A 53,468-nucleotide genomic window follows, 5' to 3' on the forward strand; every position below is an offset into this window, starting at 1 on the left:
GGGGACGACAGAGGATGAGATGGCTGGATGGCATCACAGACTCGATGGACGTGAGTCTGAGTGAACTCCGGGAGTTGGTGATGGACAGGGAGGCCTGGCGTGCTGCGATTCATGGGGTCGCAAAGAGTCGGATACGACTGAGCAACTGAACTTTATTGTTATTTATATCTCTTAGTGCAAACAGGAAGCCAGTTGTAAGTATCTAGCCTGGGGCCCACCTGCCTTCTGCTTCAGGAAATGTAACTAGTTGTAAATGCCCAGTCTGGAAACCCAACTTTTTTCTGCTCCAAGAAATATGGACAGGAGGCTAGTTGTGAAGGCCTAACCTGGAGCCCATCCTATCTCAGTGGGGCTCTTGGTAGAAAAAAATTGTTACTTATTTTGGGAATCATTATCTTAAGCTATGTTTTCTTCACACGTGCCTATGTTGTTGCTGAGCTACCTGCCTCCAGGACAACCAGATAGCCGTCTAACAAGCCATCTCCTTGCTAATGAAATCCCTCACTGAACCCTTATTGAAGGGATGAGCCAAATCTGCCTCTGTGATGAATCTGTTTCTTTGATTCTGCCTTTGTTTTTCATTGCTTTGGTTATTACAATCATACATGATGATCTGCCTCAGGGAACCCTGCCCCTCTGCCTGAAGAGATTAACGCATCCCCTCCTTGAGGTTGGCCATTCCAGGAGATATTTGCAAGATAATGGCCTTTACTTCCTCAATTCTTTCCCCCTCTCTATCCTATAAAAGAACCTGCATCTAGACCCCAATAAGATGGCTATTTTGAGACATTTGTTTGCCATCTTCTTGGTCAGCTGGCTTTCAAAAGCCATATTCCTTGCCTCACCACCTTGTCTCTTGGATAATTGGCCTGTTGTGATATGAGCAGAACGAGCCTGGACTCAGTAACACACTCGGTGCACACTGTGGAAGAAGGGGCTAAGTGAGATGAAAGAGCTGATCATAATGGGTGCAGTGTTGGCAAAGGTCGTTGAGAGGACATGACTGCCAGTTCATCCTCGAGGTGAACTCAGACCATCAGAGCCCCCCTTACCCCTTCCTGACCTTGAAAGGTATGCAATATTTTTAGGCCATTTTTCTTTGTCATTGGATCAGAGCTATAGATTGACTAGTCATTTAAAAGTTTTCCCAATGGATTCCCGGGTGGGGTGTGGAACCTTAGACGAAGCACTTGCCATTTTAGCTCAAGCAGTTTACTGTATCAAATGTCTGCACTCTCAGACCAAAGTAACCAAACCAAACTCACCAAACCAAACCAAACCAGAACTTCACCAGCCGGAAGTCACACTCCAAATCAAACAAATGGCAAAGAGATGCCCAGAAATCAAAAGCCAAATAGCAAGACTGTCTCCAAAAGATGGCAAAGTGATGCTCAGAAATCGAAAGCCAAATGGCAAAAAACCCCAAGAGGATGGCAAAGAGTTGCCCAGAAGTCAAAAGGCAAATGGCATAAATGCCCCAAACATGACTTCCTGGTCCCACTAGACCTGTGACCTGGCAGTCAGTGCTAGCGGCCTTTTTTAGATAGAGTTTCAAGCAATTTCTTGTTGGTTTCTTGCAAAGAAGTTACTCTCCCTGGTGACGCAGATGGTAAAGCATCTGCCTACAATGAGGGAGACCTGGGTTCAATCCTGGTCGGAAAGATCTCCTGAAGAAGGCAATGGCACCCCACTCCAATACTCTTGCCTGGAAAATCCCATGGACGGAGGAGCCTGGTAGGCTACAGTCCATGGGGTCACAAAGAGTCGGACATGACTGAGCGACTTCACTTTCACTTTCACTTTTCCTCTTTTAGAATCTTCTAAATACTACAGTATGCATTCCACTTGGTCTGTTTGATCTTACGACTGGATTTTTTTAACTGTGCATACAGTTGATATTTTGGAACATCAAAAGAACTCCGTTTGAACACTTTAGGTTGACATCTCCTTTAGCATAATTTTCCCAGTTAAGTAGGTACGTGCAGGTATAAACTTTGTATGTACATAACCCTGAAAGGAGTGCCAGAGGCTGCCTTCTGATGCCCCTGGTTTCTGTGTTTGAGAGGCTCTCTTTCCCATTTTAAGTTGTATTGGTCATGGATAAAATTCGCTCTTCGCTTCTATCCAGACAAATTGTACCCTTTTCCGCAGTACCTTTCCACTGGTGGGTATTCCCCTGGTATCATTGAACCAGGCCCCACCCAGTGCCATTCCTCTGGATGGGTATTCTCTTGGTATCTTTAAACCAGCCTCCTTACCCCTGCCCAGTATCTTTCAACTGGGTAGGTGTTCCCCTGATACCTTTTAACCAGGCCTCCCCTAGTATCTTTCAATTGGGTGAGTATTCCTCAGCATCTTTCAAATGAGCCCCATCTAGTTCCTTCCCACTGGGTGGGTATTCCCCAGTGTATGTCAATCAGGCCCCAGTATGGGATATCTGAGAACCAGGAGAGATCTGCCTAAATTTGTCTTTACTCCCCAAGGAGGCAGATGGGCCCAAGGGGCCACTGCTGGCATCAAAGGTACCAAAGCTCCAGTTCCTCCTAGAGTTCAGGTAAAGGAGGAAAGTCGACTCCAGTTTGCTTCGTTGGTTGCCATAACTGCAGACAAAAAAAGATGCAGTGGGAGTTGCATAATAAGTTTTATTTGGGGCAAAATGAAGGCTTAAGTCCAGGAGATAGCATCTCAGATATCTCTATAAAACTGTTCCAAAGAGGTTGGGGTTGGGGAAAGGTCAATATATTTGGCCCTTATTTTACAAAAGGTTTTCTTTTAGTCACGAGGAGCTGATGTCACCATGAAGAGATTCAGTGCTTTTCTACATATGAGATGTAAGGATTGGAATCATGAAATCAGTTCCTGAAAATATCTAACTATCTAAGGATCTGTTCCACCAGATTCCCTGGAGCACAAAGTGCCTTCAGGGCGTTTCAACAGCTGCAGCAGCTGCTGCATATGCAGGATTCAGATGGCAAATGCTGTGGGCAAGCACCAATTTGTAGTTGATAAGATTCTGGTGAGAAAAATTGTGGCAGGAAAGAAGGTGGGGTGGGAGAGGACCTCACACATCCCAGCTCTCAGGTGAGTCCCTGGGATGTCTACCAAGTATGCATTCTTGGCTTTGCACAGGAAAGAATTCAAGAGCTAGCCTTAGTAAAGTGAAAGAAGGTTTACTCAGGGAGAGATGCACTCCACAGACAGAGTGTGGGCCATCTCAGAAGGCAGGAAGCCCCACAGTATGGGGTTGTCAGTTTTTATAAGTGTGGGTAATTTTGTAGGCTCATGAGTTAAGGAGTCTTCCAGCTATTTTGGGGGAAGGGACAGGAATTTCTAGGAGTTGGGCCACCACCCCTTTCTCTTCCCCTTATGGTCGATCTCATAAGAGATTGTCGATGTGCCTGGTGGGTGTGTCATTTAGCTTGTGGATGTATTACAATGAGCGTATGGTGAGGCTCAAGGTCTAGTGGAAGCTGACTCATCCACCTTGGACCTAACTGGTTCTAACCAGTTTATGCTGTGTCCTCAATGGCTATGTCATTCTTTTAAAGGTTGTGCCCTGCCCCTTTCCTATCTCAGTGTGGAGATCTTACTCATTCTCTGTCTCTCTCTCATGTCGCTAAGCCATGTCCAACTCTTGTGACCACATGGACTATAGCCTGCCAGGCTCCTCTGTCCATGGGATTCTCCAGGCAAGAATACTGGAATGGGTTGCCAGTTCCTTCTCCAAATTTTACTCATTAGTGAAGAACAGTATGAAAAGGCAAAATGATAGGATACTGAAAGAGGAACTCCCCAGGTCAGTAGGTGCCCAATATGCTACTGGAGATCAGTGGAGAAATAACTCCAGAAAGAATGAAGGGATGGAGCCAAAGCAAAAAGAATACCCGGCTGTGGATGTGACTGGTGATAGAAGCAAGGTCCGATGCTGTAAAGAGCAATATTGCATAGGAACCTGGAATGTCAGGTCCATGAATCAAGGCAAATTGGAAGTGGTCAAACAAGAGATGGCAAGAGTGAATGTCAACATTCTAGGAATCAGCGAACTGAAATGGACTGGAATGGGTGAATTTAACTCAGATGACCATTATATCTACTACTGCAGATAGGAATCCCTCAGAAGAAATGGAGTAACCATCATGGTCAACAAAAGAGTCCGTAATGCAGTACTTGGATGCAATCTCAAAAACAACAGAATGATCTCTGTTCATTTCCAAGGCAAACCATTCAATATCACAGTAATGCAAGTCTATGCCCCAACCAGTAACGCTGAAAAAGCTGAAGTTGAACGGTTCTATGAAGACCTACAAGACTTTTTAGAACTAACACCCAAAAAAGATGTCCTTTTCATTATAGGGGACTGGAATGCAAAAGTAGGAAGTCAAGAAACACCTGGAGTAACAGGCAAATTTGGCCTTGGAATAAAGAATGAAGCAGGGCAAAGACTAATAGAGTTTTGCCAAGAAAATGCACTGGTCATAGCAAACACCCTCTTCCAACAACACAAGACAAGACTCTATACATGGACATCACCAGATGGTCAACACCGAAATCAGATTGATTACATTCTTTGCAGCCAAAGATGGAGAAGCTCTATACTGTCAACAAAAACAAGACCGGGAGCTGACTGTGGCTCAGATCATGAACTCCTTATTGCCAAACTCAGACTTAAATTGAAGAAAGTATGGAAAACCACTAGACCATTCAGGTATGACCTAAATCAAATCCCTTATGAATATACAGTGGTAGTGAGAAATAGATTTAAGGGCCTATATCTGATAGATAGAGTGCCTGATGAACTATGGAATGAGGTTCGTGACACTGTACAGGAGACAGGGATCAAGACCATCCCCATGGAAAAGAAATGCAAAAAAGCAAAGTGGCTGTCTGGGAGGCCTTACAAATAGCTGTGAAAAGAAGAGAAGCAAAAAGCAAAGGAGAAAAGGAAAGATATAAACATCTGAATGCAGAGTTCCAAAGAATAGCAAGGAGAAATAAGAAAGCCTTCCTCAGCGATCAATGCAAAGAAATAGAGGAAAACAACAGAATGGGAAAGACTAGAGATCTCTTCAAGAAAATTAGAGATACCAAGGGAACATTTCATGCAAAGATGAGTTCGATAAAGGACAGAAATGGTAGGGACCTAATAGAAGCAGAAGATATTAAGAAGAGGTGGCAAGAATACACAGAAGAACTGTACAAAAAAGATCTTCACGACCCAGATAATTATGATGGTGTGATCACTGACCTAGAGCCAGGCATCCTGGAATGTGAAGTCAAGTGGGCCTTAGAAAGCATCACTACGAACAAGGCTAGTGGAGGTGATAGAATTCCAGTTGAGTATTCCAAATCCTGAAAGATGATGCTGTGAAAGTGCTGCACTCAATATGCCAGCAAATTTGGAAAACTCAGCAGTGGCCACAGGACTGGAAAAGGTCAGTTTTCATTCCAATCCCAAAGAAAGGCAATGCCAAAGAATGCTCAAACTACGGCACAATTGCACTCATCTCACACGCTAGTAAAGTAATGCTCAAAATTCTCCAAGCCAGGCTTCAGCAATATGTGAACCGTGAACTTCCTGATGTTCAAGCTGGTTTTAGAAAAGGCAGAGGAACCAGAGATCAAGTTGCCAACATCCGCTGGATCATGGAAAAAGCAAGAGAGTTCCAGGAAAACATCTTTTTCTGCTTTATTGACTATGCCAAAGCCTTTGACTGTGTGGATCACAATAAACTGTGGAAAATTCTGAAAAAGATGGGAATACCAGACCACCTGACCTGCCTCTTGAGAAACCTGTATGCAAGTCAGGAAGCAACAGTTAGAACTGGACATGGAACAACAGACTGGTTCCAAATAAGAAAAGGAGGATGTCAAGGCTGTATATTGTCACCTTGCTTATTTAACTTATATGCAGAGTACATCATGAGAAATGCTGGACTGGAAGAAACACAAGCTGGAATCAAGATTGCCGGGAGAAATATCAATAACCTCAGATATGCAGATGACACCACCCTTATGGCAGAAAGTGAAGAGGAACTAAAAAGCCCCTTGATGAAAGTGAAAGAGGAGAGTGAAAAAGTTGGCTTAAAGCTCAACATTCAGAAAACGAAGATCATGGCAACCAGTCCCATCACTTCATGGGAAATAGATGGGGAAACAATGGAAACAGTGTTAGACTTTATTTTTTTGGGCTCCAGAATCACTGCAGATGGTGACTGCAGCCATGAAATTAAAAGACGCTTACTCCTTGGAAGGAAAGTTATGACCAACCTAGATAGCATATTCAAAAGCAGAGAATTACTTTGCCAACAAAGGTCTGTCTAGTCAAGGCTATGGTTTTTCCTGTGGTCATGTATGGATGTGAGAGTTGGACTGTGAAGAAGGCTGAGCACCAAAGAATTGATGCTTTTGAACTGTGGTGTTGGAGAAGACTCTTGAGAGTCCCTTGGACTGCAAGGAGATCCAACCAGTCCATTCTGAAGGAGATCAGCCCTGGGATTTCTTTGGAAGGAATGATGCTAAAGCTGAAACTCCAGTACTTTGGCCACCTCATGCGAAGAGTTGACTCATTGGAAAAGACTCTGATGCTGGGAGGGATTGGGGGCAGGAGGAGAAGGGGCCGACAGAGGATGAGATGGCTGGATGGCATCACTGACTCGATGGGCGTGAGTCTGAGTGAACTCCGGGAGTTGGTGATGGACAGGGAGGCCTGGCGTGCTGCGGTTCATGGGGTCACAAAGAGTCGGACATGACTGAGCAACTGAACTGAACTGAACTGAAGACAAACCTCATAAGTAAGTTCCCTTGTTTACTAAACCTGCCACCTACCAATCTGGTCCATATAGTCAAAGCTATGGTTTTTCTAGTAGTTGCGTACCAATGTGAGAGCTGGACCATAAGGAAGGCTGAGCACCGAAGAATTGATGCTTTCAAACTGTGGTGCTGGGGAAGACTCTTGAGAGTCCCTTGGACAGTAAGGAGACCAAACCAGTCAATCCTAAAGGAAATCAACCCTGAATATTCATTGGAAGGACTGATGCTGAAACTGATGTTCCTATACTTTGGCCACCTGATCAGAAGAGCTGACTCATTGGAAAAGATCCTGATTCTGGGAAATGTGGTGACCCAAGGATGAAATGGCCTTGAAATGCAGGAATGGAAAAACCAGACCCTTATTGTCCTTCCCTCCCCGCATTGTAACTATTAATGGAACAGTATAATCTGTCTTCCCTCCTTCCCCATAGGGAGGAGGTATTTGCCTTACTCTTCCCCCACCCAGTATATGTGCCTTATCCAATCAGCAAATGACCTGCAAGACCCCATCCCACTCCTTGTACCCTGGGTATAAAAGTGGACTAAGGACCCCCATTCAACGTCGGTTCTCCCTTGAGCTGGCCTGCTGTTCTAACAGCGTCTCCCACTCTAATAAACTTTATTTCCCTTTCATTCTGTCTCATGTCTGGAAATTCTTTTCCAATCCATGCCACGACCATGACAGGAAAGATTGAGGGCAAGAGGAGAGGGGGATGACAGAGGATGAGATGGTTAGACGGCATCATCAACTCAATGGACATGAGTCTGAGCAAGCTCTGGGAGACAATAAAGGCAGGGAAGCCTAGTGTGCTGCAGTCCATGGGGTCACAAAGAGTTGGACATAACTTAGTGGCTGAACAACTGTAAGGCGAGCACGGAGAAAGAGCAAGCCGGGCATTCAAGCAGAGAAAGATTTATTACAGTAAGAGCGAAAGTGACTGGCTTTAGAGAAAAACCAGTGCACTCACTGTAGCCAACCCTTCTTATACCCTATAGATGGGAAATCGTGACCCGAAGGGAGGGAGCCTTAGTTTGTCTTTAGCCCGCAGCTGGGGTCTTGTGATCACGTAGTTGGAGGGTTCTCACACTTGGGTGGTCACAAAGTCTTGAGAAACTGGCACCAGCAGGGAAAAACAGGATATCACCTTAAGGAAAAAAAACAGGATGGCACCAGGGCACTGTGGCCACTGTGACTTCATCCCTTGTTTGTCAGGTCACCACAATAGGCCACTTTAAAATAATACACGATGAGCCCCTTGTGGACCCTGAAAACAACAGCCACCAATCTGGAGAGGTCTGCCTCTTTCTTTGGTTTCTCCTTGCCTTCTATGTATGGGGGCCAGCGTCAGATTCCACCTGGGGAACTTCTGAGTTGGGAATCAAATTTCTCCTAAGCAGTGGGAATAATGGGGCCCTATAGTCTTGAGATTGTAAGCTGGGAGATTTCAGAAAGTTCTGAGGACTGTTCCAGCCATTAGAGGTTAAAGAACAGTTGTACAGTTTTTGAGTCAACGTTTTGACAAGTTTACATAGCTCACATGTGCATTATAAGGTGAGTAGTGGGTCATAATGACCCCTCACAGGATTGAGAAAGAAATGTTATCTCTTAAGGAGCTACTGATCTCGGTGAGGCAGCAGTGAGCAGTGGCATGAAGGGAGATCTTAATTTTCTGCCCAAGAATTGAACCTGGGTAGCCTGGATGAGAACCAGGAATTCTAGCCACCAGACCAGCAAGGGCTAGAGGCTAGAAGTGATTTTTCCCTGGATCTTTGCCCCCAGTGAAAAACACAGAATGGCAGAAACCATAAATGTAGGTGCAAAGTTTATTATTAGAGACACAGCACAACAACAAGTGGGCCAGCACAGAGAGAAATGGTTTGTTAAGACAGAAGCAAGGCAGAGATGCACACCCAGAGAGAAAGGGTGTGGCTTACCCCTCGTGAGGAGGAGCACAGTAAAGAGCCACTTATATCACTCATACAGGTTAGTTCTTCTGGGTCTTTGTCTTCCTTCAGGCCAATTATCTGGTTTCTTTTAACACACCTGACCTACCCTGGGAATCTCCACTGGGTGTACTCACATCCCTCAGCCAAGAAGCAAGACTCATTATGGCCTGGCATTATCCCCTGACTTTAGACCCACAAGGAGCCTTTCTGCGCATGTGCAGTGTCTCCCTTGTCTCCAAAGAGGGAGGAGCAGAGATCCCTTAATCCTTTACTCAAACAGGGTTTTGCCCCTCTTTGTTCTTGCCATGATTATTACCTTGACTATTGCCATGACTACTATTACCTTAAGGCATTTACAAGAGACAAACACTGGCTATTTACCCTGCTTCTGTTGTTACTTCCAGTGTGGAGGGCAAACAGTTCAGTTCAGTTCAGTCACTCAGTTGAGTCCAACTCTTTGCAACCCCATGAATCAGAGCACGCCAGGCCTCCCTGTCCATCACCAACTCCCGGAGTTCACCCAGACTCACATCCATCGAGTCAGTGATGCCATCCAGCCATCTCATCCTCTGTCGTCCCCTTCTCCTCTTGCCCCCAATCCCTCCCAGTATCAGAGTCTTTTCCAATGAGTCAACTCTTCGCATGAGGTGGCCAAAGTACTGGAGTTTCAGCTTTAGCATCATTCCTTCCAAAGAAATCCCAGGGCTGATCTCCTTCAGAATGGACTGGTTGGATCTCCTTGCAGTCCAAGGGACTCTCAAGAGTCTTCTCCAACACCACAGTTCAGAAGTATCAATTCTTCGGCACTCAGCCTTCTTCACAGTCCAACTCTCACATCCATCCATGACTACTGGAAAAACCATAGCCTTGACTAGATGGACCTTTGTTGGCAAAGTAATGTCTCTGCTTTTCAATATGCTATCTAGGTTGGTCATAACTTTCCTTCCAAGGAGTAAGCGTCTTTTAATTTCATGGCTGCAGTCACCATCTGCAGTGATTTTGGAGCCCCCAAAAATAAAGTCTGACACTGTTTCCACTGTTTCCCCATCTATTTCCCATGAAGTGATGGGACCGGATGCCATGATCTTCGTTTTCTGAATGTTGAGCTTTAAGCCAACTTTTTCACTCTCCTCTTTCACTTTCATCAAGAGGCTTTTGAGTTCCTCTTCACTTTCTGCCATAAGGGTGGTGTCATCTGCATATCTGAGGTTATTGATATTTCTCCTGGCAATCTTGATTTCAGCTTGTGTTTCTTCCAGTCCAGCATTTCTCATGATGTACTCTGCATAGAAGTTAAATAAGCAAGGTGACAATATACAGCCTTGACATCCTCCTTTTCCTATTTGGAACCAGTCTGTTGTTCCATGTCCAGTTCTAACTGTTGCTTCCTGACCTGCATACAGGTTTCTCAAGAGGCAGGTCAGGTGGTCTGGTATTCCCATCTCTTTCAGAATTTTCCACAGTTTATTGTGATCCACACAGTCAAAGGCTTTGGCATAGTCAATAAAGCGGAAAAAGATGTTTTTCTGGAACTCTCTTGCTTTTTCCATGATCCAGCGGATGTTGGCAATTTGATCTCTGGTTCCTCTGCCTTTTCTAAAACCAGCTTGAACATGAGGAAGTTCACGGTTCACATATTGCTGAAGCCTGGCTTGGAGAATTTTGAGCATTACTTTACTAGCGTGTGAGATGAGTGCAATTGGGCAAACAGGAGGCTGATTATAATGCCTTAACTGGAGACCACCTACCTCTTATATCAGAAAATGCTAACAGTTCTAAGTGTTCAGCCTAAAGCCCACTTCTTTGTGCCCCATGAAATGCAAACAGGAGGCCAGTTATAGAAATCTAACTGGAGCCCATCTATATCTTGCCTCACTGCCTGGCAGGCACCAGAAGAAAATTGCTCTTTTCTAAGCAGGCATTCCTGTGTTAAGATCTCAGTTCAGTCGCTCAGTTGTGTCCGACTCTTTGCAACCACGTGAACTGCAGCACACCAGACTTTCCTGTACATCACCAACTCCCAGAGCTTATTCAAACTCATGTCCATAGAGTCGGTGATGCCATCCAACCATCTCATTCTCTGTTGTCCCCTTCCAGTCCTTCCAATGAATATGCAGGGCTGATTTCCTTTAAGATGGACTGGTTCTCCTTGCAGTCCAAGGGACTCTCAAGAGTCTTCTCCAACACCACAGTTCAAAAGCATCAATTCTTCTGCACTCAGCCTTCTTTATAGTCCAATGATCACATCTATACATGACTACTGGAAAAACCATAGCTCTGACTAGATGGACCTTTGTTAGTAAAGTAATGTCTATGCTTTTTAACATGCTGTTTAGGTTGGTCATAGCTTTTCTTCCAAGGAGCAAGCGTCATTTAATTTCACAGCTTCAGTCGACCATCTGCAGTGATTTTGAAGCCCCCCCAGATAAAGTCTGTCCCTGTTTCCATTGTTTCCCCATCTAATTTGCCATGAAGTGATGGGACCTGATGTCATGATCTTCATTTTCTGAATGTTGAGTTTTAAGCCAACTTTTTCACTCTCCTCTCTCACTTTCATTAAGAGGCTCCTTAGTTCTTTGCTTTCTGCCGAAAGGGTCATGTCATCTGCATATCTGAGGTTATTGATATTTCTCTCTGCAATCTTGATTCCAGCTTGTGCTTCCTCCAGCCCAGCATTTCGCAATATACAGCCTTGACATACTTCTTTCCCGATTTGGAACCAGTCTGTTGTTCCATGTCCAGTGCTAACTGTTGCTTCTTGACCTGCATACAGATTTCTCAGGAGGCAGGTCAGGTGGTCTGGCATTCCCATCTCTGTAAGAACTTTCCACAGTTTGTTGTGATCCACACAGTCAAAGGCTTTGGCGTAAATTTAGTTAATCTATAATACAGACACATAACGCACACTAAAGGCGAGCAGGTAGTCACCCAAGAGGGCAGAGAGAATTTTACATTAAAATTTTTCTCATCCTACATTAAAAACGATTTTATTTTATCACAAATATAAAAACCATTTTTTGCTCTCCTGTGGCATCAAAAAAACAGGCAGTGGACTAATCGATAATACGGTAAAAAGCTGGAACATGTATAGGAGTAGATAATATTCTGTTCCCCAGTTGACCATATATGTTCCATCTAAGCGTGTAAAGCACTTAGCCATTCTAAATACTTTTATACCATCTTAATGAATTATATGTGTGAATAAATCCTCAAGTTACACCAAGATTTCATGGCTCACGCTGGTCCGTACTTTTTACTAGTCGCTGTATAACCCATGCAAGTGTCTCTAGGATCAAAAATTGCGGATTTTTCATATTTCTCTCGGAAATTTCCGGGAAACACCGACGACAGTAGCTCTGGAGGAGAGGCTGATACCGCACGGAATTCTGGGAAATGTAGTTCTGGTTCCCAGATAGCGAGACATTTCCGGCAGAAGTCGCTGGGCTTGAGGTGAAAGCGAGACAGTTTTCCGCAAACGTCTCCCACGGGCGCACCTGAGGGACGTGGCTCCTTGTCCCCACAAGATTGGCCGGCGGCTTTCCCGGCACGCGCATACCGCGTTTCCTGGCCCCCCGACATCGCAAGGCCGTCTGGGAGTTGTAGTTCAGGTTCCTGTCGAACTCCGTAGTCCAGCTGCGGCTGGAAGGTCCGAGGCTGTCTGCCGCCTTCGGTGCTTGTTTTGGAGGATGGATCCGGGGCCCGGGGCCAACGGGATGCCGTTGGCTGGCTTAGCCTGGTCGTCGGCCTCGGCGCCCCCGCCGCGGGGATTCAGTGCGGTGAGCGATGTCAGGGGGCCGGGGACGGGAAGGCAGCGGCACTAGGGGCCGGGGGTTGAATCGGGGGCAGCCGCGGCTGCGGCCAGGTGATATCCTGCCTCTGACCAGCGTTCGCGCTGCAGATCTCCTGCACTGTGGAGGGGGCGCCCGCCAGCTTCGGCAAGACTTTCGCTCAGAAATCTGGCTACTTCCTGTGCCTCAATCCTTTGGGCAGCCTAGAGGTAGGGAGCTCCCATCCTCGGAACCCCCCGCCCTTCCCACTTCCCCTGTCTATTCGCGGAGCATTATGCCCGGGACACAGTCCCTGCTGCTGAGTGATTCTCCCTGTTTCCCCCCGCGCCCCGACCCCGACCCCGACCCCAGAATCCACAGGAGAACGTGGTGGTCGACATCCAGATCCTAGTGGACAAGAGCCCCCTCCCGCCGGGATTCTCACCAGTCTGCGACCCCCTGGACTCGAGTGAGTCCCACGTCGAAGGCAGGGGTGGGTGTGTGGAGGGGGTGAGGGGCAAGTTCGCTCCTCTCTGCCGGGAAGACCAGGCAGGGAGGGAATGGAAAGACCATAGGCGCGCGATTTTTGAGCCTTGGCCGCCCCCTCGATGCTCTGGGTAATGACGGTGTTGGCTGAGGATTGATCTAGGGCGGGGTGATGAACCCCGCCCTGCGTAAAAAATGTGTCTCTCTTTAGAGTAAGTGTTCAGTTTGTGCTACCTGTTTTATTCCTGTTGTTACTCCACCTTCTTACACTGTAGCCAAGCTGATCCAGGCGCAGTTCTCTTTTCCATTTCCAGGCTTTTGTACAGGGACTGCTCTCCCAGCTCTCGGCCCTGACTGCTCTGCTTTCTAATCAGGCTCTCCCTGCCTTCCATGCCCTCTCCGTGTCTTGTCATTTGTATTTGACTGTCAGCATATATCTATTGGTGGGTTTCTCTGGTGGCTCAGCAGTAAAGAACCTGCCTGCCAATGCAGGACACGCGGGATCCATCCCTGCATGGGGAAGATCTCTGGGAGGAGGAAATGGCAATCCACTCCAGTATTCTTGCCTGGAGAATCCCATGGACAGGGAAGCCTGGCGGGTTGCAAAGAGTTGGACATGACTGGAGGGACATAGTATGCATATATATGCCATAGACAGCATCTGGGTTGCAAAGTCTAATATATTTACTACCTGGCCCTTTACAGAAAAAGTTTGCCAAGTCCTGTACCAATAGATAAGTGTTGTTTAGTCACTAAATTGTGTCCAACTCTTGGTGACCCTGTGGACTGTAGCCCGTCAGGCTCCTCTGTCCATGGCATTCTCCAGGCAAGAATACTGGAGTAGGTTGTCATTTCCTCCTTCAGGGGATCTTCCCAACACAGGGATCAAACCCGTGTCTCTTATGTCTCCTGCGGGTTCTTTACCACTAATGCCATCTGGGAAAGCCCTTGCACATATATGCATATATGTAAAAGCCATGCTTAGCTCATGAGCCAGACAAGAATAGACTCTGGGTCAGATTTGGCTTATCCATTGTAGTTTGCTGATCTCTGGGTTAGAGGGCTGAGGGCAAGTGAGTTTGGAGGGCCAGCACGGGCACCCGGTGCTATCTGATCCCACAGCTTCCCACCCTCACTGTGGTCCCCATGACCACCCCATGAGTGCTCCTCCATATCACCAAAGATGAGCCTGTCCCAATGGCTCCTAAAAGCATCATGGATTCTCCTCCTATGACTTTACCATTCATGATAAATGGTACCCTGGAGAGCGATCTCCTGGAGCCATCTTTGGACCCCTTCCCTGCTTCTTGCCTCTTCTCACCCCCTTGCTCCCCACCCCTCCCCTTCCCAGAGGCCTCCGTGTCCAAGAAGAAACGCATGTGCGTGAAGCTGGTGCCCTTGGGGGCCGCGGACACAGCTGTCTTTGACATCCGACTGAGTGGGAAAACCAAGACAGTCCCTGGATACCTGCGAGTAGGGTACGCCTGCTCCCCCGCCTTCCTTCTTTGCCCTCCCAACTCCCTGCCTGCCCCTCTGGCTCTCAGGGACTCCCATGAGGCCTCACATCCCTCTGCCACCTCTCTGTGCCTCAGTTTCCACATGTTAAGATGGGGACAGTTGTACTGGGATCTCACTGGGCAGTGGTGAGGAGCTGGTGTGTCCGAAGTGCCCGATACGGTGACTGAACCCAGCAGGATTAGTTAGGATGTTGCTGATGGTGTGGGCTGAGACCTGAGGTCACCAGAGCCTGTCTTCCTGCTGGCAGCTGTTCTCATCCCTGGCTGCACATCAGGCCAGAGCCCCTTCTCTCTCTTCTTCCTCCCCTAGGGACATGGGGGGCTTTGCCATTTGGTGTAGGAAGGCCAAGGCCCCTCGGCCAGTGCCCAAGCCCCGAGCTCTTAGCCGAGACGTGAGGGACCTCTCCCTGGACTCGCCGGGCCAGCCGAGGTGAGTCCTCCAGCTATGGGGCTGGGGTGGGGGCGGGGTCAGCATCAGGTCGCCGACCTGGGCTGTCCTGCCTCCATCAGCAAAGGTGGCTTCCCGGAGCGGACACTATCCAGACTGGGCTCTCGGGCTTCTACCCTGCGGAGGAACGACTCCATCTATGAGGCCTCCAACCTCTATGGCATCTCAGGTGAGAGCAGAGTGGGGAGATTGACACCCTGGGGTGGGGGTGGGGGGGTCCGAGGTTGTACCCCCAGGTAGAGGCCAGGGCAGGGTTGGACCAGCCCTGGGCTTGCCCTGTTCTGTCAAGACTGGGAAGAGCCGAGACCTCTAGGCTGGGCTTCTTGGGTTGGGGTGGGCAACAGGCAGGCTTCAAGTCTCCTCAGCCTCAGCTCCATCCCTCTCACCCACTTTCCTCAGCCATGGATGGGGTTCCCTTCACGCTGCACCCCCGATTCGAGGGCAAGAGCTGTGGTCCCCTGGTGAGTCCAGGTCCTGGGGAGTCTGGGGCTGCCCCACCCCTTGAGTTTTTAGGCACCACGATGCAGGATGTATCAGCGTGTGTATCCAGCACAGAGGGGAGTTCCTGAGTGGGAAGAGGCTGGAGGCCAAGGGGTGGGGGTGGGAGGGTCTCCTTCTGGAATGAGGGGTTCAGGAGGGGCAGCTGGATGCTGGGGGGCGAGAGGCAGTGGCAGGAAGGGGAGATGATGTTCAGGCAAATATTGAGGGGGCCCTTCATGAAGATGAGGGAACAAGGGTTCCAGGTTGGGGTCCCTGTCCCAGACTGACCTGCCCTTGCCTGCCAGGCCTTCTCTGCCTTTGCTGATCTGACCATCAAATCGCTGGCGGACATTGAGGCGGAGGTGGGTGTGGGATTAGGGAGGGGGTGGAGTTGCGGGGATGCAGGCCACCTCCTCTCCCCTGGGCCCCACTTCTGTCCCAGCTGTAACCCACCTTGAGGGCTGCAGATCCCTCATGCCCCACACACTACCATTCCTCTGGCGCCCCCCAGTGGCTGCTCTCTCACTTTGTACTCTCCCTTCACCCCACTCCTCACCCGCCAGTACAACTACGGCTTCGTGGTGGAGAAGACGGCAGCTGCCCGCCTGCCTCCAAGCGTCTCTTAGCCCTTCAGCAGTCCCAGGGAGGAGCCGCCACACCTGACACCGCCCCTCCCCACCCCATCACCCCGCTGACTGGCAGCTGCCCAGCCCATTCCACCTTGGGACCTTTAGCAGCGCAAGGCATGCTGGACCCTCGGCCACTTGGAGGAGCTGCAGCCTGGAGGAGGGAGCATGACCGGTCCGCCCTGTGATGGGTTCCCGGGCCCTAATGGATAGGGGTGGGGGCTGGACAGAAACCAGTGCCTTCAAGTCATTTGTGTCAAAACTCTCTGGTGCCTGGAGGCCATGCGGGTGTCCTGGTAATAAACACCACGCTGTCCAGAGGTTATCTATAATCTCCATCCTGACTGTGTGTCTCTGTGTCTCGCGGGAGCTGGGGTGGACGCACGCTGAGCAAGTGGGTGAAAACCTGGAGGGGAGGGGGCGCTGCTGCCGCTCCCATTCTACAGGGAGAAACAGGCTCCGTGATTCTGGACCACATCAGGTCCCGCCCCTCCATCGTTGCACCCAACCATAATAATAGTAACAGCTACGGTTTGTACTGTGAGGACCTTCTCCCTAATATCTGGTGCGTAGTACCTCATTTAGTCCTCCCGAGCCCAGTGGGAAGTCCTGGTTTTGTGGCCATTTCACAGATAGTGAAACTGAGGCACGAGGTGGCTAAATTCAGAGCTGGGATTCGAACCCAGAGCCTGCTTTCTTAACCATCAAACTGTACTGCTGTCTGTATCTCTTTTCCTCTACCGTGTGGTGGACACAAACCATGAATTCTCATGAATCATGATAGTTATCGTGTATAAAGTGGAGGGAACCCTGAATTAGGAAATACTGGTGTCTCCAGGGGACACAGGTAGGTTCCTCTAAGCCTCTGGTCACATTTTTCTCAAGTCATCAATACATAACCTGTGCGTTTCAAGACACCTTGTTTAACACGCAGCTGATTAATGGTGAACTCACAGCCACTAGTCCTATAACTCATGTCTGAGCAAAATCATGCCTGACACTTGTGATCCCCTGGACTGTATCCCACCAGGCCCCTCTGTCCATGGGATTTCCCAGGTAAGAATACTGGAGTGGGTTGCCATTTCCTTCTCCAGGGAATCTTCAAGACCCAGGGATTGAACGCAGGTCTCCTGCAGTGCAGGCAGATTCTTTACCAACTGAGACACCAGGGAAGCCCGAACAAAGCTCATCTAACAGTATATTCTCCCGGAGGCACATCCCAGCCTTCTTGCACTTGCGGACACTAGATAGCTTTTCAGCACCACACTTGGGGACCTTTTTGAACAGCAAAAATCACCAATGAAAAAGCACAAAAATGAAAAATTTCCCACTAGCTAGACCTCAAGAATGATGCCTGTGAGCTGGAACAGGAAGGCAGAGCATCGGCTTGTCCCACCACAGCTGCAAACATGTACCTCTGGGGACTCAAATTTTTCCCTGCACTGGGAATTCCCTGGTGGTCCAGTGGTTAAGACACAGCGTTTTCACTGCAGTAGCCACGTTCAATCCCTGATTGGGGAACTAAGATCCAGCAAGACATGTAGCATGGCCAAAAAAAATTTTTTTTCCCTTCACTGTGTATGTCCTTCAGTGACCACTAAAGCACTGTGAGTGTTAATTTGGGAGTCACAGATTTGAGCCAGTAGGAGGACTGGCAAATATAGACTCTGTGAATAATGAAAGTCAATTATTTCTGTTAAGAACATAGGCGATGATGGCTCAGATGGTAAAGAATTTGCCTGCAATGCAGGAGACCCGGAGTCATTTCGTTCCCTGGGTAGGGAAGATTTCCTGGAGAAGGGAATAGCTATTCACTCCAGTTTTTTTTGCCTGGAGAATTCCACAGATAGAGGAGCCTGGCAGGAAAGGGAGACTGCAAAATGTACCCCTCCCCCACACATGTCAGCTGCCTTGGGAAAGTTAGGCCCCTGGTGCTAAGATATCTCCTGGAATCTCCCCGTTCTGGGCACAGCCGGCACCTGCCGGACCCACCCAGGCTGCTGTGGCGCCAGCCGTGGAATCTGATCCACCTAGGAAGCAAAGGCTGTTTGTTCTCCCTGGTTGGGATCTTGGCCATCCTGAAACCAGCCCCAGATCACTTTCCAGGGCATCTGTGTGTGACCAGGGGCCCCCGGATAACCTGGGCTGGCCTTGGGTCCAGGTGGACCAATCATCGTGGCCAGTCACTGACTCTGCAAAATCGCAACTCTCTGAACCCCACAGGGCCTGGCGACAGACAGCCTCACAAAGGGACCAGAGGATCCCGATGGAGCCTGTCCCCCGGCTCCGCAACTCCTGACTTGGGCCACATTGATCAACACTCTGACTGAGCTTATATCATCTTGGGCTACAGGGGGAGGGGGCTTCTTGGTGGCTCAGGCAGTAAAGTATCCACCTGCAATGCAGGAGACCTGGGTTCAGTCCCTGGGTTGGGAAGATCCCCTGGAGAAGGAAATGGCAACACATTCCAGGATTCTTGCCTGGAGAATCCCATGGACAGAGGAGCCTGGTGGGCTACAGTCCATAGGGTCACAAAGAATTGGACATGACTAAGCAGCTATGCACACACAGGAGAGGGGAAAGAAGAGCTTTATCCTTTTGCCTTTTGCTCTCTCCTGGGCGCTGAGAGCTGGGTATTGCAGGGACCTGAGTACTGAGAGAGAGATTTCTGAAGACATGCGGTCACAGCTCCAATGCTCACTAGCTGGTCACCCTGAGCAATGGCTTAATCTCTCTATACCTCAGTTTGTCTATCTATACGATGGGCATCTCACTGGTCCTCACCTCAAAGGGTAGTTCTGAGGGGGAATTTTTGTGGGGGCATGTCTCTCCATTGTCCATGTTGACTATTGCAAAAATGCTTCCTGGCTCTGAAAGTCCTTCTCTGCCGGAAGGTTTCTGCAGCCCGAAGTCCATGCAGAGTGGATGGCCTCTGCTAGTGGAAAACCCCACACTATGAAAGTGAAAGTGTTAGCCCTCAGTCATGCCTGACTCTTTGCAACCCCATGGACTGTAGCCCACGAGTCTCCTCTGTCTGTGGGATTCTCCAGGCAAGAATCCTGGAGTGGGTTGCCATTCCCTTCCCCCGGGGATCTTCCCAACCCAGGGATCGAACCCAGGTCTCCCACACTGCAGGCAGATTCTTTACCATCTGAGCCACCAGGGAAGCCCAAACCCCACAGTTGTATTTAAATGTTTCAGAGGCCGGCTGTGGTCCCTGCTTCTCTCCCCACCCCCAAATCAGAGCATTGATCTGTGCCAAACCTGAGCATCCCCTTTGGGCCCCTCCCTGCCAATTCCCACAAGGCTTCTATCCCATCATTCATTCTGCCTGTTCTTTTTAAAAACTATTTGAATTTATATATTTGGCTGAGCCAGGTCTTAATTTTGGCATTTGAACTCTTAGTTGTGGCATGTCAGATCTAGTTCCCTGACCATGGATTGAACCCAGACCTCCTACATTGGGAGCATGGAGTCTTAGCCAGGGGACCACCAGGAAGTCCCTAGATTTACTCCTAACCAATGGAATACAGTAAGGGTTCTGGGACTTCACTTTTGTAACTAAGTTTAAAATACAAGACTTTCATCTTGTTACAGGCTCTCTTGCTGTCTTTGATGATACATGCTGCTCTATAAAGAGATCCACATGTCACGGAACTGAGGGCAGCCTCTGGCCAACAGCCATCAAGGAACCTAGGGCCTCAGTTCCACAGCTCATAGGGAATTGAATCCTGCCAACAACACAAAGTGAGCTTCAAAGCAGATCTTGATCACAGTGTGGAGGGGAGGACTCAGGAGAGCCATGCCCAGATTCCTGACCCACAGAAACTGTTAGATAAGAAATGTGTTGTTTTGAGCTGCTGATGTTTAGGGATAATTTGTTATGCAGCAATAAATAACTGATACAAATGACAAGTATATTTAAATCAGGGAAAGAGAGTGTGCTGGGTTTTAAGGGAACATTTTTGTCATTCCTGCTCCATTTGTCCTCATAAACTCAGCTGGCATCTCAGGTGGTCTTCTGAGTCTGAGGCTCTATGTGCCTTGTACCTAGAACCATCCTGAAGATGGGAGACTCATGAAGTCTTTTCAAAATTTTTATTTCACCAAAATATGTTTTAAAGGGTTTGAATAAAGTATTCTCTGATGGGAATGGGCCCCTTGTTGCTCTGAGCAATTTCCCTGAAGGTGGCATCTGGCCTTCTGTTCTAAATGTCATCATTCCAAAGGAAGCAAGAAATAAAGGAGAGAGAGGGGCTTCCCTTGTGGTCCAATGGCTAAGACTCTGCACTCAGGGAGCTGGGTTCAATCCCTAGTCAGGGAACTAGATCCCACATGCCACAACTCAGACCTGGTGAAGACAAATAATTTTCTTTTTTTTTAAAGTAAAGGAGAGAGACCAGGGATTGTATTGAGTTGACAACAGTGGTGACCCTTGTGGGAGTTAGGCAAGGTGTTGGCACTTGGCGGGCATCCAAAAATTAATAGTTCTTCTCAATCACAAATAGCAGAGTTAAGTGCTTTCAATATCCCATTTATGCCTGCTGTTGCAAAAGTGCCTTGAAGCTTGAACAGATGCTATCTATGCCTCCGTCCCCTCCACAGTAGTCTCTATGTGATGAAGGCCACTCACAGTAAATCCCTGTGGCCCTGCCTGGGGCCTCCTGTGGTCACAGGTGCATGTCTAGCTGGTACACAGGGACGGCCAGGAACGTGAGGGGTCAGCCCCCCAGGAACAGATCTCAGCTAATGCTGGATGGTGATGAGAGGATAAATACCCCAGCCCCTTGCCCCTGGAGTGGGACCAATTGCCGTGTGTGTTCTATGCGTCTCCCTGGGGTCCCCAGTGGGATGGAGTCCCAATTGCCCTCAGGGCCATCTGCTCATTGGTGCCCACTGCAGGGCTCTAGGGCTTCTGGGGGACGTTGTTGTTTAGTCACTAAGTTGTGTCCAAACTCTTTGCAGCCCCATGGACTGAGGCCTGCCAGCTTCCTCTGTCTATGGGATTTCCCAGGCAAGAATACTGGAGTGGGTTGCTGTTTCCTTCCCCAGGGGATCTTCCAGACTCAGAGATTGAACCCTGGTTTCCTGCACCAGCAGCTGGACTCTGTCACTTCCCAGATAAACCACATCTCAGCAATCGTGTCAGTCTTTGGTTCTGATGACCCCAAACCAAGGCCACATCTTTGACAGATGTTGTCTACATCTTAAAGTGCGCCAGACTGCTAATAGTGACTTGCGTTGGGGAGGAGCCACTGACACCCTTTCTGATTTGGTCCTCACAGTGGTGCTATGTAGGAGCCGGGGGAATTTGCCCAATTTTTAAAAATGTATTTGTTTATTTGGCTGCATCCAGTCTTAACTGCCATACTTGGGCTCTCCTGCTTTAACGTGAGGGCCCCGGAGTGAGCAGGCTCAGTAATTGTGGCACAAGGGCTTTGTCGTTCTGTGGCATGTGGGGTCTTAGTTCCCCGGCCAGGGATCGAACCCTCGTCCCCTGCGTTGCAAGGCAGATGCTCAACCGCTGGACCACCAGGGCAGTCTCTGGTCCAATTTTTATAAAGAAAGAAACTGAGGTAGAGGTTGCATGACCGCTCCCTAAGCCAGGTCTGCACCAGCTGGCTCCTGGAACACCAGACTTTCACCATTTAAAAATGTGCAGCTCAGTGTCAGTTCGTGCATGGACCGCCTGTATCTAGTTCCAGAACATTTCCATCACCCCAAAGGAGACCTCGTCCCTATTAGCCATCACTTTCCAGTCCCCACCCAGCCGCTGGCAACCACTAATCTACACTCATCGATTCGCCTGTTCAGGACATTTCATATAAGTGGGATCATACACCACGTGGCCTTCCGTGTCTGGATTCCTTCAGCCTGACGTTCTGTAGGCTCACCCGTGCTGCAGCGTGCCAGAGCTCATTCCTCGTCACGGTTTAGTACTATTCCGTTGTATGGAATATTATCGTATCACCACTTTGTGTTTGCTCATTCATCTGTTGATGGACATTTGCGTTGGTTCTGTCTTTTGGTGATTATGACTAGAATGAACACATACGTACAAGGATTTGTTTGAACACTTGTTTTCAATTCTTTTGAGCTGCCTTAACTTTTGTCCGTCTCCCCTAGTCCTGGCCTTGGGTGTGAGGCCTAGAAGTTCAACTTCTAATTCTCCTGACCAGTCCAGGAGATGAGGCACTCCTCACCCACAGCCACCTGGGTCCTTCCTCCTCAACTCTCTTGCCCCTCTTCAGAGTCCCCAGGGCCTCCCCCATTCCAGAGAGTTCGCAGAAAACTGGAGTCTCCAATGTTTCCCCGGCGTGTGCTCTGTCCTGGATCCATGTGACAAGGTTACGTGCTCCTAGCGATCACCATCGCTGTGTGGTCGCACAGAAGCGGCCTTGCTTCTCCGGCCTCCGTTTCCCTATCGGTGAGCGGGGTTGTCCTAAGAATTAACTAAAGCCAAGAAGTGCCTGGTGCGTGTCTGCAGTACCAGGCATGTGACATGACATGGTTTTTTTTGCCTGCACTGTGTCTTGGTTGCGGTCACAGGCTCTAGAGCCGGGAGGCTCAGTAGGTGCTGCCTGCGGGCTCCCTAGTTGCAGCTTCGTTGCCCCATGACATGCGGGATCTTAGTTCCCCAACCAGGGATCGAACCTGCATCCCCTGCATTGGAAGGTAGGTTCTTAACCACTGGACCACCAGGAAGTTTGACATTTGTTCTAACGTTATCCTCTTCCATTGATATTTTCATGCACACCAAGAGGCTGGATACCCCCTGAGACAGGTGCCATGTAGGAGGAGGAGGTTTGTGTAGGCTCCCAGGGGGCTCAGGAAGGATGTGGCCCAGGGGAGTGGGGCATCCAAGTCTCTACCTGATCATTGGCTTGGGGACCAGCCTCCCCCAAGGCTGCTGGGCGCTGCCACCTCTCTGCCCATGGGGACAGGTCCTGGGGTCTTCAAGCCACTGTGTGGCTGAGCTTTCTCCACTAGTGGCCCTAGGTGGCCCAGGAAGGGAGGGACAGGCTGGGAGACTGCTGAGGACACTTGTCCATTCGGAGTGGGGGCAGGAACCAGGGCATCCCCACCCGCTGTGATATTTATATGCATGAAGATTTGTGGGAAATGGATTCCAGACTTGGCTCTACAAGGGGTACACTCTGTCCCCCAACTCTTGCCCTCCCCACCCCCACTCCTTCCAGTGCACCCTTCATCCTAGACCTAACTTGGCCATGAGGCACATTTGGTTGTGGCTCAAGTGACATGGAGATAATGACATGGAATTTATTTTCCAGTTGTGCAGGACAGGGATGGGGCCAGGACCTCGGGAGACCCCTGAGGGTCTGAAGGGCTCAGACCCCTGAGGGGCTCTGAGTTAACCACCAAGCCCCATAAGTTTCAAGAGTCCCAGAAACCAGCCATCAACCCACATTTTCTTGCCACCAGGCACCCCAACCTAACAGAAGCACAGGTTGACAAGCATTGAGGACCTGCTGTGCACAGGCCCCTGGAATGACTCATATAGTGTCTCACAGGAGCCCTAGAAGAAGGAACCACCTCTGTTCCCATTTTACAGGCCAGGAAACTGAGACACAGAGTGGTGAAGCCCTCAGCCACAGGCACAGCCAGGAGCCTGGGTCCAGGTCTCCAGGTGCATCCGTGGCCCGGGGCTGCTCTGAGCTCGGCACATGCAGGTTTCAAATGCTCACAGCCCAGAAGGAGTCGCAGAGTCTGAGACTTGCACTATCAGCAGCATGGAGGTTACAGGACCCAGGTTCGAATCCAGGCTCTGGCTCAGTACTGGCCATGGGACCCTTGGTGAGTCACTGCCCCTCTCTGGGCTTCGGTTTCCTCATCTGTAAAATGGATGAAGATGTTTAGAGAACCACTTTCTAAGCTCTCCCCTCCCCCTCCTGCCTAGAACAGAATTTTATTCATTCTGGGCAGCTACATTTCCTTGTCTCCTCTATGCTGAAGTGTGGCCACATGACTGTTTTGGCCAGTGATGTATAACCAGAAGAGTTCCAAGGCCTCTCAGGAAGATTTCCAAAAGCTCCTGAGTCAGTCCTGGCCTCTACTTTTCTCTCTGAGTGAGGAGGTGAAGGCTGGACCCCCAGCAGCCATTCTGTGCCATGAGGCAAACTTGAGGACAAAACTCAGAGATGCTGCGAACTGAGAGAGAAATCAAGTTGTACTGCTACTGTGGTTGAACCTGGAGCTATTTCTACAAGAGTCCTCTTCCTGCTGCCTGACACTAGGTCTCTATCCCTGATCCTTGGGTTCACACCAAGGTAGAGTCCTTCCCTGAACCCGCTGGCCTATGGCCCAGGATGCTGCGCATCTCATGTGTGACCTCTCCCCAGCGCCCCTCACTGGCAGACAGTGTCCGGTGCATGCGGGATGCAGGCAGGCAGCTCTCCCGGCCTCCTCCCATGACTGCAGGTGCTGTGTCAGTGACCATGGGTCTGAGGGAGTCCCCCAGCTTAGGGAAGGATGAGTAGAGAGTCCAGTGATGAGTACCCTGCTGGGGCTGGGCCCTGGGGCCGGCCTTGGAGACTTCAGCAGGGCGGACAGGGTCATCTTCAAAGTGTGGTGGGGACAGTTCATGGACGCCCCGGCGGGTGGTCCGGGCAGCCTGGAGCAGAGTGTGGGTCAGTGCTGCCACCAGGACTAGAGCACCCAAGCCAAGGATGGAGGCAGCTGCTGCACCTGTCTCGATCTCGAAGAGCAGCAGGGCGTAGATGGACAGTGCTGGGGAAGGAAATGGCTCTCATTCAATGTTTGATCCCCAAGCCCTGGAAGAGCTCCCCGACACGGAAGGCAGTTGTAGAAAACTGTACATTATGATAGGCACATAGACTAACTCATCTAACCCTTCCACACCTGACAAATGTGTCACCATCACATCCATTTTACTGTGTGTGTAGACGCTCAGTCATGTCCAACTCTTTGTGACCCTGTGGATTGTAGCCCACCAGGCTCCTCTGTCCATGGGATTCTTCCGGTAAGAATACTAGAATGGGGTGCCATTTCCTCCTCCCGGGGATCTTCCCAACCCAGGGATCGAACCCTCATCTCCCGCTTTGGCAGGAGGACTCTTTACCCCTGAGCCACCAGGGAAGCCAGTGTTATGTGTACTTAACCACAATTGAAACAACCCAGATCTCAGACTTTTGCAATCCTTGTGATTGACCTGGAGTAAATCACAGTCCCTCTCTGACCTCAGTTGGCTTATCTGAACAATAAGACAGTTGGCGACCTGACCTCAAGGACCGGTTCTCTGTTGCCCTATCCAATGTCCGGTTGGCACCTTTCTTTTCGGTGGGAACTATCCTGTGCATCGTAGGATATTTAGGAGCTTCTACCCAGCAGATACCAGTATACCCTCCTCCATCCTATCACGAAACCAAAAATGTCTCCAGATATTAATTGCCCAGGGTCCCCTCCGGGGCAGAATCAGCCTCCATTGAGAGGTGCTGGTCCAGTTCCTAACCCCACCCTGTTCACTGGGCTAGGAGGACTGACCCGCTTCCCTGGCATCAGTGATGTATATGGTCCTAAGTCTTGGCCAGTCAGAGTGTTGCTTCCCCTGGTTGTAGTGATTGGTGCGTGGCTATCACATGACCCGAGTTCAGCCAATCAGAGTCAGCCCTGGGACCTTTGCCTGGACTATGGGGATAGGGGAATTTCCTTATGGCAGCCATTAAGGAATTGCCAGCCTGGTGTGCTGCAGTCCCTGGGGTCGAAAATAGTCGGACATGACTTAGCAACTGAACAACAACAAAAAAAGGAGAGCGGCTCAGAGTTGGTGGGGGATTTCTTGGCACTTTGTGGACTGTTTTTAGGCTTTCTCCAGCTCTGCACTCTTGCTTTTGAACATGCCACACTGTATTATGTCTGGCATATTAAAGCGAGGCCAAGGACTTTTTTTGCTCTAAACATTTTTAAAAGGTCTTTATAATTATTATTTTGGTTCTGGTTAGCAATGAATGAATGACTGGCTGGACATGCTTGGGAATTCTTGCTGAGTGAGGTCACCTAACCTCAAAAAGAATATAAATGGGAGCTGAACAAATTCTTAATTTAATGCTTAATGAGGCTGACATAGTTTTTGTGCCCTTTGTGAGTTTTTGTGTATTTTAGGACAAGAATATTTTATTCTCCAAGTCTCTTAACAGTTTTGTCAGCCCCTGAAAAGGCTTGAGGTCATAGGTACTATGTTGAAAGTGCTTACAGATAAAGACTTCTTTCTCAGGGCACAGTGGGTGAAGAGGTGAAGTGAGAAGCATTTTTTTTTTTTCTGACCTCATTTGAGTGCCTAGATCCAGCCACACCTGAAGCCACTAACCCCTGACCTTTTCAGATAGATAAGTCACTCCATCCACTCTCCTTTTTTAAAAAACCCCACATCCAGAGTATTTTATTAAGTCAAACAACAAGAGCGATCCAGAGTTAGTTATCCTGTGTGTACAAATTCCCACAATAAACCCTAGGCTCATATTTCATAAATTATCTTTTAAATATATCTTCCAAACTTCTATTTCTCTATTGTGGTACTAAGGAAAAAAAACAGTAACAGCAAATCCCTTGTTATTCAGTAAGCTGATTTTTTTTTCCTCCAGTAAAACAGGTAATCTATAGGGCTACTAGAGATCTATGGATGATTTAACACTGAGTCTCCAGAATCAGCGACATATTTTTCAAGATTGGAACAAAACATAAGATGTCAACAGTCTCTTCAAAGAAATGTGATGATCTGATTTCTTTACCAGCATGTGTGGGTGATCAAAGAAGAGTTACAAACGAGGGAAGGAAAGACTGTGTGTTCTTCTGGCACCCAAGTTATTAGATTTTACTCTGCTTCATATTTGGGAATTTAAAATTGCATTTCTGGTTTAGAAAGCTTTTTTTTTTTTTCTTAATCCCTTCTTAAGCTGGATTCTGATATTTGTGATCAAAACACAGGTTTGCTAAGGCCAACCTGTGAAACATTATCTCCAGAAACCAGCAAAGACTGGGAAACTTTTGTTCAAACCAGGTGTAGACAAGTGATGAATCACGAGTGTTCTGAAGACAACCACCATTTATGGAATCCCCATTGGGATCAGATGCCAGCCGTGTGCACAAGTGTCAGAACCAAGAGTGAGAAAGGTGGGCTGGCTCCAGAGCTGACCCTAATTGTGGGGCCATTACCCTTGGCTGCTCCAACTCAGGCTCCTACACCCCATGTTCTATCCTGAGCACATACCTGCCAAGTAGACGGAGACCCCACAACAGAAGAGGCCGAGAGCCACATGTCTGAGGAGGCGGCAGTCATAGAGAAACCAGTCAGACCTGGCAGGGAGGGGGGCAGGAAGAAAATGGACTCAGGAGGCAGAACTGGTGGAAGAAGCTTGGGGAGGAGAGGAAGGGAGAATGGTCCAGCTCTGGGGAACTGGAGATCCATGTGAGGACCCAAACATCCACCCATGTATCCATCCCCCTCCCTGCTCAATCATTCTTTACCATCCGCCACCATTTACTATCCATCCATCCACCTATCCATCTGTACGTATTCAACCATACAGCCATCCATCCATTTAACCATGCTGTGTTAATCCATCCACCCATTAATTTAAACAGCCACTATCATCCATTATCCATTTGTCATTCACCATCCATTCATTCATCCATCGATCCATCTCCCACCCCTGACCCACCCATCCATCATCTGTCTCCCAGTCACCATTCATTGAGCCAGCCAACACTCTGTCCATTCATCCATCCTGTCATCATCCATTCCATTCCCCTCCCCCATAACCCACCGATGTAGTGAAAGTGAAAATGTTAGTCGTCTCTGACTCTTTGCCACCCTGTGGGCTGTTTTAGCCCACCAGGCTCCTCTGCCCATGGAATTTTCCAGGCAAGAATACTGGAGTGGGTTGCCACTTCCTTCTCCAGGGGATCTTCCCAACCCAGGGATTGAACCTGGGTCTCCTGCATTGCAGGTAGATTCTTCACCATCCGAGCCATAAGGGAAACAACCTACTTATATACATCAGTCCACTAGAACATCCAACATTTATGAAGCAGCCGTTGCATGTGGATACTTGCTAGGCACCTGACTTCCGTTATTTTACTACCATAAGCTTATTTGGGAATGAGGAAACTGAGGTGAATTTGTTATCAGCTGCAATAGAAACAGAGATTCCCAAGAGCTGTGTGCATTGAGGACATAACTTTGAACCCGGCCCTATGTTAAGTTTTTCTGCTGTGTGCATGCTCTTCTCCAGTCCTGTGAGATCAAGAAAAGGAGCTTCCATCATTGCTCACCTCCCACCAGTACCGTAGGAATGGCTTCCTCCCTCTTTCTGCCAACTCCCCTCCTGACCCCTTTTCTGCACAGTAGCTAGAGTGAGTTCTTCCAAACCCACTTAAGTCAGATTATGCCCCTCCTGGCTCACAGCTTTCTCAGTCAGAGTAAAAACCCAAGAGCTTCACCAGAGCACAGGAACCTCTATCCAATCCAGTACCTCTTGGACTTCCCTGGTGGTCCAGGAGTCAAGACTCCACACTGCCACTGCAGGGAGTGTGGGTTCTATCCTTGGTCAGAGAACTAAGATCACGCAAGTTCCACGATGTAGCCAAAAAAATCCAGTACCTCTCACTTCCACTTCCTGGTCCTATCTCCCTTATCTACCCCTACCCCAGCCACACCAATGACCTCCATCCCCCTTTAACACGTCAAGCTCATTCCTGCTCCAGGGCCTTTGCACATGCTGGTCCCTCTGCCTGGATCACAGTCCCTTAGATCTTGAGCCTCCTTTCCTTCTTCAAGTCTCAGCTCAGTCCTCCCTTGATGGTAGGACTCACCCCCATCCCCATGATGGTTGGTGTCATCCCTACCCTTTCCTGCTCCACCACATTACCTCATTTTCTTCCCTTTCCAGCATTCATCACCATTTGACATTATTAATCTGTTTTTCTTCTTCATTATCTGCATCCCCAGGAAGGTGGTCCAGATCCACTTGGATCCTGCTGAGTCCCCAATACCCAGTACTGGTCTCAGCCCCCCTTGAACTAGCAGATGGAGGGTGCATGGTTTGGATAGGATTCAGTGGAAGAAGCGCCCATCTGATCAAATCTATGGAAGCCTGGGCCAGGATCCTGGCTCCCCTCCCCCAGGAAGGTGGGACAGCCAAGTCTTTGGCTCAAGGAACGGTCCTCACTCCACATGCAATGCCCCACCGCCTGTGCCCATCTCCCTGAGCTCAGGTGCCTGATAAGGAACCCTACCCTCACCCCCATGCCCACCCCTAGCCAGGGCACAGGTTTCTGGCTCTATCAGCTTCAAGTTCAAATTCAGTCCACTCCCTTCCAATCTTAGCAGCTAGACTGAGCAGCCTCCCCTGTCTGAGACTAAACAGGAGGATGATCACGAATACCAGCCGTTCAGGGGGCTTCACTGTGCTAATCACAAGATGTGGGAGGCACATAGAGCCTAGGGTTCCATTAAATAACAAGTGCTATCAACTGGGGCTAGCTGCTTCCAGGCCTTCTTTGAGCCTCAGTTTCCGCATCTGTGAAATGGGGAGTTGCAGCAGCAGTTGTACCTGCTGTAAATTTTCAACAAATATAGGAGAGAGGGAGGGATGGATGGAAAGGAGAAAGCGAGGGAGGGATGGATGGACGAAAGGAGGAAGGAAAAGGAAAGCTCTCCCCCAAGCTGAGGCCCAGAGAAGGGCAGCGGCTCTCCCGGGCTCGTCCAGACCCCAGCCAGGCAGTGGGGCCGGTCCTCCTACCTGTTAGAGCCCGGTCCCCGCGCCATCTCGGCGCCCAGGTGGCCGCAGAGCGCGGCGAGCAGCAGGCAGGTGAGGCCCAGCACCAGGGCAAGAGCGGAGAGCGCGGCTGCCAGCGGCAGCAGCGCCCCGGCCGCGTCCTCCGGCAGCCGGGGGCCGGCGCCCAGCTCCGGGCCCAGCCCGTCGATTCGCGGTCCTCGAAGCTCCGCGCGGCCCGCCTGCAGCTGGAACAGCAGCTGCGCGCCCAGCGCCGCCAGCACCGCCGCGGGGATGCCCAACAAGACCATCGCGGCCAGCACCCGGCCGCCGTACGACCTGGCCATTGGAGGGGTCCTGCGGGCCTGGGGGACAGCTGAAGAATCAAAGAGATTTTAGGAGGCAGGGCAGTTGAGGAGCGTTCTAGGGCCCTCGGCGGTCCAGAATGGGGCGGTTTTTGAAAGTTGGAATGGGCACAGAGAGCTTGGGACGCCAGTCGCGGTGGGGACGAGGAAGCGCTGGGAAAACTTGAGACGAAGTCTCCTCTCTCTCTGGGGACCCTGTGGGCGCCAGCTCCGGGCCTCCGGGCTCTTGGGGGGCGTGGCCAGAAAGGGGCGGGGCGAATAAGGGGCGGAGGCGGCCCCACGTGGGATGAGGGCACAGTGGCTGTGTCCAAGGGCCCTCACGGGCCACTAAACTCATTAAAGTGTCCCCCTTTCCCTTCCCGCCGCTCCAAGCGCCTGTTTTATCGTTGTTTGAGGGAAAAGAAAAGAAACTTGCACCAATTTTTAAATAATTCACTTTGTTACGCGATCTCTACCCGCGGACCTGGCAATTGACTGGGATGTCCCCTCCGCTCACCTTCTTTCAAGGCTGTGCAGAGACGTCACCACCTCAGAGAGGCCCTCCTGGACCTCCTCCCCAAGAGCACACCCGTCCTTCACTGCTAGACTTTGTTCTTCCCACGGCACCTTTTGGAGGGTTATTATTTCTTTAATTTTTTGCATTTCAAGAAGAATTTTTTTTTTTAATTTTTAAATGAACCTTATTTCTTGCATCTTCCCATACATAGAAAAACAGCATAACCATGAACTTGAAACATCTGTTCTTTGTGAGTAGCAGTAATATTTCACCAAGATTTATGTCTGATTACATTTATTCCTTAACAGCAAAACATATAAACTAGTTTCCTCCCACCTCTTCAGAGCAGCTCCTCAGAGCTGAGAGACTTGTCTCCCAGGTTATAGTCCTCAGTAAGACCCTGAATAAAATTTAACTCACAACTCTCACATTGTGTATTTTTCTTTTAGTTGACAACACAATATATACATATTTATGTGTCTGTGTATATTTCTCTGTATATGTATATATTAATCACAAAAGCATTTAGAGTGATTATTATTTCCTGTCTACCAGGGCTTGTCAGCATGTCTTCCATATAATGGACCGGTATGGTGTTCTGTGGGATGTCAAGATATTTGGAGTCCCTAAGTACTCTTGCCTGGAAAATTCCATGGACTGGTAGGCTGCAGTCCATGGGGTCGTTAAGAGTCAGACATGACTGAAGTAAGTGACTTAGCACCAGCAGCAGCAGTAGCAGCAAGGTCTATATTATGATAAGGAACAAAGGAACTGGCATTGCCTTGAGGCCTTAGAAAGCATCACTACGAACAAAGCTAGTGGAGGTGATGGAATCCCAGTTGAGCTATTTCAAATCCTGAAAGATGATGCTGTGAAAGTGCTGCACTCAATATGCCAGCAAATTTGGAAAACTCAGCAGTCGCCACAGGACTGGAAAAGGTCAGTTTTCATTCCAATTGCAAAGAAAGGCAATGCCAAAGAATGCTCAAACTACTGCACAATTGCACTCATCTCACGTGCTAGTAAAGTAATGCTCAAAATTCTCCAAGCCAGGCTTCAGCAATATGTGAACCGTGAACTTCCTGATGTTCAAGCTGGTTTTAGAAAAGGCAGAGGAACCAGAGATCAAATTGCCAACATCCGCTGGATCATGGAAAAAGCAAGAGAGTTCCAGAAAAACATCTATTTCTGCTTTATTGACTATGCCAAAGCCTTTGACTGTGTGGATCACAATAAACTGTGGAAAATTCTGAAAGAGATGGGAATACCAGACCACCTGACCTGCCTCTTGAGAAACCTGTATGCAGGTCAGGAAGCAACAGTTAGAACTGGACATGGAACAACAGACTGGTTCCAAATAGGAAAAGGAGTACATCAAGGCTGTATATTATCACCCTGCTTATTTAACTTATATGCAGAGTACATCATGAGAAACGCTGGGCTGGAAGAAGCACAAGCTGGAATCAAGATTGCCGGGAGAAATATCAATAACCTCAGATATGCAGATGACACCACTCTTATGGCAGAAAGTGAAGAGGAACTAAAAAGCCTCTTGATGAAAGAGGAGAGTGAAAAAGTTGGCTTAAAGCTCAACATTCAGAAAACAAAGATCATGGCATCTGGTTCCATCACTTTATGGCAAATAGATGGGGAAACAGTGGAAACAGTGTCAGACTTTATTTTTGGGGGCTCCAAAATCACTGCAGATGGTGACTGCAGCCATGAAATTAAAATCACGACGCTTACTCTTTGGAAGGAAAGTTATGACCAACCTAGATAGCATATTAAAAAGCAGAGACATTACTTTGCCAACAAAGGTCCATCTAGTCAAGGCTATGGTTTTTCCAGTAGTCATGTATGGATGTGAGAGTTGGACTGTGAAGAAAGCTGAGTGCAGAAGAATTGATGCTTTTGAACTGTGGTGTTGGAGAAGACTCTTGAGAGTCCCTTGGGCTGCAAGGAGATCCAACCAGTCCATTCTAAAGGAGATCAGCCCTGGGTGTTCTTTGGAAGGACTGATGCTAAAGCTGAAACTCCAATACTTTGGCGACCTCATGCGAAGAGTTGACTCATTGGAAAAGACCCTGATGCTGGGAGGGATTGGGGGCAGGAGGAGAAGGGGCCAACAGAGGATGAGATGGCTGGATGGCATCACTGACTCGATGGACGTGAGTCTGGGTGAACTCCGGGAGTTGGTGATGGACAGGGAGGCCTGGCGTGCTGCGATTCATGGGGTCGCAAAGAGTCGGACACGACTGAGCGACTGAACTGAACTGAGGCATCAACCAAAGTTATACGCTTGTTCCCGCTTCTATTCTGATTTTGGTTGCGATGTGAATGAAGAAGAAAGCATTCTCCGAGTCTGTAGCTCCATTATCAGGTGCCTGGTGCTGTGTTAATTTGCTCCAGAAGAGATTCCTCACTTAGAATTGTGATTTTTTTTTTTAAAATCACCACCTAGATAAATTTGTGATGATCTGTCATTTTTCCATGACTCAACTGGCTTTTATTAGTGGCCAAACAGAGGCCCTAAGGAGACTAGCCACTGGGTTGGAAGGCAGATATTCCAGGTGTAGCAACTGAGACACTTGTATGCAGAGCAGGGATAACTGCTTCAGAGACTGGGGAAAGGACGCCTCCTTGGGCAAAGGAGGTTTGGGGCAATTTAGAGGTATTCAGTTTGCAGCCTCATGTCTGCCTAAATGTACCCATCCCAGGTCTCAGAGTTCCACCCGTTTCCACCAGTACTGTTACCTTGGCATAACAAGCATGGCGAGGCTGACCATTTAATTTGTGACGGCAACTCTGCAACTCACATGCTTAGCTCCTAGGTTTGGTATTAAGTTCACGTATCTGCCTACAACCCCCAGGACATGGAAGACTCCTCCAGAACTCCATGGATGCATCATCAGTTCAGTTCAGTTGCCCAGTTGTGTCTGACTCTCTGCAACCCCATGAATCGCAGCACGCCAGGCCTCCCTGTCCATCACCAACTCCGGGAGTTCACCCAGACTCACGTCCATTGAGTCAGTGATGCCATCCAGGCATCTCATCCTCTGTCGGCCCCTTCTCCTCCTGTCCCCAATCCCTCCCAGCATCAGAGTCTTTTCCAATGAGTCAACTCTTCGCATGAGGTGGCCAAAGTACTGGAGTTTCAGCTTTAGCATCATTCCTTCCAAAGAACACCCAGGGCTGATCTCCTTTAGAATGGACTGGTTGGATCTCCTTGCTGTTCAGGGACTCTCCAGAGTCTTCTCCAACACCACAGTTCAAAAGAATAAATTCAAATATATATATATATATATATAAGCTCATGGATATTCTTTGTATATATTCATAACATTTAATTTCTTTTTTCCCCTATGTATGCTGTAAAAAGAAGGTGCATGCCCAGTCGTGTCCAATACTGCAACCCCGTGGACTGTAGCCTGCCAGGCCCATCTGTCCATGGGATTTCCCAGGCAAGAATACTGGAGGGGGCTGCCATTTCCTTCTCCATATTTATTTATTGTTAAGTTTTAAAAATATAACTGAAACTTACATGACATAAAATTAACCATTTTAACGTGAACCATTCAGAGGTCTTTAGCACATACCCAACGCTGTGCAACATCACCTCCATCTAGTTCTGGAATTTCCATTCCCCACCCCACCCCCCATTAGCAGCCATTTTCCATTCCCCCTCTCTCAGCCCCTGGTAGCCACTAATCTACCTTCTGTCTTCTACGGATTTGTCTTTTTTGGACATTTCATATGAAAGAAACCAGACAATACGTGGTCTTTTGAGTCTGGTTTCTTTCCCTGAGGCTAAGATTTTTAAGGCTCATCCATACTGTAGCACGTGTCATTCCTTTTTTATGGCTGAATAATATTTCATTGTATGAATGGACCACATTCAGCTTATCATCCATCTGTTGATGGACATTTGGGTTGTTTCCACCTTTAGCTGGTTATGAATAGTGCTGCTAGGAACAGGTCCATGGAGCAATTTGAGTCCTGGTTTTCATTTCTTTCGGGTCTATACCCAGAGTGGAATGGCTGGGTTATAATGGTAACTATAAGCTGTTGAGGAACTGCCTGTTTTACACAATGCCAGCACCAGACACCCCAAAATCATTTTACATTCCCACCAACAGTACACCAATTTCTCGATTTGCACATCAACACTTGTTATTTTGTTTGTTGATTATAACCATCCTATAGGATGAGAAGGGGTATCTCGTTGCAATCTTGATTTGCATTTCCATAATAACCAGGGATGTAGTGCATCCTCGTTGGCCAATGCACTTGTTGGCCATTTGCATGTCTTCTTTGGAGAAGTGTGTCTTCGTATCCTTTGTTCATTTGGGTTGTTTTGTCTTTTTGCTTTCCTACAGCGCTTGGCATCTCTGGCAGCACATTGCAGCACATCGCATACACTTTCCTGCTATCTGTGGCTGGGGGGTGGGGGCGAGGCGGGCTGCTTCAGGACCGTTGCTTCAGGACTACTTCAAGTGTCCACTGCTGCGTTCCCTTTGTGTCTGGATCTGCACCCAGCACATAGTAGGTCCTCAATAAAGGCTTGCTGGACATGAATGAATGAGTTGCCTTGTACTCTGGCTCTGGAATTCTTGTAAAGTTTGAAATATCAAATCTGGAAAAGGTTTCAAAAGTAACACATTCCTGCTGCATCCAGAATCTAAGGGTAACTGAGGTCAACATGGCCTGATGCAAGCAGGTCCCTGTCTTAATGTATCAGGCCTGAAAGATGACATAGCCATCATCTGGACTTTATAGAAGAGGAAACTGAGGCCCCGAGAGGTTCAGTGACTCCCTGGGCCACACACTCACCACAGACAGCCTGGCTGTATAAAACCAGTGCTTTATACTACTTTCCAGAAATGTTATAGATCCCACTGGTTTTGAATCTCCATGTCTTTTCTCCAACTTGGGGAGTCATTTATCTTTTTCAGGTTTCAAATTTTTGGGGTCTTTTTGGAAAAGTTTGTGAGCCTTGAGCCCCCAGCCCCGCACCTGATGGGTAAAATGACCGCAGGGTCGAGAGTACAGGGTGAACTTTCAGCAACAGGTGGCCTCTCTTCCCCTGGAGATTGGGGGTTAGGGATGAGCATGAAATGAAGCACTTGTCCAGCCCCAAAACTTCTGCTGCTGCTGCTGCTGCTAAGTCGTTTCAGTCGCGTCCGACTCTGTGCGACCCCATAGACGGCAGCCCACAAGGCTCCCCCGTCCCTGGGATTCTCCAGGCAAGAACACTGGAGTGGGTTGCCATTTCCTTCTCCAATGCATGAAAGTGAAAAGCGAAAGTGAAGCCTCTAGGGCTTCCCAAATCCGAGTCTCAACTCCTTCCCCACTTACCTTTTCCCTGAGCTGGGAGAAGGTGTGGGTTGCATTTATTAGCATGTTTAGCCCCACTCAGACGACACGTCTCGCCGCCAGGCGGCGCCAGAGACAAAGTGAAGAGATAGGTGCGCGGGGCGAGCTCCAGCTCTGGCTCCTTGGCTGACCTGCCAGGTAGAACCTTATCTTATTGTCATTTCCCAGGAGAAAGAAGGCTTCCCAGGTGGCCCTAATGGTAAAGAACCCGCTTGCCAGTGTCCGAGACTTAAAAGACCAGGGTTCAATCCCTGGGTAGAGAAGATCCCCTGGAGAAGGGCATGACAATCCACTCCAGTATTCTTGCCTGGTGTATCCCATGGACAGAGGAGCCTGGAGGGTTACAGTCCATGGAGTCGTAAAGAGTCCGACACGACTGAAGCAACTTAGCACAGGAGAAAAGGTGGCTTAGAAAGGCGGAGGTGACTGTCTTAGAGTCACACAGCCAGGAAGTGTTCCCGCCTGGCATTTTTGATATCTATATTCTGCTGTCTCTCCATCCCCCACCCCCTCACGGGGAATCCTCGGGGTTCACCAACAACAGGGAGACTGAACCCTCGCTGTAGGTCCGGGACTCAGCGCACATGGTACCAAATACTGAACTGCATCTTTTGTAAACGATAAATCTGTTGTTAAAGGATTGTTGCAAGTTAGCGCATGAAATACGTGAACAACTCATTTAGCGTGTGATGGGCGAGCCGTTCTCAGCACAATTCATTCGATTTTAGTTTGTAGTTTCCCTTTTTGCAACTATTAACCATCTCACCTCTTCAGTCTTAAAGATATTTCTGAATATTTTAAAATATGAGTCAGACATGCCACTGGAGAACCAAGACAGGCCCTGGGTGACAGATTCTGAGGGGGATCTCACCTAGAAATCTCCGTCATCCGCCCTGCCCTGGGTCCCACCCTCCATCTGTTGGCGGGGGTGGCGGGGTGGGAGTTGCGGGAGGGTGGGAGGGTGGTCAGAACTGACTCCATCAGGTCCTGCCCTGCTTCTCTCCGCCATGTCATTACACACCCCCTCGCCCTCACTCATTCCTGGAGGATGGGCCTCAAAAACACCTCGACGCCCCAATTCTAGGCTTTTCTTCCGCATCCGGGTAGCTCAGAGCAGCCCCACCCCTACCGCCCTCTGCTCCTGGGGCTGGGCTCAGAATAAAGACAGCTTCCATCCCCAGCCCTGGGGTTCGGCTTTAAGCTGGGTCGCCTCCCTCTCAACTGAACTGAACCTCCCTCTTCCTGCACTTCTCAGGTAGCCTTAGTGATAAAGAATCCGCCTGCCAATGCAGGAGACGTAAGAGACAGTGAGTTTGATCTCTGGGTTGGAAAGATCCCTTGGAATAGGAAATGACAACCCATTCCAGTATTCTTGCCTGGAGAATCCCATGGACAGAGGATCCTGGCAGGCCACACAGTCTATGGGGTCGCAAAAGAGTCCGATACGACTGAGCCACCGAGGACATCCTCCTTCCTGGACTGAACTCAGAGAGGTTCCTTCCCCTCATCCTGTCCCCCTTTCCCGCCCTGTTGAGCCTTTTCAGAGATTGTGCTTGCTCTGCCAGCCAGCCTTCCACCTTCGGGCTCAGAACAGCTTCCCCCACTCTGGTCCCGCCCACTACCGGGAGGAGGGGTTTGTCTTTGTTCAGTCGCTCAGTCGTGTCTGACTCTTTCCGACCCCATGGGCTGCAGCACGCCAGGCTTCCCTGTCCATCCCCACTCCCGGAACTTGCTCAAACTCACGTCCATCTAGTCGGTGATGTCATCCACCTATCTCATCCTCTGTCGCTCCCTTTTCCTCCAGCCCTCAGTCAGGGGGAGATGAGGGCTCATCAAAGAATCGCTTTCCCCCTCGCTGTCCCCCGCCCCGCCTCCTTGTGTTCTTTCCTACAGGGGATTCAGAACAGCCTCCAGCCGCCAGTCCCACCTACCCTTGGGTGTGGGGGGAGGACTCATCACAGACCTGCCCCTCTCTGTCCCCTCCCACCAAAAGGATCAGAGCAGCCGGCTTCCCCCTCCCCCCCGGCTCCGCCCCAACCTTCCTCCTGAGGTTTCATCATAGAACTCCCAGTCCTGTCCACCCTCCAGGGGTCAGAACAGTCCCGCGGCCTCGCCCTCGGCCTCGCCCTCCTGTCCGGAGCCGCCCGCTCTTCCCCGGCCTCGTGCCCTCCGCGCAGCCGGGTCTACGCGGTACTTGCAGCGGCGCAGGGGCTCGGTAAGGCTCCGCGGCGCGGGGTCGTCCAGGTCCTCGGGCTGCAGAAAGCTGCGGTCCAGCACCTCAGCCGCCTCCTGCCAGTTGGCGAAGCAGGCAGGGCCCAGGCGCCGGATCTCGTCGGCCGCGTCGAGCGTCAGCACATCCCCGCTGGGTTTCAGCACCACGACAGCTGGCAGGCGCTCCACGGAGAACTGGCGCCCGAGGTCCCTGCGGGGCGGGTGGGTCAGTCCGATCGGACCCTCGTCCTAGATTCTGAGCTGAGGAACACTCCACCCCGCCTCCTAGTACTTGCTGAGCGCCTTCTGTGTGCAAGTGTCCCATACCAGCCTCTGAGAATGCCCAGGAACCCAGAGAGGCCAGGGCCACCCTGGGCTCCTGGCTGTGCCTCCAACGCCCCAGACACGCACCCACCACAGAGCCTTTGCACTGGCCGTGTCGTCTACCTGGAGCGGTCTCCCCAGACATCTGAGGATTAAGACCCTGTATGCTGCAGACACCCAGCCTTACATTTCAGTGCCTCCCTGCCGCTGGCTCTGCTGATCCACGACTCTCCACACCCAACGCACTGCATAGTTTATTTCTCCTGTTGTCATTTTCTCCCACAATAGAAAGCAGTTTCACTGGGGCACGGATTTCTGTCTCTATACCCGGGTGTCCCCAGTGTCTGAAACAGTGCAGGACACACAGCAGATGCTCAGAAAACGCACATGGGATGAGTGAATAAATATTGATCAATTCCATAAAGAGGTATTAAACTGGCTAAAGGACTTAGGGTCAGAGAGGGCCTCTCTCAGGAGGTGCCCTTGGAGCTGAGATCTGCAGGATGAGGAAGGGGAGAACAGAGGAAGGTTTTCCCAGGCAGAGGGCTCAGCTGGTGCAAAGGCCCGGACATCAGGGAGAGATTGGAGTGCGGCCCTGATCGTAGTGCAGGGCCATGGGAAGAACTTGATTTTGTTTTCTGTATGAGAGGAAGGCTGTCAGAAGCCATCCACTGGAGACCCCAGACTTCATCTCCCATTTAGGCCAGAATCTTATGCAGTCTTCATAGAGTAAAGGAGGCTGCCAGGGCTGGGCCCATCCATCCACAGTTCTTAATTTGGGTTCTCAGGTGGCCCTTTTGCCGGCCTTCACGCAGAGAAACATAGTGCTTGCAAAATCCCAAAGGAATAGGTTGCCAGACTTAGCAACTAGAAATAGAGGATACCCTGTGTGAATGAATTTGAATTTCATGTAAACAACAAATAACTTTTTATAAGTATATCCCTGAATTATGTGGGACGTACTTATACTCCCAATTCTCCATTGCTTATGTGAAATTTATATTGAACTGGGTATCCTGTATTTTATTGATTAAAAAAGTTGTTTTTAATTTGGCTATGCAGCCTAATTTGGCTTCCCTGGTGGCTCAGATGGTAAAGCGTCTGCCTGCAGTGCGGGAGACCCGGGTTCAATCCCTGGGTTGGGAAGATCCCCTGGAGAAGGAAATGGCAGCCCACTCCAGGACTCTTGCCTGGAGAATCCCATGGACAGAAGAGCCTGGTGGGCTAGTCCATGGGGTCGCAAAGAGTCGGACACGACTGAGCGACTTCACTTTCACTTTCATGCGGCCTATGGGATCTTAGTTCCCTGACTAGAGACCAAACCCACAATCGCTGCATTGGAAGTTTGGAGTCTTAACCCTTGGACCACCAAGGAATTTCCCTGGGTATCCTGTATTTTATCTGGCAGCCTAGTATGTAGGAAGGGTAGAGGGTAGAAACTGTCTGGATACTTGCCTGGGGGAAGGGTGTCCGACTCTTTGTGACCCCATGGACTGTAGCCCACCAGGCTCTTCTGTCCATGGGATTCTCCAGGCAAGAATACTGGAGTGGGTTGCCATGCCCTTCTTCAGGGGATCTGCCCAACCCAGGTATTGAACCCTCGACTCTTACTTCTCCTGCATTGACAGGCGGGTTCTTTACCACTAGCACCACCTGTTGTTGGGAGGACCCTGCCCCAAACAAAGTCAGTGTTTGGCTGTGATGCCCTTGTAGTTGGCATTTCTTGCCCCTCAGGAGGGAGATATTTGCCCTTTGGGGAATGGAGCCTCCTCAGCTGCAGAAGCCTGTGGGAGTGAGCAAGTTTGCAAACTCTGATAATCTTGGGTGGCAGATAAAGTTCTCCATGACCAGAAACTTCTACGTTTTGTAACAAAACTGATGAGATCAGTAAAATGTCCCAAAATCTGCAACTCACTTTCAAATGGTTCAGCACAAACTTCACACCAGTGGAGATAAAGCAAACAGAAACATATGAATAATCTTCATGGGGTTCATTGTGTGCTCCTTTCAACTTTTTGATATCTTTGAAATTATTCTTATCTCTCTCTTTTTTTTTTTTTTTTTTTGGATGCTCTGTGCGGCTTGCAGGAAATTTTTCATGATAAAAACTGGGGGCTTAAAAAGAATGTAAGTCTGAGTTTTCCCTGGTGGTCTAGTGGTTCAGACTTCATGCTTCCACTGCAGAGAGCATAGGTTTGATCCCTAGTGAGGGAACTAAGATCTTGCGTGCCATGTGGTGCAACCAAAAAATAAATAAAAAAGAATGACAATCTTATTGCAGAAAAGGGGAAAGTGTGAAAATAGCCACAAATGATCACACTGTTTATCGGGCAGCTCACTGGAAAGCTTGAACCCAATCACCTCTCTCTCTCAGCTCCACTGCTTGTCTGAGGATCACAGGCCCACTTATTAGGCGACATTTGGGGCAGAGACATTACTTTGCCAACAAAGGTCCATCTAGTCAAGGCTATGGTTTTTCCTGTGGTCATGTATGGATGTGAGAGTTGGACTGTGAAGAAAGCTGAGTGCTGAAGAATTGATGCTTTTGAACTGTGGTGTTGGAGAAGACTCCTGAGAGTCCCTTGGACTGCAAGGAGATCCAACCAGTCCATTCTGAAGGAGATCAGTCCTGGGTGTTCTTTGGAAGGAATGATGCTAAAGTTGAAACTCCAATACTTTGGCCATCCCATGCAAAGAGTTGACTCATTGGAAAAGACTCTGATGCAGGGAGGGATTGGGGGCAGGAGGAGAAGGGGACGACAGAGGTTAGGATGGCTGGATGGCATCACCGACTCGATGGACATGGGTTTGAATAAACTCTGGGAGTTGATGATGGACAGGGAGGCCTGGCGTGCTGGGATTTACGGGGTTGCGAAGAGTCAGACATGACTGAATGACTGAACTGACTGACTAGGGCACTGCTACACACAATGCCTGCTGGCTTCCCAGGTGGGCGCTAGTGGTAAAGAACCCGCCTGCCAACACAGGAGACAGACTCGATTCCTGGGTTGATCCCTGGGTTGGGAAGATCCCCTGAAGGAGAGCATGACAACCCACTCCAGTATTCTTGCCTGGAGAATCCCATGGACAGAGGATGGCTACAGCCCATGGTTACAGCCCATAGGGTCACAAAAGAGTCCGACACGACTGAAGTGACTTAACATGCATGCGTGGTACCTGCTGGCTTCTTTACAGTTCAGGGAACAGTTACAGTTCCCTGAACTGGCTGTTTTTTCTCTGAAATCCTCTGAGCCTTTGTGCTGTGTCTGTCCTCTGCCTGGAAACCCTTCCCTTTCCTAACTCTGTACCCTCCTTTCCTCCCTCCTTGGGGTTCTCTCTTTGAAGCCATTTCCTCTGGGAAGCATTCCCCGACTCCCAAATCTCAGCAAGGTTTCCCTGTTATATTTCACATGACACTCTCCCTTTCGCCTTTGGAACTGCTGCAGTTTGTTATTATGTATTTCTTTGTGTGTTTGAGTGTTGGTTTCAGGTTTGGCTCGCCCCCTAGGTGGTAAACTCCCCTGCAGCTGGGTGGAAATGGGCATAGGTGCCCCTCCCTCCCCCATCTCCACACCTGACTTCTCTGTCCTGACTGGCCCACAGAGGATGCTTTTATCAACTCCAGATGGAACAGATACACCAATAAACAAATGGTCTTCCTGGGTAGCTCAAATGATAAAGAATCTGCCTGCAACGTGGGAGACCTGGGTTTGATCCCTGAGTTGGGAAGATCCCCTGGAGAAGGGCATGGCAACCCACTCCAGTATTCTTGCCTGGAGAATTTCATGGACAGAGGAGCCTGGCGGGCTCCGGTCCATGCAGTTGCAAAGAATCGGACACGACTAAGCAACTAACACTTCACTTTCAGCAGAAACAGCCCCTCCTCCAGGAAGCCCTCCCTGACCTCTCCTCTTGTCTCACCTCCTCAGGTCATCCTTGAAGGGCAAGAAGAGCCACTTCTCGGGCATGTCCCTGAGGAACAGGTCTTGCTGCTCCTCCGTCGGGTCCTGGGACACGTACACCAGGGCCACCTGGGCTGCCCGCAGCACATAGAACTCATCCGTGAGCCGCACGAAGAAGTCCCGGAGGATGGGTGCAAAGGCCTGGCACTCCGGGCAAGACCCAGCACCAAAGAACAGCAGCACAAGCCGGTTTTCCAGTCGACGGCTGAGCTCAGCCTCTGTGTCCAGCTCATCCTGGTCGCTGTTGTTTCGGATCAGGACGCGGCCAGAGAAAAGGGAGGCCATGGCAACTCTGGCTGGGTGCTGGGGACAGGGTGGAAGGACCTTGTGTGACCCTGAGCCTGCTGGCTGGCTGCTGCCCCAGGATTAGGAATCCTTAGGAGGCCAGTTTAGGACGTCAGTAATCTACCTAAACCTCGACCTGATTCTTTGCTGCCTCTGAGGGCAGAGGGCCAGCTGCTCATGGGCTGGTCTCAGGAGACAGCTGCGAAGAAACTAAGAAGCCAGTCAGATTGAGATGCAGGTGTGAAAATAGCTTATTCAATTGTGATGTAAAAAGATAAGTGAATCTTACTGAATGCACTCAGGAATTCAATCTTCATAAATGCATTTGGTAATCCTAAATCACAAAGGCTCTACTAATTAATGACTGTGATTTCTAAGTTGTTGTTTGGTCACTCAGTCGTGTCTGATTCTTTGTGACCCCATGGACTGCAACACTCCAGGCTTCCCTGTCCTTCACACTCTCCTGGAGTGTTCAAACTCATGTCCATTGAGTCGGTGATGCCATCCAACCATCTCATCCTCTGTCGTCCCCTTCTCCTCCTGCTCTCAATCTTTCCCAGAATCAGGGTCTTTTCCAGTGAGTCAGCTCTTCGCATCAGGTGGCCGAAGTATTGGAGCTTCAGCTTCAGCATCAGTCCTTCCAATGAATATTCAAGATTTATTTCTTTGGGGATTGACTGGTTTGATCTTCTTGCAGTCCAAGAGACCCTCAAGAGTCTTCACATTTCAAAGGTATCAGTTTTTCGACGCTCAGCCTTCTCTGGGATCTAATGCTCACATCTGTACATGGCTACTGGAAAAACCATAGCTTTGTCTATATGGACCTCTGTCGGCAAAGTGATGCTTTTTAATATACTGTCTAGGTTTGTCATAGCTTTTCTTCCAAGGAGCAAGCGTCTTTTAATTTCATGGCTGCAGTCACCATCCACAGTGATTTTGGAGCCCAAAAAATAAAAGTCTGTCCCCATCTATTTGCCATGTGATGGGACCGGATGCCACGATCGTAGCTTTTTGAATGTTGAGTTTACTGTGATTTCTAAGTTGAGATGAGTGTAAATGATATTTGAAGGTATCCGCCTGCCATGACCATGAGGTGCTTGAAATTATCTGAGATTTATGCGGGTGGCAGTGTCATAGAACTGGCCAATAGCTGCTTTGATAGCCCATGAGAAAACACGCACAATTCCAGTTAGAAGTTAATAAGAGTCAACTATTTTTTTTCTTCCCTCCTCCCTCTTCAATTCTGTCTGGACAGCCCATCTTGAGATTCCATGGTGTCTTAAGTGTGAAATTCACCGTCATAGTATTTTGCAACCCTCTCCTATCAAGCCCTGGGGACTAGTTTCCCTCTCCTTGAAGCCAAGTTGGCTCCTAACTTGCCCCCTGCCTTTTTTTTAAGTTTATTCATTAAAAAAATATTTTTTAATTCATGGCTCTGCTGGGTCTTCATTTCTACTCGCAGGTTTTCTCTAGCTGCAGCGAGCAGGGTCTACTCTTCGTTGCGGTGTGTGGGTCTCTCACTGCGGTGGTTTCTCTTGTTGCAGAGCACAGGCTCTAGAGCACAGGATCAGCAGTTGTGGCACACAGGCTTAGTTACTCCGAGGCATGTGGGATCTTCCTGGACCAGGGATCGAACCCGTGTCCCCTGCATTGGCAGGAGGATTCTTAGCCACTAAACGACAAGGGAAGTCCATTCTTGACTTGCTTTTGACCAATAGAATGTGATGGAAGATGAGAATTCTCAGGATAAGGCTATTCTTGCCTCCCACGCTCTCTGTTTTGGAACGTGGCCTCCTGACATCCCATGTAAGGAAGTTGATCTAGCCCCGAGGTTGGCAGACTTTTTATGTAAAGGGCCAGGGAGTAAATATTTTCCACATTGTAGGCCATATGGTCTCTGCTACAACTTGGAATTCTCTCATTATGTGCGTGCAAAAGCTTCTCTAGACAATATGAAAATGAATTTATGTGTCTGGCTTCCAATAAAACTCTATTTACAGATATGGACATTTGAATTTCCTAGAATTTTCATTTGTCATGGGATACCAATCTTCTGACTTTTTTTTGTTTCAACTGTTCAAAAATGTGAAAACCATTCTTTGCCCATAGTGAGCAGGGTTTGGCCTGTGACCCTGTGCTAATCTACTGGTTCAGAAGCCACATGGAAGACACCTAGACGCCCAGCCAACTGCCAGGACCAACTGCCACACATGTGACCTTACAGCCTAGCTGCTAGCAGAATGTAGCAGAGTGCCTGAGCCAGGTGAGACCGGCAGAGGACCATCAGGTGTTACCGACCAGGGTTGGGTTCTTGGCCTCCTTAATCAATAGAAATTGATCAGAGGCCAGATGAGAAGTTCAGGCAAGACTTTACTGGCAACCCTGATGTAGCAGTGGGGAGAGGGAACAAGTAACAGTTTCTGTTGCTTGCTCACTCACTGGGAGGGGGGAAAGCTTGCTCCTTATTTGGGGCGAGGGTAAGTGTGTGTCCAGGAGTGGGGTAGGAGGGGTGGCTTTGGTGGTGGTATGTGCACGTGGAATACCCCACTGCTGTTGCTCAGTCACTCAGTCCTGTTCGACTCTTTGTGACCCCATGGTCTGCAGCGTGCCAGGCTTCCCTGTCCTTCATCATCTCCCAGAGCTTGCTCAAACTCATGTTCATTGAGTCAGTGATGCCATCCAACCATCTCATTCTCTGTCGTCCCCTTCTCCTTCTGCCTTCAATCTTTCCTGGCAAGAGGGTCTTTTCCAATGAGTCAGTTCATCGCATCAGGTGGCCACAGCATTGGAGCTTCAGCTTCAGCATCAATCCTTCTAATGAATATTCAGGATTGACTTCCTTTAGGATTGACTGGTTTGATCTTGCTGTCCAAGGGACTCTCCAGAGCCTTCTCCAACACTACAGTTCAAAAGTATCAATTCTTCTGTATTCAGCCTTCTTTATGGTTCAACTCTTACATCCATATATGACTACTGGAAAAACCATAGCTTTGATTATACAGACCTTTGTTGGCAAAGTAATGTCTCTGCTTTTTAATATGCTGTCCAGGTTGGTCATAGCTTTTCTTCCAAGGAACAAGCATCTTTTAATTTTGTGGCTGCACTCACCATCTGCAGTGATTTTGGAGCCCCCCAAAATAGTCTGTCACTATTTCCATTGATTCCCCATCTATTTGCCATGAAGTGATGGAACCTAATGCCATGATATTCGTTTTTTGCATACTGAGTTTTAAGCCAGCTTTTTCACTCTCCTCTTTCACTTTCATCAAAAGGCTCTTTAGTTCCTCTTCACTTTCTACCATAAGGGTGGTGTCATCTGCATATCTGAGGTTATTGATATTTCTCTTGGCAATCTTGATTCCAGCTTGTGCTTCATCCAGCCTAGTGTTTCAAACTCTGTATATAAGTTATATAAGGGTGACAATATACAGCCTTGATGTACTCCTTTCCCAATTTGGAACCAGTCTGTTGTTTCATGTCCAGTTCTAACTGTTGCTTCTTGACCTGCATGCAGGTTTCTCAGGAGGCAGGTAAGGAGGTCTGGTGTTCCTATCTCTTGAAGAATTTTCCACAGTTTGTTGTGATCCACACAGTCAAAGGCTTTAGCGTAGTCAATGAAACAGAAGTAGATGTTTTTCTGTAATTCTCTTGCTTTTTATGATCCAACAGATGTTGGCAATTTGATCTTTGTTTCCTCTGCCTTTTCTAAATCCAGATTGAACATCTGGAAATTCTCAGTTCGTGTTCTGTTGAAGCTTGTCTTGGAGAATTTTGAGCATTTCTTTGCTAGCATGTGAAATGAGTGCAACTGTGTCATAGTTTGAACATTCTTTGGCATTGCCTTTCTTTGGGATTAGAATGAAAACTGATCTTTTCCAGTCCTGTGGCCACTCCCGAGTTTTCCATATTTGCTGGCATATTGAGTGCAGCACTTTCACAGCATCATCTTTTAGGATTTGAAATAGCTCAACTGGAATTCCATCACTTCCACTAGCTTTGTTCGTCGTGATGTTTCCTAAGGCCCATTAGACTTTACATTCCAGGATGTCTGGCTCTAGGTGAGTGATCACACCATCGTGATTATCTGGGTCATGAAGATCTTTTTTGTACAGTTCTTCTATGTATTCTTGCCACGTCTTCTTAATATCTTCTGCTTCTCTTAGGTGCCTACCATTTCTGCCCTTTATTGAGCCCATCTCTGCATGAAATGTTCCCTTGGTATCTCTAATTTTCTTGAAGAGATCTCTAGTCTTTCCCATTCTGTTGTTTTCCTCTATTTCTTTGCATTGATCACTGAGGAAGGCTTTCTTATCTCTCCTTGCTATTCTTTGGAACTCTGCATTCAAATGGGTATATCTTTCCTTTTCTCCTCTGCCTTTCGCTTCTCTTCTTTTCTCAGCAATTTGTAAGGCTTTCTCAGACAGCTGTTTTGCCATTTTGCATTTCGTTTTCTTTTTTAAGTGCTACCAGTTTATTGCTTCCAACTCATCTCCCTCCACCCTCATGCATGCATGCTCAGTCATGTAACCCCATGAACTGTAGCCCACCAGGCTCCTCTGTCCATGGGATTCTCCAGGCAAGAATACTGGAGTGGGTTGCCATTTTCTTCTCCATGCATTTCTTTCTCCTGGGGATGGTTTTGATCACTGCCTCCTGTATAATGTCGCAAACCTCCGTCCATAGCTCTTCAGGCACTCTATCAGATCTAATCCCTTGAATCCATTTGTCACTTCCCCTGTATAATCATAAGGGATTTGATTTAGGTTTACCTGAATGGTCTAGTGGTTTTCCCTATTTTCTTCAATTTAATTCTGAATTTTGCAATAAGGAGCTCATGATCTGAGCCATAGTCATATTCAGGTCCTGTTTTTGCTGACTGTATAGAGCTTCTCCATCTTTGGCTGCAAAGAATATAATCAATCTGATTTTGGTATTGACCATCTGGTGATGCCCATGTGTAGAGTCGTCTCTTGTGTTGTAGGAAGAAGGTGTTTTCTATGACCAGTACATTCTCTTAGCAAAACTCTGTTAGCTTTTGCCCTGCTTCATTTTGTACTCCAAGGCCAAACTTGCCTGTTACTCCAGGGATCTCTTAACTTCCTACTTTTGCATTCTAACCCCCTATGATGGAAAGGACATCTCTTTTTTGGTGTGTGTTCTAGAAGGTCTTGTAGGTCTTCACAGAACTGTTCAACTTCAGCTTCTTTGGCATTAGTGGTTGGGGCATAGACTTGGATTACTGTGATATTGAATGGTTAGTGTGGAAACGAACAGATATTATTCTGTCGTTTTTGAGACTGCACCCAAGTACTGCATTTTGGACTCTTTTGTTGGTGTGAGGGCTACTCCATTTCTTCTAAGGGATTCTTGCCCACAGTAGTAGATATAATGGTCATCTGAATTAAATTCACCCATTCCTGTCCATTTTAGGTCACCGACTCCTAAACTGTCGACCATCACTCTTGCCATCTCCTGTTTGACCTTTTCCAATTTACCTTGATTCATGGACCTAACATTTACAGGTTCCTATGCAACATTTTCCTTTACAGCATCAGACTTTACTTCCATCATCAATCACATCCACAACTGGGTGTTGTTTTTGCTTTGGCTCCATCTCTTCATTCTTTCTGGAGTTATTTCTCCACTCTTCTCCAGGAGCATATTGGGCACCTACCGACCTGGGGAGTTCATCTTTCAGTGTCCTATCTTTTTGCCTTTTCATAATGTTCATGGGGTTCTCAAGGCAAGAATGCTGAAGTGGTTTGCCATTCCCTTCTCCAGTGGACCACGTTTTGTTAGAAGTCTGCATGACCCGTCCATCTTGGGTGGCCCTACTCGGCATTGGCTCATAGTTTCTTTGAGTTGGACAAGGCTGTGAGCCATGTGGTCAGTTTGATTAGTTTTCTGCGATTATGGTTTTCGTTCTGTCTGCCCTCTGATGGATGAGTTTAAGAGGCTTGTGGAAGCTTTCTGGTGGGAGGGACTGGCTGTGGGGGAATCTGGGTCTTGCTCTGATGGGTGGGGCCATGCTCAGCACATCTTTAATCTAATTTTCTGCTGATGGGTGGGGCTGTGTTCTCTTCCTGTAGTTTGGCCTGAGGCCAGACTATGGTAGGGCTAATGGCAGTAATGACCACCTCCTTCAAAAGGATTTATGCCAGAATGCGGGGCCTCCCAGGACTGTTGTAGTTAGTGCCCCTGACCCTTGGCAGGCCACCGTCGACCCACACCTCCACCAGAGACTCCTGGACACTCACAGGCAAGTCTGGCTCAGTCTCCTGTGGGGTCGCTGCTCCTTTCTCCTGGGTCCTGGTGCACACAAGGTTTTGTTGTGCCCTCCAAGTCTTGTTTCCCTGTGGGTTCTCAGCCCTTTGGCTGGATCCCCAGTTTGGGAAGTCTGTTGTGGGCCTTAGAACTTTTGCAACAGTGTGAGAACTTCTTTGGTGTAATTGTTTTCCAGTTTGTGGGTCATCTGCTCGGCGGCTCTATGGTGGGGCTAATGGTGACTTCCTCCAAGAGGACTTAGGCCACATGCCACGACGCCCGGGTCTGCTGCAGCCAGAGCCCCTGTCCCTGTGGCAGGCCACTGCTGACACTTGCCTCCGCAGGAGACACTCAAACACTCAACGGCAGGTCTGGCCCAGTCTCCTGTGGGGGTCACTGCTCCTTTCCCTGGGTCCTGGTGTGCACAAGGTTTTATTTGCACCCTCTGAGCGACTCTGATGGGTCTGAGATTTGATTTGAAATGCGATTGCACCTCTCCTACCATCTTGTTTGGGGCTTCTCCTTTGCCCTTGGACACTGGGTATCTTTTTTTTGGTGGGATCCAACATACTCCTGTCAATAGCTGTTCAGCAGCTAGCTGCAATTTTGGTGTTCATGCCGAAGATGAACTTTTGTTCCTGACACCCTGCTTTTGCTCCCCGATCTTCAGAAGTGGCAGTTGGGTTTTTTTTTTTTTTGGTCTTTTTGTACCTTGTTGTCCACAGTTTGCAGTTTTTTGTTTTTAATATTTATTTTTGTTTATATATTTGGCTGTGCCAGGTCCTAGCTGTGGCATGCAGGATCTTTAGTTGTGGCTTGTGGGATCTAGTTCCTTGATCAGGGATTGAACCCAGGCCCCCTGCCTTGGGAGTGCGGACCACCAGGACACCTTGGGAGTGTGGACCACCAGGGAAGACCCATATGCATTAATGTTTAGTCCCTGATCTCCCTATGAGGGAGCTCAGTTGTTAAAGAATCCTCCTATAATGAAGGAGAGCTGGGTTAGATCCCTGAGTTGGGAAGATCCCTTGGAGAAGGAAATGGCAACCCACTCCAGTATTCTTGCCTGGAGAATCCCATGGACAGAGGAGCCTGGTGGGCTACAGTCCACAGGGTTGCAAGAGTCGGATGCAACTTAGTGACTAAACCACCATGAAAGCAAAAGTTGCTCAGTCGTGTCTCACTCTTTGCAACCCCATGGACTAGATAGTCCGTGGAATTCTCTAGGCCAGAATACTGAGTGGGTAGCCTTTCCTTCTCCCAAACCACCAGTTTCTTTGTATTTTGCTCCTCAAGGAGACATCTGTCCAGGTACAAGCGCTGCAGCAAAGGGTTCCAGGTCCCAGGTCCCAGTCTCAGAGACAGCTCATGGGACCCTGAGAAATAGTTGATTACCCTTGTATGAAAGCACTCAGTCTGGAGTGATTACACAGCACTAGGTAATCAGAACACCAGACCCTGAGGATGTTTTCTCCATCTGGGGAAACATGAGAGACTCTGAAAGAAACTCAGTACTGGTTTTAAATAGTACAAAAGAAAACCCACAAGATCCTCATTCTCAAGAGTCTACTTTGCCTTGTCAAGGCCTTTGTCACCTGGCCCATACCTGATGGGATCCCATTAGGCTTTGCTGGTGGCTCTGTGGTTAAGAATCTGCCTGCCAATCCAGGAGACGTGCCAATCCCTGTGTGAGGAGGACCCCCTGGAGAAGGAAATGGCAACCCACTCCAGCATTCTTGCCTGGAAAAATCCCATGGACAGAGGAGCCTGGTGGGCTATGGTCCATGGGGTCGAAGAAGAATCGGATACGACTTCATTCTGATAGGGACAGAGTAAGATAGTTACACGGTTAGAAATCCCACTTGGGGATGAAAGGTAGAGAAGGACTTCAGGAGATCATTATAAACTAGACACCGATCAGGAAATGCCCAGACCTTCTGGTGACTAAGCAACAATTGGAACATTTTGAAATTAAACAAACTTACTTAGGCCAGTATCACAGAAAAAGATACAAGACCCACTCTTGGCCTTGAGAGGTCTGTAAGATAAAGAACCCTGAAAAACTGCATTCCTGCACGTAGCGTGCACAAGAATATGGGGGAAAGGTGAAAGAAACTGGGGGAAAGGTGAAAGAAACTAGGGGAAAGGTGATGTCATACTGAAACCTGAGATGAATTACCATATTTTCGTCTATGTTACAGACTTTTTGCTAATATCCATATGATTCTAGGTAGCTCATAAGAGTCCCAGTTAGACCATATAGAGTTAAAAGAGGAGCTAATGATGTAAGTCTTGACATCTACCCAAGAATGAGGAAGAAAGTGGCATTCTTTCCTCCCCACTTTTTCTTCTTAAAGATGTATCTGTTTGCTCATTTATTTTTGGCTGTGCTGGGTCTCCGCTGCTGCTTGTGGGATGTCTCGTATTGCGGGGAAAGGGCACTGCCTTTCGTTGTGATGTACGGGCTTCTCATTGTGGTGACTTCTCTTGCTGCAGAGCACAGGCTCTGGGAGCTCATGCTTTGGTCGCTGTGGCGCCCGGGCTTAGCTGCTCCAAGTCCTGTGGGTTCTTCCTGGACTAGGGAGCGAACCTGTGTGCCTTGTTTTGGCAGGTGTATCCTTAACCACTGGCCCGCCAGGGAAGGGCTTCCCTTGTGGCTCAGATGGTAAAGAATCCACCTGCAATGCAGGAGACCTGGGTTCAACCCCCCCTGCTTTGTTCTCAGTGTGGCAGAGTGCTCGTGCCTGCCTTCTTTTATCCTTCACAAGCATCCTATACTATTAAATCCACTTCTTACCTATCACTTTGCCTCTTGTTGAATTCTTTCTGCACCAAGACAAAAGCATCTGAGCTTCAGTAAGCTCTGTGATCAGGTGTGACGTTTCAGCTGGGAGATTGTGGGTTTGAGTCCCATCTGAGGCATGTGGCTTCAATTCCGTTCAGAAACAATTTCCTGGTCAAATTTTCCTCAGTCTGCCAGAACCGTGGGAAGTCCCAACTTGTGAATTCAAGATGTTACTGAGAGCAAAATGATCTCAACGATGGAGAATTTTTCTATGATGTTTATGAGGTGTGAAGGAAAATAAAAGCAAACCTCAGGAAAATGGTGTTGGGAGGCCAGAAGGGGGAGCTCTCACGTAGTACACTCAAGATCAATAATAGGAAGACCTGTCCTTTACAGCGGAGACGGCGATGGCACCCCACTCCAGTACTCTTGCCTGAAAAATCCCGTGGACCGAGGAGCCCAGTAGGCTGCAGTCCATGGGGTCGCAAAGAGTCGGACACGACTGAGTGACTGAACTGAACTGATTTATTTTGGCTGCACTGGGTGCTTGTTGCATCATGGGCTTAGTTGTATGTGGAATCTTAGTTCCCCAACCAGGGACTGAACCCAGCCCCTGGGTGTGTGTATTGAGAGCACAGAGTCTTATCCACTGGACCACCAAGAAGTCCCCTTGTCTGGTGTTGTTTTTTCTTTTTTAATCATTGGACTTGCCTATGGTTTATGCTATAGCTTGCATGTCCTGAATTGCAATTCCACACTATTCCCCTATAAGCCCATCTTTGCTGGTAAAATAACGGTTTTATTTTTAAGGTCAACAGAGGTGCTGGGCTTGTGTTCTCAGAACAGCCCTATAAGGCCTGCGTGGTTTATTCCATTTTACAGTGAAGCATAGAACCTGGGAGCAGTCACTCAGCCAATGATATCTGTCAGACCGCACAGCCCATCCCAGCTTGACCGAACCGTTCAGCTATCCGAGAATTTCCAAACTGTAGCACCTCTCCCCTTTGGGGCCAGATCATTCTGGGGGCTGTCTTGAACATCACAGGACATTTGGCAGACTCCCTGGCCTGGACTCGCTAGATATCATAAGACCCTCCATTCCCACAACACGATTCATTGTAACAATTAGCAATGCCTCCAGGGACTTCCCTGGCTGTCCCTGGCTGAGACTCTGAGCTCCCAGTTCAGGGAGCCCTCGTTTACCCCTGGTCAGAGAACTAGACCTCACATGCCACAACTAAGACCCAGCACAGCCATATAAATAAATAAATACATAAATAAATATTTTTTAAAATGTCTCTAGGTGTCAACAAATGTCCGGGGTGGGCAGGATGACCTCCTAGTTGAGAATCACTGGTCTAATGTGTTACCGTGCTGTTACTGGGCTGACTGGTTGCCCTTACAGAGACATGTGCAAGTCCTAACCCCCTAGAACCTGTGACTGTGACTTTTTTTGGAAAAAGGGTCTTTGAAGATGCAATTAAATTAAAATTTCATGATGCGATCATCCTGGATTATCTAGGTAGGTCCTAAATCCAAAAAGTGTCCTTGTAAGAGGCACAAGAGATACA

General features: G+C 48.7%; 3 protein-coding genes across 4 annotated transcripts; 1 reads left to right on the forward strand and 2 right to left on the reverse strand.

Moving 5' to 3' along the window:
* Positions 1 to 12,253: 12,253 nt before the first annotated feature.
* Positions 12,254 to 16,417, forward strand: MVB12A (multivesicular body subunit 12A). The gene is made up of 9 exons (XM_070373282.1): positions 12,254 to 12,533; positions 12,656 to 12,754; positions 12,897 to 12,993; positions 14,362 to 14,488; positions 14,838 to 14,957; positions 15,038 to 15,144; positions 15,375 to 15,436; positions 15,761 to 15,817; positions 16,019 to 16,417. The coding sequence occupies exons 1-9, from the start codon at positions 12,444 to 12,446 to the stop codon at positions 16,079 to 16,081; spliced, it is 822 nt and encodes a 273-aa protein (XP_070229383.1). The 5' UTR covers positions 12,254 to 12,443; the 3' UTR covers positions 16,082 to 16,417.
* Positions 16,418 to 23,946: 7,529 nt separating this feature from the next.
* TMEM221 (transmembrane protein 221) lies at positions 23,947 to 38,086 on the reverse strand. 2 transcript variants are annotated; one of them, XM_070374793.1, is made up of 6 exons: positions 37,810 to 38,086; positions 36,049 to 36,197; positions 30,694 to 30,803; positions 29,860 to 30,208; positions 27,327 to 27,412; positions 23,947 to 24,829 (listed from the first exon to the last, which is right to left on the reverse strand). In XM_070374793.1, exons 4-6 carry the CDS (start codon positions 30,177 to 30,179, stop codon positions 24,360 to 24,362), a joined length of 876 nt encoding a protein of 291 aa, XP_070230894.1. In that variant the 5' UTR covers positions 30,180 to 30,208; positions 30,694 to 30,803; positions 36,049 to 36,197; positions 37,810 to 38,086; the 3' UTR covers positions 23,947 to 24,359. The 2 variants fall into 2 exon arrangements, with proteins under 2 accessions (XP_070230894.1, XP_070230895.1); XM_070374794.1 differs by lacking the exon at positions 29,860 to 30,208.
* A 71-nt stretch (positions 38,087 to 38,157) lies between these two features.
* Positions 38,158 to 44,226, reverse strand: NXNL1 (nucleoredoxin like 1). The gene is made up of 2 exons (XM_005897902.2): positions 42,523 to 44,226; positions 38,158 to 38,488 (listed from the first exon to the last, which is right to left on the reverse strand). Exons 1-2 carry the CDS (start codon positions 42,846 to 42,848, stop codon positions 38,158 to 38,160), a joined length of 657 nt encoding a protein of 218 aa, XP_005897964.1. The 5' UTR covers positions 42,849 to 44,226.
* Positions 44,227 to 53,468: the final 9,242 nt, after the last annotated feature.

The sequence above is a fragment of the Bos mutus genome, chromosome 7 (assembly GCF_027580195.1).
Source record: "Bos mutus isolate GX-2022 chromosome 7, NWIPB_WYAK_1.1, whole genome shotgun sequence".
NCBI classification, from domain to species: Eukaryota; Metazoa; Chordata; class Mammalia; order Artiodactyla; family Bovidae; genus Bos; species Bos mutus.

What these genes read in the sequence shown, in the direction of transcription:
- MVB12A (XM_070373282.1), top strand. Translation starts at nt 12,444, where the DNA reads ATGGATCCGGGGCCCGGGGCCAACGGGATGCCGTTGGCTGGCTTAGCC. An exon ending in CCTGGATACCTGCGAGTAGG is followed by an intron (nt 14,489 to 14,837) that starts GTACGCCTGCTC and finishes TTCCTCCCCTAG; the next exon opens with GGACATGGGGGGCTTTGCCA. An exon ending in GCAAGAGCTGTGGTCCCCTG is followed by an intron (nt 15,437 to 15,760) that starts GTGAGTCCAGGT and finishes CTTGCCTGCCAG; the next exon opens with GCCTTCTCTGCCTTTGCTGA.
- TMEM221 (XM_070374793.1), bottom strand. Translation starts at nt 30,179, where the DNA reads ATGGCCAGGTCGTACGGCGGCCGGGTGCTGGCCGCGATGGTCTTGTTG. An exon ending in CGGGGACCGGGCTCTAACAG is followed by an intron (nt 27,413 to 29,859) that starts GTAGGAGGACCG and finishes CCTCCCTGCCAG; the next exon opens with GTCTGACTGGTTTCTCTATG. An exon ending in GGTCTCCGTCTACTTGGCAG is followed by an intron (nt 24,830 to 27,326) that starts GTATGTGCTCAG and finishes TTCCTTCCCCAG; the next exon opens with CACTGTCCATCTACGCCCTG.
- NXNL1 (XM_005897902.2), bottom strand. Translation starts at nt 42,848, where the DNA reads ATGGCCTCCCTTTTCTCTGGCCGCGTCCTGATCCGAAACAACAGCGAC. An exon ending in TTCAAGGATGACCTGAGGAG is followed by an intron (nt 38,489 to 42,522) that starts GTGAGACAAGAG and finishes CCCGCCCCGCAG; the next exon opens with GGACCTCGGGCGCCAGTTCT.